The 69917-nt window shown below is 37.1% G+C and overlaps 8 protein-coding genes and 1 long non-coding RNA gene across 11 annotated transcripts in view; 2 read left to right on the plus strand and 7 right to left on the minus strand.

The window, feature by feature from the left end:
- LOC133873812 (tRNA (cytidine(32)/guanosine(34)-2'-O)-methyltransferase) overlaps positions 1-8596 on the minus strand; it is a 16670-nt gene extending 8074 nt beyond the window's left edge. Inside the window, exons 1-5 of one of the 2 annotated variants that reach the window (XM_062311583.1) lie at positions 8282-8596; positions 7735-7794; positions 7564-7657; positions 6327-6376; positions 5747-5796 (exon numbers count right to left, since the gene is read on the minus strand). In XM_062311583.1, coding sequence (XP_062167567.1) covers positions 5747-5796; positions 6327-6376; positions 7564-7657; positions 7735-7761 — 221 coding nt within the window. In that variant the 5' untranslated portion in view covers positions 7762-7794; positions 8282-8596. Of the gene's footprint in view, positions 1-5746; positions 5797-6326; positions 6377-7563; positions 7658-7734; positions 7812-8281 lie in introns of both variants that reach the window. The other variant, XM_062311582.1, reaches the window with a different exon arrangement.
- Positions 8597-11621: 3025 nt separating this feature from the next.
- On the plus strand, positions 11622-16400 carry LOC133874161 (26S proteasome non-ATPase regulatory subunit 7 homolog A-like). The gene is made up of 10 exons (XM_062312009.1): positions 11622-11921; positions 14108-14200; positions 14302-14383; positions 14654-14750; positions 14935-15010; positions 15150-15208; positions 15356-15478; positions 15684-15741; positions 15851-15936; positions 16031-16400. The coding sequence occupies exons 1-10, from the start codon at positions 11735-11737 to the stop codon at positions 16100-16102; spliced, it is 933 nt and encodes a 310-aa protein (XP_062167993.1). The 5' UTR covers positions 11622-11734; the 3' UTR covers positions 16103-16400.
- A 706-nt stretch (positions 16401-17106) lies between these two features.
- On the minus strand, positions 17107-27276 carry LOC133874255 (protein NRT1/ PTR FAMILY 5.5-like). Its single transcript, XM_062312132.1, has 3 exons — positions 27042-27276; positions 26244-26812; positions 17107-18095 (listed from the first exon to the last, which is right to left on the minus strand). Exons 1-3 carry the CDS (start codon positions 27219-27221, stop codon positions 17681-17683), a joined length of 1164 nt encoding a protein of 387 aa, XP_062168116.1. The 5' UTR covers positions 27222-27276; the 3' UTR covers positions 17107-17680.
- Positions 27277-31575: 4299 nt separating this feature from the next.
- LOC133872251 (protein NRT1/ PTR FAMILY 5.5-like) lies at positions 31576-36177 on the minus strand. Its single transcript, XM_062309720.1, has 4 exons — positions 35996-36177; positions 35636-35850; positions 34986-35512; positions 31576-32542 (listed from the first exon to the last, which is right to left on the minus strand). Exons 1-4 carry the CDS (start codon positions 36018-36020, stop codon positions 31699-31701), a joined length of 1611 nt encoding a protein of 536 aa, XP_062165704.1. The 5' UTR covers positions 36021-36177; the 3' UTR covers positions 31576-31698.
- Positions 36178-36716: 539 nt separating this feature from the next.
- LOC133872192 (protein NRT1/ PTR FAMILY 5.5-like) lies at positions 36717-39838 on the minus strand. 2 transcript variants are annotated; one of them, XM_062309635.1, is made up of 5 exons: positions 39572-39838; positions 39332-39378; positions 38973-39187; positions 37966-38510; positions 36717-37733 (listed from the first exon to the last, which is right to left on the minus strand). In XM_062309635.1, exons 2-5 carry the CDS (start codon positions 39354-39356, stop codon positions 36818-36820), a joined length of 1701 nt encoding a protein of 566 aa, XP_062165619.1. In that variant the 5' UTR covers positions 39357-39378; positions 39572-39838; the 3' UTR covers positions 36717-36817. The 2 variants fall into 2 exon arrangements, with proteins under 2 accessions (XP_062165619.1, XP_062165620.1); XM_062309636.1 differs by lacking the exons at positions 38973-39187; positions 39332-39378; positions 39572-39838 and adding an exon at positions 38732-38953.
- Positions 39839-40690: 852 nt separating this feature from the next.
- LOC133874311 (protein NRT1/ PTR FAMILY 5.5-like) lies at positions 40691-43327 on the minus strand. The gene is made up of 3 exons (XM_062312206.1): positions 42753-43327; positions 42133-42671; positions 40691-41802 (listed from the first exon to the last, which is right to left on the minus strand). Exons 1-3 carry the CDS (start codon positions 43080-43082, stop codon positions 40893-40895), a joined length of 1779 nt encoding a protein of 592 aa, XP_062168190.1. The 5' UTR covers positions 43083-43327; the 3' UTR covers positions 40691-40892.
- Positions 43328-46350: 3023 nt separating this feature from the next.
- LOC133873392 (uncharacterized) lies at positions 46351-46920 on the plus strand. Its single transcript, XM_062311104.1, has one exon. It carries the CDS (start codon positions 46351-46353, stop codon positions 46918-46920), a length of 570 nt encoding a protein of 189 aa, XP_062167088.1.
- A 19251-nt stretch (positions 46921-66171) lies between these two features.
- Positions 66172-66660, minus strand: LOC133874072 (uncharacterized). Its single transcript, XR_009901196.1, has 2 exons — positions 66575-66660; positions 66172-66467 (listed from the first exon to the last, which is right to left on the minus strand). It is a non-coding gene; the product is annotated as an uncharacterized LOC133874072 (long non-coding RNA).
- A 2975-nt stretch (positions 66661-69635) lies between these two features.
- The window catches only part of LOC133874073 (uncharacterized), an 897-nt gene continuing 615 nt past the window's right edge, over positions 69636-69917 (minus strand). Inside the window, exon 3 of the mRNA XM_062311906.1 lies at positions 69636-69914. Coding sequence (XP_062167890.1) covers positions 69642-69914 — 273 coding nt within the window. The 3' untranslated portion in view covers positions 69636-69641. The remainder of the gene's footprint in view (positions 69915-69917) is intronic.

Below are 69917 nucleotides of genomic sequence, written 5' to 3' on the forward strand. Positions count from 1 at the left end.
ACCGTTGACAAATTTTAGACTCTGTGCTTATTGCAAATGAATGTGTGGATAGTCATATTCGATCGGGGGAACCTAGACTCCTGTGTAAGCTAGATTTGGAGAAGGCTTATGATCATGTGGATTGGGATTTCTTGCTATATTTGCTTCAAAGATGTGGTTTGGGGGAAAAATGGAGGGATTGGATTCGTATAAACCTTTACTAGACAAAAAGAAAAAAAGAAAAAAAGAAAAAAGAAAAGAAGAAGCCCTTGAATGGTCAGTTAAATATTGAAAATGCCCATAAATAGTCAAGATCACTTTGCTTTAACTTTTCATGGAAAATTCGTGAACACTTGGAATACAGACAAAGATCCTTTTCATCCAATAGTTCTTTTGATCCTTTGATTGTTCCGAAAAATCCCACATACCTTTCACCTACAATGGCCAAAACAAAGTAAAAAAAAAAGAAAAAAAAAGAAAAAAAAAAAGAGAGAAAATGGAATCAGAGAGACCCCATCACACCACTAGCACCAGCAGCAGCAGCACCAGGGAGCTCTTCGTTTGTTTGATCTTGTGCCTCTCCTCTTCCTCCATATCCATCCTCAGCCCAGGCCGCACCATAAGTGGAGCTTTAGGTTGTTCTTGATGTCCAACACTTCTCTCATGCTTATTTGCCTCAAAACAATTAATAAGTTATGGCTACCAGATCGCTCCTTCAGATGTCAATTGTCGTTGCATGCTCTTCTAGGCTTGTTCCACATAAACAGAATCCTTCTATTATTGTTGGTGATGGTCCTCAGTTTCTCCCCTTTAATCCCATGGGCCATGTCATGGTAGTGTTTAAGGATACAAGCCTACCCGAACAGTCCTCATCCACATCGGCCGCCACTACAACATACAAACCCCACACTACAGCCTCAATCACTCTCGGAGACAGCAGATAAACCCTAGAGCCATCAGCCGTGATTCAAGGAAGGCCTCCTAAACTAGACAACAGAATATCCTAACCATAACAGACCTACAACGGCTAGCATACCTCCAGATCCTCTCTCTAATTCTATTTCTCTCAATACACACCAAATGGCTATATTACCTTAGGACAGGATACTACTTACCATACTTAAACTATGTAATTATAGAATAGAACCTTTGTAATTATAGAATGCCATACATGGCACCCTGTAATGATTCTTAATATACTGTATCTACCAAGACCTAGAAATTGAGTGCTGAAGGCTTTTACCCTAATACTCTTTAAGTTTACATGGTATCAGAGCCTACCAACAGCTAACGCTCATCCATGGCCGCTGTCAATTCTGACGCTTCTGAACTCATGCCCAATGTCACACAACTTGGAAGCATCAAATTGGAGGGACCTAACTATCTCGGATGGGTTGCTCAATTTCAACCCATCTTGTGTGGTTATGAACTCCCAGGCTTACTAGATGGCTCAGACCCATGTCCCCCAAAACTCATCACCTGTACAGTTTAAAAACATCACGGCTAGCTTGGAGCAACTTGGCAACACGTTTCGCCGCACAATCCAAATCCAGTCCCATCTCAAGTGTCAGTTACAAAGCTTGCAGCAAGGGAATAAAACCTACACCGAATATCTCAATCAAGCCAAATCTTGGGCTGATGAGCTCTCGGCCGTAGGCAAACCGGTTGACGATGATGACCCCATCTCACTTGTTATTAATGGGATCAACCCTACCTATAACTCCTTTGTTACTGCCTTTACCTTGCGAGATCGTGAAACCACCTTTCATGACTTCCAATCCGAATTACTTAGCCACGAAATTCTTCTCCAAAACCAACAGCAAGCCCTCAATCCTGAAGTTGATTCCTTTGCCCTTCATGCCCACCAATCCCGACCACCTCACAGTCCCACAGCCTTCAGAAATAGCCCTAACACCTTCCGTAAACCCATATTTGTACCACAACTCCCTGGCCAATTTCGTCACCCATCTCCCGACAACTCATACCATACCTTTTCCTTCTCCCCTAGAAATCCTCCCCCATCCCAATCCCATGATTCCTCTGCCAACCACAACCCCTCCAGTGCTGCCCTTGTCAGATTTGTGGTAAAAGCAGTCATCGTGCCCTAGATTGCTATCATCGCATAGACTACGCCTACCAAGGTCGACACCTGCCCATGCAACTTGCTGCCATGACTGCTCAGACTAATGAAGAGTTTGCAAATCACAACTGGCTTGCTGATTCTGGTGCAAATACACATGTTGTCACACCCGACTCTTCTCTCCTCACCAATCCTCAGCCCTTCGATGGTTCCGACACTGTTGGCGTCGGAAATGGTGTAGGTTTGCATATTAAACAAACTGGTTCTTCTCTTGTTCACTCTTCTACTACTCCATCATCTAATTTTCTTCTCTCACATATTCTTCATTGCCCCTCTGCTTCCGCCAATCTACTTTCTATTAATAAATTTTGTAAAGATAATAAATGTTGGTTTGCTCTAACTGATGTTGATTTCACTGTAAAGGACAACTTGACAAGGATGGTGCTACTCTACTGCCCTAGTGAAAATGGGTTGTACCCTATTAGATTACATCCCAAGTCTCTGAATAAAAGTAGAGGGTTCACCGCTTTTCTTGGTGTTAAAACTACTGACATGGTTTGGCATCAACGACTCGGCCACCCTTCTATCTCTTTTATCCAGTATTTACTTCGTCATCAGCATCTCCCTCTTCTCGGTTCTATCAATCAGTCCAATGTGTGAGTCCTGTCAACTTGGCAAGTCCAAGCAACTACCATTTTTAGAGTCTAATAGGAGTTCATCGAGTCCTTTAGAAATAATACACTCAGATATCTGGACCTCTCCGGATGGTATGAGTTGTGGGGAGATGGGTGACGAAATTGGCCAGGAAGTCGTGGTACAAATCTGGGTTTACGGAAGGTGTTAGGGCTGTTTCTGAAGGTTGTGGGACTGTGAGGTGGTCAGGATCGGTGGACATGAAGGGCAAAAGAACCTGCTTCAGGATTGAGGGCTTGCTGTTGGTTTTGGAGAAGAATTTTGTGGCCAAGTAATTCGGATTGGAAGTCATGAAAGGTGGTTTCACGATCTCGCAAGGTAAAGGCAGTAACAAAGGAGTTATAGGTAGGATTGATTCCATTAATAACAAGTGAGATGAGGTCATCATCTTCAACCGATTTGCCTACGGCCGAGAGCTCATCAGCCCAAGATTTGGCTTGATTGAGATATTCAGTACAGGTTTTATTCCCTTGCTGCAAGCTTTGTAACTGACGCTTGAGATGGGAAATTCTGGATTTGGATTGTGCAGCAAAACGTGTTGCCAAGTTGCTCCAAGATAGCCGTGATGTTTTTAAACCGTACATCGAGGGCACCAAGGAAGGAGCAAGGGAGCAGATAATGAGATTCAGCAATTGCTTATCTCTGCCCAGCCATAAAACATAGGCTAGATTTGGAACTTGAGCATCACTAGCTGCATTGGCGATGAGTTTTGGGGGACATGGGTCCGAGCCATCTAGTAAGCCTTGGAGTTCATAACCACACAAGATGGGCTGAAATTGAGCAACCCATCAGAGATAGTTAGGTCCCTCTAGGGCTGGCAAAACAGGTACCCGACACAACCCGTTAAGACCCGCAACCCGTTTAAGCTAGACTCAAACACGACCCGTTTATGTTAACGGATCGGAGCTCCAGACGCGACACGAACACGACAATTTCACGGGTCACCCGACACGACCCATGAAACCCGTTTAGCATAATGGGTCGTATCGGGTCAACACGACACGACCTGTTTGACCCGTTTAGCTTAAAAGTGTTTTTTTTAAAAAAAATTAAATTTTTTTAGACAATTAACATATTAATTGTGGACTCTTATTATCCCTGACTCAGTCAAAGAAATTCCATGGAAGAAAGCAGAGAAAATACTGATGGAGCGGTTACTTTTCCTGGGATAGAAGGCATTAAAGTGGACTCTTATTATTCTATTTGTTTTTAGCTCCTTATCGAATGTCATATTTTCCATCTCAAGAAACCAAGAACTGATGATTCCGCTTGGTCTCTTTGTTGGCTGCTTGATGACTAATTTCTTGAAAGAGGTATCACGGGAACTGTTTCGCAACTCAGAGGTATATTTTTCTATGCATTCTTCCTGTTTGTTTTCAATCTCTTTATCTGTATATAATCTTGAGTTAATTTCTTCTTTTTTTATTTTATTTTTATTTTATATACATTTTATCTTCATGTATATGCAACATTGATTTCTGCAACAGGAGAAAGGTTTGAACTGGCAATTTATGGGCATCGGTTGCTTCTTAGTTCTTATTAAGAAATCAAAATGCTATAAAAATGGAAATCAATGCGGAGCTGAAGAAGAAGAAGAGAAGGGCGGCGGCGGCGAGGAGTTGATTCAGCTGAAGGAAAAACCAAAAAAGAAAAGTTAGGGTTTTGAACTTTTGTAAAATTTGTGTTGTGTTTAACTTTTCGGCTAAAACAAAAGGTCATAAAAATAAAAAATAAAAAAAGAAGAAAAAGAGAGAGTTAATCGTGTCTGGCGGATCACCCACGGGTGACCCGCCACCTGACCTGCTAGACTGAGTTAAACGGGTTATAAACGGGTCAACCCGACCCGTTTAAGGTAGACCCAAACCCGCTAATTTTGTGTCGTCTTCGTGTCGGGTCGTATCAAAATTGCCAGCCCTAGGTCCCTCCAATTTGATGCTTCCAAGTTGTGTGACATTGGGCATGAGTTCAGAAGCGGCAGAATTGACGGCAGCCATGGATGAGCGTTAGCTATTGGTAGGCTCTCATACTATGATAAAGTCCATACCCTAATACTCTTTAAGTTTACAGGTAGAACCATATGATGTAGTTACTTGGAGTGGCCCTGGTAAGGGCCTTAGTCTTGGTTAAAAATGATGTAGTACTTGGAGAAGGAAAGACATGGAGCTAGAAAAAGACAATGTTGGCATGGAGTATGATGCAAAGGGTGGCAGTGGCATGGCAGAAGGGAGTAGGAAGCAGAATGCCATCAACAACAAGGGCTGTTACTACCTTAACGGATGACTACTACCCGATTCTAATATCTCCATCTCTTGTCTTGCTCGACCTCGTATCATTTGGCCTATTAATTTCAACCCTCACGATTTTCCATCAACCTGTAAATGCTGTAAGTAGTTCTTAGTTCTTTCATCCATCAATTTGGTAGCTGTCTAAGTAGCTGTAATTTTTTTTTTTCCCTTTTTTGGTTTGGTATGCTGTAAGTAGTTCTTTCATCCATCAATGTGATTGCTGTCTAAGTAGGAGTAATTTTTTATTTTTTCCTTTTTTTGGTTTGGTGACATTCCTTTAAAGGTGGTGGAGATTGGAGGAGATGGGGTGGGGGACTTGTTAGTGTTAGGGGCAATTTTGTCACTTCATATGACAACACGCACGTGTAGCGCATGTGACACATTTTTTCCATTGAAATTTATGCTTGATTTGAATGGAGGAGACACATTGAAATTGAAACTTCAAAATAAGGGGTCAATTTGTAGCGATTTAAAAGTTTGAAGGGAAGATTGAGAACGGGGTGATAATTTGAGGAAGGGGCACAAAGTCTAATTTACCCATTACTAATTATCAAGCAGCTACAATACCCAATCTAAGAAGAATTTAAACCTTAGATTTCATTGTAAATTTAAAAATAGTAATTTGATAAAAGAGCTTATAGCAAACTTGGGAAAATTAGAACAAGCACAAATTTTTCAAGGAAAGCTTGATATAAGCAAGGTAACCTACCTTGAATCTGGTGAAAGCTTCAATGGCAGATACAATTTACGACTCAAAACCTACACATAAGAACTATGTATCAAAAACCACTCAAGATGCTTTGCATATTGATATCCCAAATAGATTGTTCACTGGTAAATCTAGAGTATGGAAGCCTCCTGTGAGCATTGGTGATCAATCATCATATATCCTGCCTCCAGCACTAAAGCATGCAGGAAACATGTTCAACATGTCCAAAACTGTGGTGTAAAATATCATTTGTAAGTAGAAGAATTATGTACGGTCATCTCAAATATTTATACTGAACTCTGAATTCCTCAACACTTGGACTACAATTTACAGCAGCGTGATCTAAAGATAAGATGCTAAGAAAAACTTGATAAGATAAATTTGACTCTTTCTGTGATAGTTAATGGGAATGCCAAATTTACAGCATCTGAAACAGTAACATTTTCCACAAAGCTTGTGACAAGCTCACTTGAGGCAACAAACAAATACCAGAAGGAGAATAATGAATTCATATGTATAAGATACACTTTCACAAAATAGTTCAAAAGGCAGGTAAGATAATCATTCCAGTAACAAATACCTGGCTCCAGCTACCAGGGGCAGCACATAAATCCACTACACGCTTCACTCCTGTAAATCAATTGTAATTAAGCAGCTGAAGGTTAGATATTTAAATAAATCCATAAATACAAAATCTATTCAACCAATTTTTTTGAAAAAAAAATCACCAACTTCACTTTATTTCTAGAAACAGAGCACAGATATTTCTTTGATGGTATGTAACGACCTAAAGAAAGCACTAGTCATATCTGCACTATCACTTCAAAATAACTATTGAATTTGGAGCTTCCCTATAATAACTTATGAAGCTCAATCTCGCCTAGTAAAGAATCAATATGAGAATTAACACCCATAAATGTTTTTATAAATCACACTCTATATGGGCTACTCATCTTCCCAATGTGGGACCGGAGTGCATGTCAAAGCCACGTCAGGACGTCCTCCTTTAAATCCCTAACTTCTTCGTCAAAGCCATGTCATGTAGTACTCCAATACCACATAATGTTACAAGGTTGCTTTGATACCATTTGTAACAACCAAGAGAAAGCGCCAAACATATTTGAGCTATCACTCCAAAATGACTAATCAATTTAGACCCTTCCTAGAATCACTTATAAGCCTAGTCTCACCTAATAAGGAACCCATTTGAGACTTAGCACCAATGAGTCTTTATAAACTACCTACTCTATGTGGGCTACTCATCTTACAAATGTGAGACTGGGTGTTACATGGTAGGTTAACCGAAGAGAGTTACACCATTTGGTCTATAATTTTAATTTTCAGTTTTAGAATGTAGAAAATCCTTCTTCTCTTGTTAGATATAATAAAAAATGAATTAATGATATCAAACAGATAATAATGTCTGCAATCATAAAAGATGCCTGAAGATGACAAGCCCTATTACCAAAATATTTTTATTGGCATCCTCATTTGTTATTGAGTTTCAAAGAAAGGATCATCAATCCCTAAAAGATCTATATCTTCAGTGCAATAGGACAAACTAGACAAATTAGTGCAATATAGTTCATTTAATCACTTCCATCTGTCTTCTATTAATCAATCAAATGAAAAGAATTTTGTTTCACCTTTCACTTTGAACTCTATACTTCCTGTATACTTAGGGGCGCCTCAATATTAATGATATGTGTTGATTACTTATCAAAAAAACTTCGAGCTCCATTTTAACCTGATTTTTCCTCATAGAGATGCTGAAACATTTCAACTTTAGAGAGAGAGAGCATCCCATATTAACATACCTTCAAATATATTGAATTCCTCATCTATTTGAAGGAGCTTGAAGGCACTTCGAGCACGCCAACCTTCTTCTTTTGCTTTTCTGTAGTATATATCCTGCAAATCAATCAACTTGTAACTGAAAGCTGGAAAAGAAATGTAGAACAAAAATTCTGACAAAATAGGTCACCTACCCTCTTATCCCTCGAAGCTTTGCCCATGTTGTAAACACCTGGTACTTCTGTAGGCAGTAACTTGAAAAACAAAGCTCCTGCTACCAGGGTTAGTTCCAAAATGAGAACAGGATTAATGCACGTATGGTTTGTGATTTATCTCTTCCTTTCTAAATTTTTTAGTTTCCAGAATCCAAGAGCAGCTCAAAGTTTGAAAACAATGCCATACAGAAATATTTATCAAAGAAGTTTAAGAGCAAGGATCTGACCATCAAAATGCATCCAAAAAAAGAACAGGACAACCATAATACACATACTACGTTCAGGTTCGATTTGATAAAAAAAAAAACCATCTCTAAAACGAATTCTGCATTCTGCTAGTTTCTTAGTGTACAAAGCAAGAAATACATCAATAGCTTTTAAAGAATTCAATTCTCAATCAAATATTCTTCAAAAACATCGTGCACATATTCAAAATCTAAATTGGTATAGTGCGGTGAGCCATCGTTATTTTTGGGGGTGTTTTTTTCTGTACAGTGCAGTGAGCTATCGCTCTTGAGTGGTTTACCTGTGCAGAGTTTGTGAGAAAGCTGGGTTTTTACTCTCCCCGGTGCGTGGGTGTTTGTGTTGTATCGCTGTCACGTTGGCGAGGGTGCTCCTCAGTGGTCTTGTGCCATCGCACGAGGCTGACGGTGGACCCGAGCTGTTTTACGAGTGCTGAGCGGTGGATTGCGCGGTGCTGCAACGTCGGAGACTTAGTGCCGCTGTGCTGAGTGCGGGGATGGCAGTCGGTGGTGCGCTGACGGCGTTATCTCCGGTAGTGGCGAAGGTTGGAAGCGGCGGTGTGCGACCGTGGGAGGCAGACGTGCGTGTGGAGGCTGCGAAAGTGGTTGACTGAGCTGTGCGATTGTGTTTAATGTTTATTCTTGATGAAGGGTGCTGTTTGGTTGCCACTTAGTGGGAATTTCTATTCTAGTACATGAATAGGATTATTCCATCACAGGTATTGCCTTATTCTGATTTTGGTATTAGAACTATAGCCGTTTGGCTGCATGTTTAAGAGAGCACTTGTTCCAATTTATTGTATTCTTGGAAAAGCCTATCATGTAAGGGCAAAAAAAAAAATTGGTATGCCCTTCACACGTTGTCGTAGGAGAGAGTTTGGTATTAACGACTTAATTCAATACGCAATGGCTTCTAGTAGCAACATTCTACTATATGAAACTTCTTTGAATTGAGAATTGTTCTAAAAATTATTGAACAAATGAGAAAACTATTGTAAAATTATGTTGAAGGAAGTATTGAACGAGCCATGAACTGTCGAGGAGTGAACTCTAGGTTCAATAAAAATCGAGAGTCACCAGAAGTTCAATCACGAAGGGAGAAAGACTCTATAGGTCAAACAAAAATAAAGAGTTCCTAGATGTTCGATTGCTAAGGGAGCAAGAGTATGGAGCTTCAAGCATGAAATCGGAGTTTCCACGTTGGGATGATGGAGATCCCTTTGGATGGGTCTCCAAAGCGGAATGATTCTTCATATATCGCCACACACTTGATGATTTAAAAGTAAAGATAGCATCAATTAGTTTGGAAGGGAATGTCATTCAGTGGTTCGATTGGTTGATAGCATGTCGTGGAAAGCTAACTTGGGATGAAGTTGTGGAGAGACTTCTTTGATAACTAGAAAGACTAATGACTTGTTTACCCCTAACACATAAGACTAATTTTCATTTTTTCAAGAACTTGCTCCCAATATTTTATTATTCCAACATTTTCAATGTCCAAAGATTTTTTATTTTTCCCAATATTACTTCACATTTTTTGCTCTCAATATTCTTTGTCTCAACCCTTCATTGTATATCTAAAGTAGGGAAAATTTATCCGGGAGAAAAATGAGGCCAAAAAGATTTTAGTCATGTGATATACATTAGTTGATAGTGTTTTGAATAAGAGGAGCTTCACTCCTTCGCTTTTTTGGTGCCTCTTGGCCGATGAAGCTAACTATGTGCTGAGGGAGATCCATAAAAGATGTGTAATTTTAGATATCATATTCACGTCCATCTTATGTCCCTCTACAAATGATGTAACCTTTAAAATCATCATTTGATTTATGATAGATCACTATTGAATTTTGATCAAACGGTAATTTTAAAGCCTCATAATTTTTGAAGGAATACAAAAAGAAACATGCGTATAACGTCTATAATTACTTATGAAAGAGTGCATAAATCACCTGGGAGTAGTGGAGCATTGGCCCAGGGCTACAAGACCCTTTTAGCGGGATACTTCTGGCCAACAACGTCGAAAGATGCATAGGATCTAGTTAATAAATTTAACTAGAGCCAGAGGGTCTCAAACATCCCAAAATGTCCTCTCGGGAAGATGTGATGCAAGTAGACTTGGCAATTTGGGTTCACGGGTTGGGTTCGTGTCAACCCGGCTGACCCGACTACACAATCGGGTCCAACACGAACCCGACTCGATTATTAATTGGGTTGAATCATTAAACCCGAACACGACCCGGGTAACCTGTTGTGAAGAAGAAGAAGGAAGAATCCAAAGAACTGAAGAAGGCAAGAAGCTTCGTCCGAAATCCAAATCATTCGAAGAAGAACAAGGATTGTCTTCGACTCTTCATCTGAAGAAGACGAGCGTGAAGCCCATCGCATCCAAGCCATGACTATTAACTGGTGAACTGAAGCCAACCAGATAATCGTGAAGGAGGCGTGAAGTGAAAGTATGATTCATTGATTTATATGAAGACAATGAAGCATGTGAAGGTCGATTCGTTGAAGACTTGAAGGAGGTGTGAAACTGTGAAAGAAGGACTGAACTGAAGGAGAGGACTCAAGAGGTGTGAAAAGAAAAGTGATGTGGCTAGGGTTTGTTACTTTGTTCTCTTTTTAAAAATAAAAATAAAAATAAATGGGTTATAATTGTGTTAGCGGGTTGACCCGCCAGACACGATTATAACCGTGTCATAATGGGGTTGACCCGATTATGACTCGAACCTGATTACCTTAAACCCAAATCCTGTATTTCATGTCGTGTTCATACTGGGTTCATATAAGAGCGGTTGACGATGCTGCATTGTCAAATATTGAATTGATGACTTTAAAATATTTTGACAAGGGAATCAACGCAAGAATAACAAGAATCGGCATAATTAGATGTATCTGTGGCAATATCGTGCAGTATAACGTTTGCTATGAGTATTAGAGTCGCACACAAGCCTCAATCCAAAAAGCTTGCTGAACTTTTTTTTTTTTTTTTTTTTTTCGCTTAAAAATCCGTTGTTTTCCATTTGAATCAGCGTTTTTAGATTTTTTTTTTTTTTGTCATTTTATGAAATATTTATTTTTATCATTTTGAAAGTGTTTTAAGTACAAAAATTTCTCCAGATTTTGTCAGAATTCCTAGTTCAATCAGTAGACTGATCTTCTATAATAATAATAATAATAATAATTTTTTTTGGAAAAAATTTTGTTTTCTTAAGCTATTTAAGCCCAACTTGCTTTAGTTATTTAAGCCTAGTACTTCGAATTTTGAGTAAACTTTAATATTTTATAGAGATTGTTCTATGTTTACTTGGGTGATTAGGGTTTTTTCACTCTTCCTAAATTACTAGTAAATAAATAAAAATAAAATGATTTGCCATCCACAAAAACTGCCCGTGTCATTCTCACCTCTGTTACTCTGTATGTGTGTTATTTTTTTAAAAATTTTATTTTGTTCTGTTCAAAAAAAAAAAAAAAAAAAAATATTTTGTTTAACTTTATTTATTTATTTTTTCTGAGAAAAAAAAAAAAAGTTCGAAAACACGCAAACCGGTTTTAGAATAGAGAAACCAAGGTCTTGCCAGCGTGGCAGTAAAACTCGTGCTACTAAGAGCCGGAGATCTTCTTTTTCTGTTGGGTCTTTACTCTTTCTACAAGCAACTCAAAGGACAGAGCAAAAGTAGCGAAGACGGAGATAAAAGGACCAGGAAAATATCACCCAAGGGCTCGTCGAGATATCGCCGATGGACGTGATCAAGTCCCAGCAAGTATCATCTAAGCCCATCGAGAAGGTCATCGTTCACCCACTGGTTCTGCTCAGCATCGTCGACAACTACAACCGAGTCGCCAGGGACACGCGCAAGCGAGTTGTCGGAGTCTTGCTCGGTAGCTCCTTCAGAGGCACCGTCGACGTCACCAACAGCTATGCAGGTCCGATATTTCAATTTTCCCGTCGATTTTCTTAGTTTTGTTTAGATCTAAAGGAAATTATGGATATTAACGCTTTGGAATTTCATGGATTATCTTAATTGTTTAACCTAAGTTAGGGTTAGGGTTGTGAATGCTCTGTATAATTGTTGTTACGCAATGAGAATTATGCGTTAGTGTTGGATGTTAGCACCGATGCTGTTAGTTTTTGGGCTTATTTTATAATAGCTGAAACTTTGAGTTTTGCCTTTAGATGCTTTGTCAGTTGTAGTTACTATTATTGTTTTCTCCGCCTAAATTTTACATGATTTGGGAATTTTTATTGGTAGGGTTTGTACTCAATTAATAGATGAATCTCAGGTTTTGCAATGCGAAGTTTGATTTTAAGATTATCGAAAGTGTAGCTATTGTTTGAGGGCTTACGTTTGCAATCATAAGGTCTAGCACATGGTGCCTTCAGTTTAGGCAATAGAGTTAATGCTATTCAAAGTAATCAGAAGTTGAGTTACTTATCACAAAAAGTAATCAGAAGTGAGTTATCTCGAACCACAGCAATTTTGTTAAAAATGAAAGATTGCTTCCACTTCAAATGACAAATTTTTGGGTTGCGATAATTTAGGGGGCAAAGTCATAGAACTTGTGGAAATTCCATGAAGGTAAAATGGTTGGTTAGGATTAGATTATATGTGTGGCCTCAAGTTGATGACTGGCTGTTCTTTATGCATTGTGATATTGATGTCGAGTGTGGTGTTTGGAGCAAGTTTAGTAGTTAGGCTGTAATCGTTTTGGTGGTTGATATAAAATTCACTCATTCATCCAAAAAAACAAAAAAGAAATTGTAGTTTTATTTATTTATTTATTTTATTAGTAATAAATTGGTCTTATTTAAAGCGTAAGGCGCCCCTAAGTACACCGAAAGTATACAAGAGAAAGCACCTAACTAGAAAGCGAAAAAGAAAAAACCCAAAAAAAAGAAAGAAACTCAAGAAACCCTCAAAACCAAAAGCCCTCAAACCCGAACCCTCAAGAAGCACACCCTACTAGAGGACGCGTTTGTATCACCAAATTCAAAATCTCCCTCCAAAGAAAGTCCTCTTCAAAGGCATCCATAATCGCCAAGGACGAATCCTCGTTCACCCTGGAATCATCACCCTTTTCAACAAAAGGAGTGGCTGGAGTTGATGAAGACACAATCATCTCTAAAAGCGAGGTATGAGTAGTTGAAGCTTTCCTAGCCGAACTCGGGTTAAGAAGCCCCCGTCGAAGGAAGCCCTTCATCGAAGAAGAAGGCTTAACGAAACCCTTCTTGGAAATTGACCCCCCTGCAGGGTTCAAATCTGGAAGCACTGCCGCTGCTTCCTTGGCTGAAAAAAGCTTGACTTTTCCTTGGGGCTGATACCGGAGCTCAACAGACCCAACGCCATTGCTAACTGGTCCCGGAGATGGCCCCTCTGACCTGAGGGAACCTCCAGAGACGCTGAAGACAGCATCCCCTTTGCCGTAGCAGAGAACCCATCAGCAGCAATCAAAGGATCAGGAGAGGAAGTCGGCAAGGGAGGAAAGACAAACCTTGGAGCAGCAGAATCACTCCTACTGGCGAAAGCAGACCTCACCTGAGAAGACCCACTCTGCCGACAGACCCAGAACCACCCTAGAAACAGCCGCCGAAGTCATCTCCAGCCGAAGAGAAACCGTCGGACACTTCGCTGAGACGAGACCCGCGTCAGGGTCTGAACCCGGACCCTTAAACTTAGAGACTTCCAATGTCTCTTTGAAACTGAGTTTAGGCATGAACCGGCCCAAACAAAACCCTTTAACCTTATGGCCCAGACTGAACCCACCAAACCGACCCAACAACTTCCCCACAACCCAGTCCACAACTAAGTTGAACCTGGCGAATATCTTCCTCCACGAATGCAAATTCAAACTCGAGGAATAAAGTGGTGTAGATATTCAAAAGACGGCAATGTCAAGATATGTTAGATTTGCCTTTATATTTTATTGAAAGAAGACCCTGGAACTTCTTTCTTCCTTAATGTTTTCAGCATTAGAATCCCCGTCGTTTATATTGATTGGGCAATTTTATAAGGCTGTAGGCTTTCTAAAATTTGTATTTCAATTCAACAACATGATTCATAGTATGATGAGAGTTCTGTTGGTAATACTAAGTAGTAATCTTGTTATTTCAGTGCCCTTTGAAGAAGACGACAAGGATCCAAGCATATGGTTTCTTGACCACAACTATCATGAATCGATGTTTTCAATGTTCAAGAGAATCAATGGTATTCTTGTTTCAATTTAAGAGTGAATATGATGTCAGTTTAAAAGTTTTTATGGGGAATTCTAATTTTTCTCTATATGTCAATTTCTAATCATGTTTCAGCTAAGGAGCACGTGGTCGGTTGGTATAGTACAGGACCAAAGTTACGCGAGAATGATCTAGAGGTTCACAGATTATTCCACAAGTGAGATCATGTACCTTAATTTTAGGGAGAAAAGGGTTTTACAGTTGGATGTTTATGTAACTTTATCATGCCCTCGTTTTTTTGGGTGCCTGATGTTCAAATCTTATTGTTTTAACTAATCTAGTTTTGATGGAATCCTATATAACACTAGCTTGAGGCTTTCAATTAGATTAATGTATGAATATATTCCTTCGGTGGTTTTGCAACATATTCTGTCTTTGTTTTTCATTTGAAGTCTATTTTTGTGATCAATTTCTTTGTGTGTTGTAGCTATGTCCCAAATCCTGTCTTGGTCATTATTGATGTCCAGCCTAAAGAGATGGGGATACCCACTAAGGCTTACTATGATGTTGAAGAAGTGAAGGAGGTAAGAAAAATATCATATTTTCTTATTTAATATCTTTATATAGAGATTGGATATGGTTAACTGTTGAGAATAGTTCCTATGATTTTAGAAGAGACCAATGGAAGTCAGTCAGTTACTGTTTTTCCCGTAAGCAGTCTCCATTTGTCGTCCTTGATGTTAATTTAATGCTTGATTATGTTTACAGAATGCTACACAAAAAAGCCAGAAGGTTTTCGTTCACGTGCCTTCAGAAATTGCTGCTCACGAGGTTGAGGAAATTGGTATGCCATGACATGAAAATTACATTTTCCTTTCATAAATTTTCACCATTTAGAAATCTGAAAGAAGATGCAAATCGACATTATCTTGAATTTATTTAATCTCCATTACCAATTACATTCTCATGTAATTCGTCAACAGGAGTGGAGCACTTGCTAAGGGACGTGAAGGATACAACCATCAGTACACTTGCAACTGAGGTTTTATGTTCCTACAAGCATTTTCTTATATTTATTTGCTAAATCGATCTCTTCAATAAATTTCACAATTAAGCTTTTTGATTATGTATGTTTATCTCTGAGCAAAAAAGATTTTCAAGTAATAGAGTTGCTTTTTGTTTTGTTCAGGTTGCTGGAAAACTTACTGCTTTAAATGGTTTGGATGCACGGTTACGAGAGATACGTGGGTACCTTGATCTTGTTATTGATGGGAAGGTTCCATTAAATCATGAGATACTTTATCATTTACAGGTATAGTTTTTGTTACCTTTTCATACATTTTTAACATTACCATTTTCACTATTTTTTTTTTTTTTTTGTTATTTACCTACATTCTTTGACATTTCAATATGAAAATAATGGCATAATCATACCTCTCCAATCTGATCTGTGCTCCTGATCCTTTTACTTCTTCGTTTACCCATGTCACATGTTTCCTCATATTTTAAAATTTCAGGATGTGTTCAACCTGCTTCCAAATCTCAACGTGGCCGAGTTAATCAAGGCATTTGCTGGTAATACAATCCATAAATTATGAACATTATATTTTCCTTTTAATTTAAGTGGGCAGACGGTAATCTGTTTGTATTTTGAGAATTTTTATCTTATTCTTCCCTTGTGCAGTAAAAACAAATGATATGATGTTGGTTATATATCTTTCCTCTCTCATCCGAAGTGTCATTGCGCTCCACAACTTGATCAATAACAAGGTGACATGCCCCCTCCTGACTGAGATAATACTGCTAATTAATTGGGCTGATGTATGTAGATTGTTTTTAATTTGCAATTTTTGGTTCTCTCCAGATGTTAAATAAAGAACACGAGAAAGCTGAGGATGCAAAACCGGCACCAGTCCCACCTGTCAGTGGAAGCTGATTTTATTTATTTGTTTCTTTCAGCCTTTAAAGAGCTCCATCTTTAAGGGTGGGTGGTGCGAACAAATGAGTGGAGCCTTTACAGAGCTCCAGCCATTTCAATGTAGACTTTTAAAGCATTTTTTTTCCGAGTGTGCCCTAAGTTAGAAAGTTTCCCATTGGCCAACCTCACTTAGCAATGGCTATGTATGATATCCAGGTTATTTTTATTACATTCTTTAGAGCATCTCCCACCAGATTGTGTAAAACCCTGGATTCTCTAAATTTAGTTAATATGAGCCAAAATTCTTCTCCAATAACTTCTTATCTAAAACCAATATTTTTCCTACAGTGGTTGCCTACTCTTGTTTTGTTTTTTTAACGGTTTCCTCTCATCTCTTTCTGCTGCTCCTGTCTCTCTCATCTTCTTTCTTAGACACTGCACTCCCTTCCCGCTTTGCACTTGCAAATTCGAATGTTTGGTTGCCGAGAAAGTTGGCAGTGGACGAGATTGATTTTGGGTTTGGTTTTCTGTATGAGATTGGGTGTGAGAGCTCTGATCATGAGGATGCCGAGCAATTGCCCGAGGAGTTTCTTAAGGAAAATGACATCCTCTATTTCCATTCAGAGAAATCCAAACTCGACATTTTTTGCTCGATCGAGAAGCTGCCGTAGTAAGTGATTGTTCAAGAAATTGGTTGGCATTTTGTGGGCATTTGTTTGGAGATGCTCTGTAGAAGAGAGGTGGGGAATTCTTGGAATGAATCAGGTTCTCCATAACATTTGCTTCATCACGTGGGGTTTATTTCACCATATTTGTTGCAACCAGCCAAGTTGAGCTGGATTTGGTGTATGGGCTGATAGTGAGCTTGCAGAAATAAAATAACAACAAAAATAAAGCAAGAGTACTCCATGGTCTTCAGTTATAAAATTGTTGGAAATAAAATAATATTTAAAGAAAATAGAGAACGTGTTGAGAAAGTAAAGTAGCTAAACTTTTTGAACAGCTAAAATGAATAAGCATGCTGAGATGCTCTTAGAAACATTTTCAACTACTACATGTTTTATTGATTGATATGAACCACATTGATAGACATATAATGTCGAAGCTTGGATCGACTATATCCGTTCTTTTTTATTTGGTTAAGGACAGCAGGGAAATAATCGCCTGACCTCGACTCGGTTTTGATCGACGCTATCCAGTGATTCCGGTGGATAGTCTTGATAGGGGTACCAAATTGCCACCAAGATGTACAAGACAAGATTTAGGGAACTGAATACTGTGAGTGTCCAATAGTAGTTATCCAAATGACTTTTATTCAGTGTGTCTTGAAACCAATTTGGTTTGACCTTACCCACGACATAAACTGAAAGGACACTACCCACAGTCCCTGCTCCAAAAGCAACCCAGGCAAAAGTTTGCATTAAGGGCCTCATTGAGGCAGGAACTTCAGCGGTGAAGAAATCATAAATGCTTATACCATTGATTCCATCAAGGGCACCAAGAAGGAGAAACTGTGGAAGAAGCCAGAACATGCTCATTGGGATTTGCTCATCAGGTTTGTCAAGTAACCCATGCCTTTTGATCACGCCTAGCCTCCTAGTCTCCACTTTTGCAGCCACGACACAACATCCCACAGAAAATAGCATTGCTATTATCATTCCAATGGGGGCTGCATATTTTCTTGATCTCTTTTTTTTTTTTCAATTTGCCAGCCACTATGCCATAGAGTGCGGCCAACGCTGATTTTGCAATGTTGTAGAAGATTGGTAGTATTGGAAGAGGGACCTTCCATTTTCCAACCTTGCGATTCATATGGTTTGCTTGCTCTAAAAAATAAGTCTCTCCTATTGAACTCACGACCCCACACATAGTGAAGGTCATCCACATTGGTATCATGCGTATAAAGATTTTTGTTTCCTCTACTTCTGTCACCCTGCAAAGCTTCCATCTATTTTCTTCTTGTTGCTCTACGCTTTGGGTTGGGACTATAATGGCAGCCTTGTCAAGGCACCTGCATTTAAAAACGATGAATTTTGCAAGTCATGATAACTTACATGTTGAGTTTATGCCTGTGATTGTAAAAACGTTTGAGTGAAAACATATTATAAGTGTGAGCAGGGACGGAACCAGGAATTCTATCAAAGTATAAAGACAATAACTTTGTAACTTAGAATCTTGCAGTACTACTGAAGCTAATTCTCTTCTTATGCTCCGTTTGTTTCGGCGTAAAATGATTTTTGGAAAATGATTTTGGTATTTTTTGGTGTTTGGTTGGGGCAAAAATAACAGTCAACGAAAATCATTTTCGGTTTGACCGTAAAAGTTTCTTTAATTTTTGGAAAAAGATTTACGATTTTTAAAACAGTAAATCGTTTTCCGAAATTAAGCTCTTCATCTTTACACGCATGTTTGATATCCGATCGTTAAAATTTAGCAATTGTCGGTCATCGAGATCCAGTCGGCGCCGGAGTCCGACAACATCCAGTTGCCGGAAACCTGCCGGTGCCGGAATCAGGCGGCCGGAATTCTGCCGGTATCGGAATCCGGCATCGGCAGACCAAATTCCGGCCGGGATATCGCCGGATTCCGGCCAAGCCGGTCGGATCTGGACGGATCCGGCCATTGATCCGGCTGGATTCGGAAGATTCTGGCCTGAATCCGGCCATTTTGGCCGGATCCGGTCAAACTTTCTCGCCGGAATCCGGCAACGGCGACCGGATGTTGCCGGATTCCGGCGACAATTACCAAACTCTTATTTTTGCATTTCGTAATTTTTTCGTGCGAACCAAACACCGAAAAATATTTTTTAGAAAATCATTTTTTCTGAAAATGATTTCGTCGAAATCATTTTACATCGAAACAAACGGAGCATTAGTGAATTATTTTTTTCTCCGTTTTTTTGGTGTTTCTCGGTTCTTTGAATTTTCTTTTCTCATTTTTTTTTGTTATTATAGTTATTAAATAACAATTAGATATATTGTAGTATGCACTCAATTAACTTAAGACCCTGTTTAATTTTTTTGGTTTATCCTAAGTTCTTTTATTTTGGTTGTTTTGGTGCCTTAACTTAGTTGTGTAATATATATTATATTTATGTAGTATATATTATTCCTTTTTGGTTGTGGCCTTTATATCACATTTACGGTGTCTATTATGTTTATTATTTTAATAATAAACATATACGGTATTAATTAATTTAGATTACCGTAAATATAGAATCGGTATTATGGTTAATTCTATTTATTTAGATTACCGTAAATATGGAATCGGTTAATTGATTTTAAAATCAATTAACGATATTGTTTCCTTGATGGAAGGAAACAAATACGGTGTTTACCATTTTGAGGGTCCCTAACCTAGCCTATAAATAGAGTGCCTGTGTACACCATCAGTACAGCCATCAAGCAATAGGCATAGGTTAGAAGATCCCTCAAATAATCTTTTTCGTATTCTTCAGATGGATCGTGGAAAAGCTTGAGCAAATATGGCTAGAAGTAAGCCTGAATCCTGTTTATTCGTTTTCCGCTGCGCATGTTAGATTAAATAATATGTTGATTATTTCTAACATGTGGTATCAGAGCCAGCCTTTGTGCTATTTTGCTTAGCGTATAATTTTACTATGCGTTATCAATATTGAATCAAGTAATTTTTTTTTTTTTTTATTGGTTATCAATATTGAATCAAGTATATTCTATTTGGTATTGTTCACTTCTGTTGTCAATATTGTTTGAGCAATATTTCGTCTTTTGTGACATGATAGAAACGCATTAGCGATTATTTTGTGAATATTTGTTGTTCACGTACTGTTTGTGAAAACCCATAAATTTGATATAACTATTTTTTGTTTTATCACTATTCTGTGTATTGTGATATACTGCCTAATTTTGAGTTGTTGTAATCTTGATATGGGTATTTTCATAAAGGGGTGGCGGCTAGGGTTCCATTTTTAGGGTTTTCAACCCATCTGGAACATTACGGGTCGGGTTGGTTGGTGACTGGGTAGGGTTTCGACCCATTAAAGTTTTTGGGTTTGATATATTTTCGGGTAGGGTTTTTTAAAACCCATGCAGTTTTGGGCCATTTAAGTGGGCTGACCTAGTTTGGGCCAGCACTATACATAGACCCAGAGGCCTGACCCGATTAAGTGGGTTGACCTAATTGCCAAATACAGTAGCCCATTTGGAGTCTTGTGACCCAAAAGCCCAACCCAATATAGTAGCCCAATACAGATACCCAACCCAAATTAAGTGGGTTAACCCAATTGGGTCAGCCCAATACAGCAACCCTTTTCAGTAATCCATCAAATTCTTTTTAAAAGGGGAATTTAGGCCTTATGGTGTTTAGAACCTGGGTTCACCAGGTGTAAAGAGCCTTGGCCACTTACTAAACCATTAGGCCATGTGTTTTATTATGTCCTCATATTAAAGTTTTATTCCCTTTATTATTTACAGTATTGTGTATTAAAATTATTGTTTATTTAATACATGAATTGAGGAATATATATTTTAAATTTATATTGTTTAAATATAAATTGTTTGATGCCTAGACCTAAGAATAATTAACAATACCATATATACTGGTGTGTTTACAGTAATATCTAAGAATGCAATGTCGGGGAAAGTTCTGGCAAGGAAAGTCTTGGGATTTAAGTGTGTCCGGTGTGACCCCCCTCACTTTCCTGGGAGCTCATCTGCTTGCACCTTGGAAAATGCTGTTTACCCCATTTAAGTATTGGTTTGTTATATTCCTAAGGCCATTAAGGGGGCATCTATAAAGTTGTTAGATGTTAATGAAGTAGCAATTATCATGATAATTTTGGGAGAGCCACAGCATCCCAATTTTGAATGACAATTGCATCAAGATTACACACACGTAATTATCATAATAATTATGGGAGAGCCAAAGCATCCCATTTTTGTATGATAATTACATCAGGATCACACGCATGAACCTCATAAAGATTTATTAGATGTTCATGAATTACAGCGTGATTATTATGATTTTGGGAGAGCCAAAGCATCCTAATTTTGTAATAATTGCATAAGGATCGTACACATGAACTTCATATAGAAAAATTAACATCGTATTGTAATTAACTCATAAATTTAATTACCTATCCCCAAAGGGAAGTTTTTATTTTTATGACTTAATTAGAATGAGATAACAAATTTAGTATTAAAAGTAAAATTTCTTTCGGTTGCCCAAAGGTACGAAGAATTTTATTTATTAATATTTAAATTTATTAGTCTTATCAATAAAGAGTAAATTTCATGCGTGATGCAACCTTTGCCCAAAGGTAGGTTGAAATTTACTATTTAAATTGGCATTGACTAATTTAAAATAAAGTTACTTCATAGCATTAAAGTATTTATTTTAATTTTGGGTTATTGCAGCTATTCCTGTTACTCTACCTTTTGGTGGTTTTATATTCCAATACATTATGATAATATTTTTCTGACTGGAAAAATGATTGATATGCTTTTTCATTTGGGGTGTTAAAAATTTTGGTACTCCGTGTGGACAAACCACCTACTCCCGCGGAATTAAGTACGCCACGTTAGATTATTAAGCATGAACGGTGGGAGTGATTTAATCACTTAAGTTAGATGTTCATGAAATCTCATGTCACTAAAGTCATCAGGGATTTATTCCTGAATGTTTTAGAGCCAAAGTTTTATAAAGGTTGTTTATGAACATTTAGTAAGTTCAAACAAAACTTGGCCAGCACCCTAATAGAAAAAGCTTTAAAGACAAACCTTTTACAGTTTCTGAAGTGTTTATAATCCCATTATGGGAATGAAGGATATTATAGATTAGCTTAAGTCCCTAAAGATTGAGATTTTTGAGTCATTGTTGGTCTATTTCAATTTTTTGAATTCTCTCTTCTAAGTGTAGAATTTTATCTTGTAACACACGTAAGGATAAATGGTTAGTAAATAAACTTCTAACCATGTGTATTCAAGGATATGAGAGAATTTATAAAGTGTTCACATGATTATTCATGTCAAAGGAAGGACCAATAAATGCAATCATGTCCAACACTTAAAGCATGAGAATAAGGTGCCAATAAAGTATTATGGCAATCAAGATACATATTTCTCATGAAATAAGGAAAATTAAGGGCATATAAAGAAAGATTGCATGAAGTATAAGAAATGACTTAAAATAAAGATAATCTCCATATCTAGTATGTCGTGAATCTCTTTTAGTGACTCAATCAAATATATTGTGGATTGATTATGGTTTAACAATCCACATTGTCAACACAAATGCAGAGTCCTTTTTAAAATGGATAACACGTGTTTATAATTTGAGCTTGTTGGGATCTATAGGTTAATTTTAAAATTCAGTTATAATTTTGACCTCAAAAAATGATTTATATTCCATAATCTTTTTGAAATCTATTTTCTAGTTTGGCTTATTAAAAATTTCAATTTTATTTTAAACTTGAAATTTTTCTTATTTTTTTTTTGGTGGAATATTGGTTGGGGTTTATTTAAAGTCTATTTAAAATTGACCTACGTCCCAATTTTTGAAACAAAATTATTTGTTTATTTCTGCATAGTGATGTTGACGTAAAGTAGAGTCTTTAAGAATTTAAAAATGCTCTTGTTATGGCTTTGGAGATTGAAATATATCTCCATACAGAAAATAAAAGTCGGTGATTTACTGACTTTGGTACTTGTGTGGATTGCATAAGGGAAAGCATACCAACAAGACCATTAGAGGTGCCAAAGAGAGCCTTTTAAAATTTTTGAGATCATGTACATTGAAATATGTTAACCTTTCCATACTCATTGCCTAAATGGTCAGAGATATTTTTATCTCTTTCAGTGATGACCATATAAAGTTTATGTATGTCTATCTTCTAAATATTAAAGCTGGGGTATTGAATGCTTTCAATATCTATAAGGAAGAAGAAGAGAAACAATATGAAGATCATAAGATCTAATATAGGCATAGAGTATTAAGGTAGGTACACACAAAGGGAAATGATTAGTAATACTAATCTGCTATTAACCTTATAGAGTAAAGCTTTGAAGACCATTGTGTATATGTTAAACAGTATTCCATCTAAGGTTGTCCATAAGACACCTTTTAAAGTATGAAATAGATGGAAGCTTAGTTTAAATTATTTACACATATGGGGTTGCCTTGCTAAAGAGAGGATTTATAATCCTCGCCTAAGGAAATTAGATTCAAGGACAATCAGCGGATCTTTTATAAGCTATCTAGTAAACTTTAAAGGGTTTTAATGTTTTATTATCCTTCATATAAGCCTAGAGTTGTTGATTGTAAAATTTCTAGAGGATACGGAACCTAGTGGGAGTGCTCATTCACATAAATTGGAATTTGAGGAAGCACTAGAGTTGGCCAAATCTCCTCCTCATAGAGGATGATTGATTGTATTCAGGAAAATCAGATTGATTATCCTGAGCCACAATCACTTCTAGAACAACCAACTCATACAGAACAGGTTCAAAATCTATTCTCCCATTGCAAAATGCAGAGGAAGTAGAATTAAGAAAATCCTATAGAATAAGTAGATTAACAATTCTTAGTGATTATGTTGTATATCTCCCAGAGTCTGATGTTGACGTTGGACATAAAGATGATCCAAATTTGTTTTCACATGCTATGAATGGAGAAAACTCCTCATTGAGATTCAGTGCCATGAAGTGAGAGTTAAGTCCATGGCTGAAGGGTCGAGCTAGACTCGTAGCCAATGGTTTTACTTATAAGGAAGGCATTGATTATCGTGAAACATTCTCTCCAGTGTCTAAGGATGGTTCATCAAGATGATCATAGCATTAGTAGCTTATTTTTGATCCAGAGCTACATCAAGTGGATGCGAAAACAACTTTTCTGAATAGGGATCTTAAGGACGAGGTTTACATGAAACAATCAAAAAGTTTTATAAATAACAGTCAGAAAGCTTGCAAATTAAAGAATTCTATTTATGGGCTGTGATAGATCTCTCAATGGTAAGATACTTTTTACAAGGTTATTGTTTATAGAAAACCTTGTTGATTAGTATATATACCTTAAGGTCAGTGGGAGTACAGTAATCTTTCTAGTCCTATATTTGCAAGTGGTGATTTAGGTTTGCTATATAAAGTTCACAAAACTTTGAAATGAAGGATTTGGGTGAAACCTCTTATGTCTTTTGACATAGAGATTCACAGAGACATAAAGAATATTAACATTGTCTCGGAATGCCTACATTGAAAAAGTTTTGAAAAAAAAAAAAAAAAAATTTAGAATGAAGGATTTGCACCTTCAGTAGCAATTAAGAGGGACTAATTAAATACAGATTAATGTCCCAAAAGGTATTGGAATAAGGGCAGATGAAAAGTTTTAAGCGTCTGCATTATACATAACCATATGACTGACAATAAGTATATTGAGTCAATAAAGTGCTGCAAATAAAGCCCTGCGGTATATGCAAGGAACCAAGAAGAACAACTTAACCTAAGGATACACTTTCCATTTGAAGGTGGTTAGTTGTTTAGATTTGAGTTTGCTGATTGTGTAGATAGTAGAAAGTCTACTCTAAGGTATATATCTTTTTATTGAATGATAGATCCTAGAGATGCAGTTTGCAGACTATAGTTGCTACGTCTACCAAGAAAGCTAAAAGTCTAGCGTGCTATGAATTTGGTACACATGCATTGTGGTTAAGAAACTTCATTGGTGGACTAAAGGTTGTCGATTCAATAGCAAGACCCATTAAGATCTTTTGCGATAATTCTGCTGCAGTTTTCTTCTCTAAGAATAACAAAAGTGGAAGCAGAAGTAAGCACATCGACATCAAGTATCTTAGTGTTAGGGATAACATTAAGAGACGTGAAGTTTCTATTGAGCATATTAGTACAGAATCAATGGTTGCGGACCCCATGACAAAAGGTTTACCGGTAAAACAGTTTAAAGGTCATGTGGACCATATGGGACTTGTTGATTCACTTTGTACTCTTTTTTGATCTATAGACATAAAGTTAATGAAATAAAGTTTATTGTGCACATTTGTTATTTTTTATCCATGAGGATAAATAAAGTTGGACCCGAATGACTTATAGGAAGTTTATTCATAAAGCTTGATTATCCATAAGGTACTCATGTAAGGAGTGGTTTACATTGTGATACATGGAAGGGACGACCTACTTTTATAATGGTTTTACCGCCATGATTCGTGTGAAACACTTCTTAACTGAGTTGGAGGATTCCATAAAAGATTGGCCAAAACTAAAGAACCTAATACCATATGGTCATGTGTTATAAAGTCCAAGTGGGAGAATGTAATATATATTATATTTATGTAGTATATATTATTCCTTTTTGGTTGTGGCCTTTATATCACATTTACGGTGTCTATTATGTTTATTATTTTAATAATAAACATATACGGTATTAATTAATTTAGATTACCGTAAATATAGAATCGGTATTATGGTTAATTCTATTTATTTAGATTACCGTAAATATGGAATCGGTTAATTGATTTTAAAATCAATTAACGATATTGTTTCCTTGATGGAAGGAAACAAATACGGTGTTTACCATTTTGAGGGTCCCTAACCTAGCCTATAAATAGAGTGCCTGTGTACACCATCAGTACAGCCATCAAGCAATAGGCATAGGTTAGAAGATCCCTCAAATAATCTTTTTCGTATTCTTCAGATGGATCGTGGAAAAGCTTGAGCAAATATGGCTAGAGGTAAGCCTGAATCCTGTTTATTCGTTTTCCGCTGCGCATGTTAGATTAAATAATATGTTAATTATTTCTAACAAGTTGATGCTCATATAATAATGTATATATTTCACATTGTAGAATATCATCAACTAACTTAAGATCTCATTTGATTTCCGTAGAAAACTTATTTAAATTGAAAAAAATCTTTGGGTGTAAAATGTAAAAGCTTATGCTTTTCCGGAACTACCTCAATATGATATGCTTATTGGAGATTCTAAAATTTAGCCAAAAAAAAAAAAAAAGAATCATGCAACTATCCTACCTCAATAGGCACATAACAACGTATGGAATTTTCATATTTTGATGCGTTGCTAAAAGGGCTAAGATTGGGTCTTTTTATGAGTTTTTAAATGAAATTTGGGTATTTATAATAGGTCATAAAAGGGTTTGAGTCCACAAGGGCCAAACCTGAGGCTCTGGGTGTGAGGCAGAGGCACCAAGTGAAGAGCTTGATCACTTGGTGGATGTTTTTCATAAAGCTGATTTGCATCCCGTGGGAGACTACAAAAGATCTTGGAAGCAGAGGCTACAAAGACTCTTGAAACAGTTGTGAGAGGACTCCCCTGCGGCGGATCATGTGCGTATGACGATGAGCCACTGATGAACACAAGTACTGCTGCTACCGTACATATTGCTGATATTCCAAATCGCACAGACCATGGTTTTATATATAGAAGTGCAATGCCTCCAAAAATTGAGATAAAAAGCAAAGCCAACCAGCCGAACAATTTCCACATCATTTTGGAAATATCTTCATAGCTAGCATCTGGAACTAGTGGTTCGATTTCCTTTAGTTGTCTCTCCGTGAAAGACTTTGCAGATGCCAGATTGCCTGATCTCCCAACAGCTATGAGAGCTAACGCTGTGTAGAACAGAGCCTTTTGGGTATCACCAATGCAATCTGGCTTGTATGCTCTGCAGGTGCCTGTATATCTAGAAAGGACTGGTGGCGTCGACATTGCCAATAAGCTCAACCCCTGCAAATTAAACATGTATGGCCGGCGCAAAGATGAATTGGGTAACATTTTCAAACCAATAACATTGTCACAGAAGCATCAAAATTTGATTAGCATGAACAAAAATAAATGAAAAAAGAAAAAAAGCATTACTACTTACTGCATTTGAAGCACTAATGATAACCAAAACCATTTAAACAAATGATTTAGCAGAAATAAGTCAAAAATGAAGAAAGTTTTGAAAACTGACAATGCTGTAAGCAAAATTGGCGAGCAAGATGATGCAATAGTGACCAAGGAAAGTATCTGCAAGGACGGACATGGCTATAGGCAATATGTTGGCTGCACCCGAAGACACATTTACAATTGCAGCAGCATGGGTAAGGTCAAGCTTCCAGACATTTGTCAAGTATGTCATCATCACGCTCATGGCGTACCATGCTAGTGAGTCAGCCCATGACAACACTGCAATGGAAGAGGAAGAAACTGCCTTAATTAACCACATACCAATAAAGAAAAAAGCCAAAACTTGAGGAATTTGTAAGCAGCATTGAAAGCAGAAATGACAAATTGATTTTTGTGGAATCCTACAAATTAATTTCCGAAGGCATATATCCTTGACATCAAGGTTGAAGTCATTATCTAGCTATCTGTCGAAATCTGCCAGATTTTGCAGATATGGTCCAAATTACTGGTACAATATGATTAAGGATCATAAGGAATGAAATGCAAGTGACTCCCTCAAAGACCTAAATAATTCGACAAAGACTATAAAATCTAGTTCAAATACGTACCTATTATTCTGGTAATGGATACCATGTTCACCACTAACTTCGGCTTTCCGTAGAACAAAGACTATAAAATTAATTAGTTGCATGCAATAGTTATATTAAAATACTACGTGAAACTTCACTTACACCCTTTTAATTATAAGTGATTTTGCAATCATAACCTCCAAGTTTAAATATTATTTTTCAATGTATTTTTTGTTCTAAAAATTGAGGGAGAGGGAGAGAGAATGGAGACAAAGGGGGGAAAGAGGGAAGAGATCGAAAATAATAATAAAAAAGTATGTGTTACACTATAGCAAAATGGATAAAGATGTTCTATTTTGAAGCATTTGCTAGAAAAATAAAGTGGCCCATAATAATTATATTTATCTATTACGTATCATACGAAGGTATGGAGATGCTCTGAGACCCTAGAGTTTAAGAATATGCTTTCCTTCAAGAAATGGTTAACTTTAGAATCTCTTAAAAAATGATGATAAGCTTCCAAAAAAAAAAATATATATATATATATATATATATATATATATATATATATATATATATATATATATATATATATATATTTTTTTTTCCTTTCCTAAGCAAAAAAGGAGTGGGAACCGGGAATCAAAACACTGATAAGTATATTTGAAATCAAAGTTATACCCTGATATGCAAAAGGCAAGGAAGTCATAAATGTCATCCCCAAACTATGATTTAATTGTTAACATTTCTTTCAAATTATCAATTATGTTAATGTCTCTCTTCAAACTATTAAAAAATGTCAATATTCTCCTGAGACTAATAAAAAAACAAAAATGACCATAAATTTTTTTGAATAAGACAAAAATATCTTTATAAATTCTAAAACAAAATTAAAAAAAACCAGTTTTTTATTTTTTTAGTTTGAGGGGAGGGAACATTTTTTTTTTTTTTTTTTAGAAGAAAGTTACACATTCCACTAATCAAATTGGAGTACAACCAACGGAAGATTACCTAAGTTACCACAAAACTAGTGTACAACCAAACTGAGTTAATTAAAATGGACTTAGACTGGCCATGACAAACAGTTGCTACAAATAAACTTAGTTAACAGAAAGGTGCCTTTGCGTTGACATAAACCTTTGCTTGAACAAGGAAACGGTCACAAACATTCTAGACTAAGAGCAATGACCAGGTTAATCTCTCCACAAAGCAAACTGTCAAAAACAGGAAAAAAAAAAAACCCAAACAAAGCTGTCGTCGGAAAAAGCCGCCCCTGGAGACGGCGCGTGTAACACACGTACCATCCCCGGAAGACACCCAACAACAATCATTCACCACAGGCCCCCGAGCGCTACCAGACACGACAAAGAAGACGGAGCGTGGCCATCACGCGCGTCCCAGAGTGACAAACATCTTGGTGCGTAATGACCACGTGCCGATCACAGAAGGGTAATACGACCGTATTAAGTGTCGGCTCGACCAAAGAACTGCGGCGAACAAGGCCGAGGGGCACGTGTCTAGCAAAAGATGATGGAAATGCACAAATCTTGTCCTCAAGAATGGTGAGTACTGAAGCTTGACCAAAATATACCATAGGTTACACGAGCAGAGCGGCTGCTCCCCCTTTGGTACCTCTAGAGAGTGCCTTCCTGCCAGAAACCAAAGAAATTAAAAAACAACATCCTCCATAGTCCAAGAGGACTAGGAGAGACTTAATCACCATCAGATCTAAATTGGAGGGGCAAAAACTTCACAGCCTTAATGGCTAGGAGACTTTAGCCTTCACTAGAAAAACCTAGGGAGGAGCAAAAAAATCACCTTAACCCAAAAGGTTAAGGGGGAGACAACAGAGTCAGGAGGAGGGAGGCTTGAGGCCCCCCCTCTCCTGGCAACAAAAGAACAAATGGTTTTGAACTTTTGGGTTTAGAGAGAGAAGCTCTGGTTTTCAAGAGATAAGATATTAATTTGTGAGAGAAATGAGGGGAGGAAACATTGACAATGAGATATAGTAGTTTGAAAGGCAAAGAAGCCGTAAAATATTTCACCTTTAAAAACAAATTAGCTTATAATTCTGGGGATGTGCTGATTTTTTTTTTTTCATTATAATTTAATTTAAAAATAATTTTCGAAAAAACGTACAAATGGGAAAAGCGAATCATGCATAGACTCGGGAAGATTTCATTCAAATAGGAAAGACAAATACAGATACCAGTTCTTCCTAGATTGTATTTGATGAGTTTGATTAATTCGGTTATTAATTGTACGTTTAATAATATATAGGAAGCTAGTATTGGAATTTGTTCATGCTATACTGGTTGCACCCTTAAGGTTTGTTTGGATGTGCGATTTTTTTGTATTGTATTCTTTTATATTTTATTATATTTAAAATTATAAATACCGAGAAAAATTATTTTTTAAAATTATGTTTGTATGATTTTTAGAGAATTTGAGACAAAATTAAAAAAAAAAAATGGATAAATTTTTAGTAGAATTTAGATTTCAAAAATCAACCTAAACATGCTTTCCGCCACATTAACTATCCTCACTGCCATTGCTACTGGTATTTTGTTTCTGTTTTGTTATTTGCTTGTTTTCCCATTGTTGTTTTGGTTTGTGAGTTTTAGTCTCGTTGTCCCTTTGTTTTTTGTCTGGTTTGTGGACGGTATTTTGACCGGAGGTTCATACCTCCTCTTCGACGGATCTAGACCATTAATGTCTGTGCCTCTCCCTCGACAACTTCTTTCCAGTGGTTGTTGCAGCTTTCAAGTGGGTCAAATTTTTGGCTTGCTTTATATACTAATTTATGCGGACCATTTCTTAGCTTTTTGCCTAAGAAGCAGAGGACCGAGTCATGTATGGCCCATTAATTGGGAGTCATTTATGGACCCATTTTTTACTTATTATTCTTATTTCGTTTGGGTTTGTTATTGGAGAGCCCACCCTATCCGTGTTTGATTCCTCCTATGCAATCCTTTTTACTGTGTTGAATAGGAAAACCACCAATAAGCATACTTGAAATCAAAGTTATACCCCACATAGGGAAAGATACAGAAATCGTAAAATTGTGTAATAATATATAGGAAGTATTGGAATTTGTTCATGCTATGGTGGCTGAATATCTCATCCTTCACCTGGTTAGAATATATGAAAAATATATATTTTCATATTTGGTTGACATTGAATTATTTTTTATTTAAGGCTGATTGTAATAAAATAATTTGATTATCATGCTTGTATTCACTCATCTACCTTATAAATAAAGACATTTATATTGTAAATAATGAATTTAATGAGAGTATAATGTAGCACTAGCCGTAATTCTTTGTCCATCTTTTCTCTCTCTTGCTTCTGCTATAGAGCCTCTTCAGAGTTCCGCTATGGTATATATCAAAGCTTCTTTCCCATACATGGACTTCAATGTTTTCATTCGATTTTTCTGGTAACTCCTCCGGAGTTCCTAGCTACCAACCCATTCATTTGCTACGCTCTTCGAATCTCAGCCTTTTCGTTCAGCATGTACATGAATCTCAAGCTTGGAAGTCGATCTACACAAAGCTGTCAGAAATAGCCAAAATCAACTTGTCACGTGCTCTCACATGCCACTCATTGTTCCTGTCCGTCATTCCACACATTACACGCGCCGACAGAAGTCCCTCACGCGCCTCCTACAATTCCTTGCCGTCAGTCCACGTGTGTCACACTCCCGCACGCGCCTCTATCGTTGCTTAAGCGCTTTCACACGCCTTTCCCGATCTACACCCTTAAATCGAACCTATGTTTCCGGATCCGATAATCGATCCAAGTGGATTAATTAGCCACGCCGTCACGCTTCAATTTGGCCCAATTGGGCCCATGCAGTTCAACTCATAACCAACCCAAGTGGGTCAGCATACGCGCGGCTCGAAGTGAGACTTGATCAATAACAAGAGGTGACATGCCCCCTCGTGACTGAAATAATACTACTAATTAATTGGGTTGATGTTATGTAGACAGTTTTTCAATTTTCAAATTTTTTTTTTTTTTTTTTTTTTTTTTTTTTTTTTTTTTTTCCCAGAGGTTAAATAAAGAACACGAGAAATTAAAGGAACTAGCTTTTTTGTTTTTGGCATTTTTTTTTTTGTTTTTTTTTTGAAATTTGGTTAAAGGAACTAGCTAGACTTGGTTTGGATCGACTGTATCTTGTGGCGAGTCTTGATAGGGGTACCAAATTGCCACCAAGATGTGCAAGACAAGATTTACGGAACTCGATACTGTGAGTGTCCAATAGTAGTTATCCAAATGACTTTTATTCAGTGTGTCTTGAAACCAACTTGGTTTCCCTCCCAGTTCACTGACCTTACCCACAACATGAACTGAAAGGACACTACCCACAGTTCCTGCTCCAAATGCAACCCAGGTGAAAATTTCCAGTAAGGGCCTCATGGAGGCAGGAACTTGACCGGTGAAGAAACCAGGGATGCTTTTACCAGAGATTCCATTAAGGGCACCAAGAAGGAGAAACTGTGGAAGAAGCCAGAACATGCTCATTGGGATTTTCTCATCAGGTTTGTCAAGTATCCCATGGCTTTTGATCACGTCTAGCCTCATGGTCTCCACTTTTGCAGCCGTAATACAACATAGTATAGAAAATAGCATTGCAGCTATGTTTCCAGTCGGGGCTGCATATTTTTCTGATCCCTTTTCAGTGAATTTCTCAGCCACTTTCATGTAGAGTTTGGCCAACGTTGATTTTGCAATTTTGTAGAAGATTGGTAGCATTGTAAGAGGGACCTTCAATTTTCCAACCTTGCGATTCATATTGTTTGCTTGCTCTAAAAAATAAGTCTCTCCTATTGAACTCACGACCCCACACATAGTGAAGGTCATCCACATTGGTATCATGCGTATAAAGATTTTTGTTTCCTCTACTTCTGTTACCCTGCAAAGCTTCCATCTCTTTTGTTCTTGATGCTCTACGGTTTGGGTTGGGACTATAATGGCAGCCTTGTCAAGGTACCTGCATTTACAAATCATTTTAGAGAATACGTTTACAGCTTGACGATAAATTTTGCAAGTCATAACTAACATGCATGTTGGGCATACTCATGCGAGTGTAAAAAATTAAAATCACACTTTGAAAATATGCCACAAGTGTGAGTGATTAATATAGTACTGTAGTTAGGCCCAACCAAACTCATATGCATAGACTTGAGCATTTAGATTGAGTGACGCTCCAACATGAGATATTATGGTTTTATTGAAAGACTTCACAAGGTGTCAATCTCCCCCACAATTGGTATCAAATTTAGGTTTGTTATTCATATTAACAAATATGACAAGTACAAGTATGAAGTGGAGGAATTAAATTTAATGGCAAGAAAAACTTCTTTCTTTGTTAGAGAAGGATGGAAGATATTTTGATTTAACAAGGAGTCTACATGGTGTTATTGAGAAAGCCTAAGAAATCCCAGAAAATGAATGATAATGAATGGGAAAAGATGGATGCCAAGATTGTCAGTGCAATCCTTCTAAATTTGTCTGATAAGTTTATTCATAATGTGATTAATGGAGAAAGAATTGAGACAATTTGGCATAAATTAGAGTTTGTACATGGCAAGAAATTTGACGAATAAGTTGTTTGTGAAGTAGCAGTTTTATGGTTTACAAATGAATGAAAATGCATATTTGTTTGAGCATCTCAACAAGCTTAACATGTTGGATACATAGTTGTTGAATTTTAGAGTGGAAATTGAAGAAGAAGTTGAAGTCATACTTCTGTTAGCGTCGGTTTCCCTGTATGATCATCTATTCATCTAGTTATGCCGTTATTATATGAAAAAAGAAATTATAGAATTTGAAGAGGTGACTGGCATTCTCTTATCACATGAAACAAGAAGAAAATCTGTCAATGATCAAGCTAATGAGGATCGATGAAGAATTTCGGCCAGACACAAAATATGTAGAGTGCTATTATTGCAATAAGAAATATTGACACTACAAAAGATTTTGCCGAGTATTGAAACAAGATTTAGAAGATAAAAAAAGAATATAAAAAACTCGACAAATTCAGTTAGTGTTGCCAATGACAAGCCCGATGATAGTAAGATTAATGCATCTTTCAGTTTCTTGAAGTACAACTTCTCTTATAAAAACTTGGCTTTTGGATCCCACTTGCCTATATCATATGTGTTTGAATAAGTAATGATTTGAGATATTTAAATCCTATAATGTTACTTTTCAGGTGGGTGTGTAAAGTTATTGGAATATGTACCATAAAAGTCAAGATGTTTAATGGGGTTGTGAAAACAATCACTAATGTTAGATATATTTAAGAACTTAAGAAAAATTTGATATCTTTAGGCACATTTGATTCTTTGAGATATAATTATGGGAAAAATATAAAAAAACCAACTGAATTAATAGCCGATTTTAGAACAGCCTTTTGAATTTTCAAGTGTATTAATGTGATCCATCAAACTACCAAAGTGTGCCAAAAAGACCACTTTTGTCAAAATATTCATATAATACCCCTAGTCTCTTAAAATCTAAAAATTAAAAAAGTTAAAAAAAAAACTATATCTTTTTTCTAAAAAAAAGAAAAAAATGATAAATGTAAAATCAATCAATGTGGTTGGCCTAAATTACAAATCTCTTATTGCGGTATAAAAAATAATTCAAAGGTCTACATGGTAGACAAAAAATAACAATTTAGTTATTGTAGCCAAATTCCGTCAAAATACTTGACGGATTATGTTATTGTCAAAGTTAATACCAATAAAATGATGGCATGTGTCAATGTTACTAAAAAATTTTAATTTTAATTTTAATTTTTTTTAAAGTTAATTATTTTTTTTATAATTTTTGTAAGTTTATAATTTCTTTAATTTTTTTAGTCTTATATTAATAGTTTTTTTTTTTTTTTAAAAGTTTTTTTAGTTTTTAAGAAAATAAGGGTATTATAGGAATATTTTGACAAAAGTGGCATTTTTGGCACACTTTGGTAGTTTGATGGATCATATTAGTGCACTAAAAAATTCAGGAGACTATTCTAAAATCGGCTGTTAGTTCAAGGGGTATTTTAATATTTTTTTCCCTATACTTATTCATCCAGAGATGGAGTTATCAAAATTACTAAAGTTGCTTTGGTGGTAATATAAGGTGCGAAAATTGATAATTTGTATAAGTTACTTGGGAACACATTCGTTACAAGTGGAAAGCTCTCCAAGATGTCAATCTCCCTAACATACCAGTTGAGTACACTTGACCGGCCTCCGAAGTATTGCATGGAAGTTGGTAAATTGTAGAATAAGTCGTACAAAAATCTAAAATTAGTTTCTAATTAACGAATATCATGAACATTGGTGAGGTCATTCTACATTCTAATGACTCTAGATGCAAATATATGGGCACTTGGATTTTTAAATAAATGATTTAAAATCATGAAGTTCATGAGAAAGAACCTGAGGCTCCGGGTGTGAGGCACAGAGTGAAGACCTTCACTTGGTTGATGTTTTTCATAAAGCTGCTTTGCATCCGGTGGGAGACGACAAAAGATCTTGGAAGCAGAGGCTACAAAGACTCTTGAAACAGTTGTGAGAGGACTCCCCTGCGGCGGATGATGTATGTATGAAGATGAGCCACTCATGAACACAAGAGTTGCCACTACAGTACATATTGCTGGTATTCCAAATCGCACGGACCATGGCTTTATAAATGGAAGTGCAATGCCTCCAAAAATTGACAGAAGAATCAAAGCCAACATGGCTGCCAATTTCCATGGCAGTTTCCTTTCTACCTCTTCATCACCCAGTGTTTTGATATCCTTTTGTTGTTGGTCCAGGAAAGACTTTACAGATGTCAGATTACCTGATTTCCCAACAGATATGAGGGCTAATGCTGTGTAGAACAGAGCCTTTTGGGTATCACCAATGCAATCTGCATCATTCGAAAGGGCTGGTAGTGTTGACATTGCCAAGAAGCTCAACCCCTGCAGTGACACCACGTAGTTAGTACATCTTCTGGTAGACGAAAAAAATTGAAGAAATTTAGCAGTACTGGTATTTCAGTAGAAATACGTCAAAAATGAAGAAATCAAGTTTTGAAAACTGACAAAGCTGTAAGCAAGACTGGCGAGCAAGACCATGCGATAGTGACCCAGGAAAGCATCTGCGAGGACGGACATGGCTATAGGCATTATGTTGACTGAACCAGTAAACACATTTACAATTGCAGCAGCTTGGGTGAGGTCAAGCTTCCAGACATTTGTCAAGTATGTCATCATCACGCACATGGCGTACCACGCAAGTAAGTCAGCCCATAACAGAACTGCAATGGAAGAGGCAGCAGAAGAAAGCTAGTGCCTTAATTAAGCATATATATACCAGTACAGAAAAAACCAAAACTTGAGGTGGCTTAAGCATTGAAAGCAGTAATCACAAAGTGTATAAAATCATCATGTTCAAATACATACCTGATATTTTGGAAGTGGGTAACATGTTCAAAGTTGCAAGAAGAGCGTATGTGGAGAAAACATGCTCTAATTAATGCATGCAAGAAACCATAAAGTTTACAAGTATGCTTACCTCCAAGAAATGGTTACCTTTAGAATCTCTTAAAAAATGATGATCATAAGCCTCCAAGAAATAGTTAGCTTTAGAATCTCTTAAAAAATGACGATAAGCATACTTGAAATCAAAGTTATACCCGGCCCCCACCTGCGGAAAGGTAAGGAAAAAGTAGTAGTAGAATATTTCGCCTTTAAATACAATTTGGCTTAGAATTCGCGCTATGTGTTTGATTTTTTTTTTTTTAATTTCATTATAATTTAAATTTTTTTTTTGAAGAAACGTTTTGGCAAAGAATAGTAAAAAGTAGGAATAATAAAATAATGAAGAAAAAAAAATGTTATTGTGTAATAATAATAGCCCGTAATCTAAGTCCAAACAACTCAACCATGACCCGCTTAGGCCTAAGCCTAATCCATTTTAGCCACCGTGCCGCTTCTCACAATTTTAACACCACTAAAATCTTTCTTACCAGTTGAGTGAATAATATGTGATAGAAAATGAAATAGCGGTGAGGTCTACATCCATTTTTCGAGCTGAAAATGTATTAGATTTCCCATATCAAACCACATGCAAGCTTGATTGAGGTTATTGATCATTGTGATATATATGTAAAGTACAAAGGAGTTGGAAGGCGCTAGAGGGGTCAGCTTGGTACTAGAGAAACTCCAATTAACAAAGAGTTTTGAGTCTTGTGTAGTTTCACTTTGTTTGTCTAGTTGGAAACATTAACAACAAAGGGAGAAGTTAAAAGAACAACAGTGTTCATCTTCATTATAAGGTGTGACAGATTCTTGATACCCTGGAGTTCTAATCTCATCAATTGATGAGTGTTGATAGCTGTACCAAATTGCCACCCAGATGCTGAGGAAAAGATTTATGGAACTCAACACTGCCAGTGTCCAATAGTAGTTATCCAAGCGACTTTTATGCAGTGTGTCCTGAAACCAACTTGGTTTGACCTTACCCACCACATAAACCGAAAGCACACTACCCACAAATCCTGCTCCAAATACACCTCGGGTGAAAAATAGCAAGCAGGGGCTCATAGAGGCAGGAATTTGACCGATGAAGAAACAAGCAATGCCGAAACCAGAGATTTCATCACGGTCACCAAGAAGGTAACCGGCGAATCCATCAAGGGCACCAAGAAGGAGATACTGTGGAAGAAGCCAGAACATGGTCATTGGGATTTCCTTATCAGGGTTGTCAAGTAGCTCATGCCTTTTGATCACACCTAACCTCCTTGTCTCCACTATTGCAGCCGTGATACAACATAGTATAGAAAATAACATTGCTACTATCATTCCAATCGGGGCTGCATATTTTCCTGTAAACTTTTTAGCTACTTTGACATAGAATTTAGCAGACAATGATTTGGCAATGTCGTAGAAGATTAGTAGAATAGTAAGAGGGACCTTCAATCTTCCAACCTTGGGATTCATTTTGTTTGCTTGTTCTTGAAAATAAGTGGCTCCTATGGAACTCACGACCCCACACATAATGAAAGTCATCCACATAGGTATCATGCGTATAAAAATTTTTGTTTCCTCTACTTCTGTCACCCTGCAAAGTTTCCATCTATTTTGTTCTTGTTGCTCTGGAGTTTGGGTTGGGATTATAATGGCAGCCTTGTCAAGGCACCTGCATAAAAAAATTATGTTTAAGAAAACATTTTAGGCTATTTGTGTACAGCTTGATAATAAATTTTGTAAGTTAAAACCAACAGCCGAGTACATTTTGTCCTGCAAAGTACTAGAGATTAGTAAATTGCAAAACAGTTATTCATAAAAGAAATTGTTAAAATAGTTAACAATTTGAATCATCCAGTTTCAAGGTTGAGAGAGAGAGAGAGAGAGAGAGAGAGAAAGAGAACCTGAGGCTTGGGGTTTGAGGCACAGAGTCGAGACTACCTTGATGATTTTCATAGAACTGATTAGCGTGTAGGGGGCGCTGATGGAACATCTTGGAAGCAGAGGCTACAAAAACTCTAAAAACAGTTGTGAGAGGACTCCCTTGTGGTTCAGCATGTCTGTATGAAAGTGAACCACTTATAAACAGAAAAGTTGCAACTACTGTGCATATTGCTGGTATTCCAAATCGGACAGACCACGGGTTTATATATGGAAGCGCAATTCCTCCAACAATTGGGAGGAGAAGAACAACAATGTTAGCAAAGAGGTCTAGCAGTCTCCTCCTTAGATCAACTTGACCATTTGATGTTTGGTCTAGCTCTTCTTGTTGCTTCTTGAAAGACTCTAAGGATGTCGTATGACCAGATATCCCAACAGCTATGAGGGCTAATGCTGTATAGAACAGAGCCTTTTGGGTATCACCAATGCAATCTGACTTGTATTTATCACAGTTGCCTGCATATCTAGAAAGGACTGGTGGTGTCGACATTGCCAATAAGCTCATCCCCTGTTGTCACACCAAATTATTAGTACATATTCTGGTGGAAAGTCCTATGAATCTGTCAAAACCAGTATGATCGATGCAAACGAATGAATTGGGTAACATTTTCAGACTAATTACACTGTCATAGGAGGATCAAACACTGATAAACATACGAGACTTGTTTGACACCAGTAACTTTATTGCAGTGGACAAAAAATTAAACAAAGCGAAAAGAAAAGCCTTACCCTTCATGCAGCATAACATTCCTCGCTCAAAATGATTAACACATGTAACTATGATCATGGAGTGATATTATTTAGATGATGTTTCTCATTGATTATCCATTCTTCCTTGCTGGGCCTATATTACTATGGCATATGAAGCGAGAATATAACTAAAGCAATTTAAGCAAAAGTGTGGCACTATTACTGTAGGTAGTTTAGTAGATCAAATAAGTATAAAACGAGGGAAATTCTAGAAACTTACAAAGCAGTAAGCAAGACTGGAGAGCAAGAGCATGCAATAGTGGCCTAGGAAAGCATCTACAAGGAAGGCCATGCCTATAGGCATTATGAATGCTACGCCCGTAAACACATTTACAATTGCAGCAGCATGTATGACGTTAAGTTTCCATACATTTGTTAAGTATGTCGTCATCACCCAAATGGCGTACCCCACTAGTATGTCAGCCCATACCAGAACTGCAATCGAAGAGCAAGAAGGTGCCTTAAGCATATAACCAGTAAAAAAAAAACAAAAACAATCAAATAATTCTACAGTCAAAATGAGATCTCAAGCATGCGATTTCTCTGGAACCCATTAATGAGATGTGCTCATTCAAATACCTGTTACTCTGAAATTCGATGCCATGTTCACCAGTAACCTCGGCTTTCTGTAGTACAAAGACAGAAGAATTGGTCGGAACAAGAACATTAAAGTACAAAATTCTAAGATAGAAGGACCCAATTAAGTAACTTGCAAACGAGAAATCAAATTTGCAAGAACAGAGTTAGGACTACAAAAACAGAAGGTCAAAAGCACATGAGTGGAGAAGAGAAACCATGGAGTGTACAAACGATGCTTACCTCCAAATGGTTAGCTTTTAGGATCTCCTAAAAGAGTATGATGAGTGAAGTTGAGATCAAAATTATACCCAAATAAGGAATGGTATGAATCATTGCACAAAAATGAGAGGTTAATTTCTTGGAGAGAGCTAGAGAAAAATGAAATAAAAGAAGCCATAGAAGATGTTGCCTGGAAAGACAAGTGCAGGCGTAGGTACATCGTGTTAGCAGTAAAAGAGCGCAATTTCTGGGAGAGAGATAGTGAGAGTTGACCCTTGGTTGACTTAAAGCTCGTTACCCTGTGGAACTGGAGTGTAGGCGATGATTCGCCGTTTATAAACGGCTTTGGGGCGAGCCCAAGAATAACTCAACCAAAGCCCATCAGTCCTAAGCATTGGGCTCAAGCTTCGCAGTTTATACACGTCTCCAGCTTTTGACTCCCTTAAAATGATTTCCAAAAGGGCCAACAATGAAGTATACAAACCCAAAAAACAATTACATTACAAAATAAACTGAGAATACAGAGAGTATCTTTGAGAATTGAGACCCAAATTCTCCTGTACCTAGAGTGCCAAAAAACCGCCTATCACCTGCCGGCCGAGTGCCGACGGACATCGCCTAACACAACCTAACTAACGGCAGGTAGGTGGTAGAACCCTTTTTTTTTTAAAAAAAAAAAATTCTGATGAAGTTGGTTGGGTAGGCTGAAATAACTTTTGAAAAGTCGATATTTCGACTGACACTGACTTGATATTACCGTATATTGAAATGACGTTGTTTTGAATTATTATTTATTTATCATCTAAAATGGCGTTGTTTTGAGATGATTATAAGCATTCTACCGAAATTACTGGCTGCCACCTTCACAGACATGTCGATGACGAAAATAAAAATTGATGGAAAAAGTCGGTGAAATTTCCAAGTTTATCAACTGTGACAGTGCAAAATGAGAAAATATCTATTTCGTAACCGAGTTCTCTGACTCTATCCCTACCTGTACCCACAAAATTGAAACAGCACAAAAAGAATTAAAACTTTCCCACATCTCAATAGAAACCCTCATCTAATATATATAATATGTAATTGCAAGAATTAAGAGATAGAATTGTAAATTTAGGGTCACTACAATAGAAAGTCATATATTAAATGATGAGGGCCTAATAATTCTAAATGTGTACAATAATATATTCTCCACCAAAAACCTAACATTAAACCAAATGCACCATGCTACAGGTTCTACAAGTTCCAAGCATAATCAAAGACCATATATGTCTTTCTTCAAAAAAAAAAAAAGGACCATATATATCTTATAAAATTATGATTCACAGACGCATAACTTTCCCTATACCACAACAACAGCAACATTGCATTGCATATCATCATTTTCAGTCTGGGCAGATAATTGAGACTCTTCAATTGCCTCGTGTCGATAGCAGTACCAAAATGCCACCAGGGTGGAGAAGACAAGATTTATGTAACTGAGAATTGTCAGTGTCCAATAGTACTTATCCAAACGACTATCGTTCAGTGTCTGCCCAAACCAACTTGGTTCGACCATACCCACTATATAAATTGAAAGGGCACCACCCAAAATTCCAATTCCGAATACACTATCGCTGAAAATTCGCAAGTAGGAGCTAATGGAGTCAGGAACTTCTCCGTTGGAGAAACAAGCAATGCTGAAATCACTAAGAAGGTTATGAGAGATTCCATCAAGGGCACCAAGAAGAAAAAACTGTGGAAGAAGCCAGAACATGCTCATTGGGATTTGCTCATCAGGTTTGTGAATTAACCCATTCCTTTTGAAAAACTCCAGCCTCTCCTCCAGCCTCTTGATCTCCTCCAGCCTCTTGATCTCCACTACAGCAGCCGTGATACAACAAAGTATAGAAATTATCGTTGCTGCTATGTTTCCAATTGCGGCTGCATATTTTCTTGATCCCTTTTTAATTAACTTCTGAGTGACTATTTCGAACATGTATTCTGCAATTTTCTGGAAGATTAGTAGCAAAAAAGAAAGGTCATATTTTTTATACAATTTGGATGCTTCCAAATTGTATGCTTGCTCAATAAAAAAAGTGTCTCCAACCGATGACACGAGCCCATACATGATAAACGTAATCCACAAAGGTATCATGCGTATAAAGATTTTTACTTCCTCTACTTCTGTTACACTGCAAAGTCCCCATCTATTTTGTTCTTGTTGCTTTACGGGTTGGGTTGTGACTACAATGGCAGCCTTGTCAAGGAACCTGCATTACAAAGTTGGGAAAATCATTGTATGCAATATGCGTACAGCTAGCGCTATATATATATATATATATATATATATATTATCTCAAAGTCATACTTCACTACATTTACTTCTTTCTTATCTCACTAAATTTACTTACTTTTTTTTTTTTTTTTCCTTCGAGTAATCCAAATCTAGATTATTCTATGAAACAATAACTTTTCATGATTGACAATCATGAATTGTGTAATAAGTAAAATATTAATTTATTTAAGTATTGCTAAAAGTTACATTCGCATTTTCCCTAATTCAACGATCAAGTTTCTAGCTAGGTTGAGAGAGATCGAACCTGAGGCCCTTGGTGTGAGGCAAATAGTGAGAACTACGTGGATTTTCATGGAGTTGATCATCCGGTGGGAGGGTAATAAACATCTTGGAAATAGAGGCTACAAAGACTCTAGAAAGAGTGGTGAGAGGACTCCCCTGTGGTTTATCATATTTGTATAAGCGTGAGAAGCTCATGAACAGACCACTTGCTACTACCATCCCTGTTGCTGCTATCCCAAATTGGGAAGGCAATGGCCATCGCCATGGCATAAATGTAAGCACAAAGACGAGAAGAATCGGAGCGAAGAAGCGTGTAGATCTCCTAAAGAAGCGTCTAAATTTTCCTGCCTTTTTCCTTTCTATATCGTCTTGTTCAGTACTCTCTGTTTGGATCGACTTTTCTTGCTCTTGGACAGAACTCGAGGATACCTTATGACCAGATAGCCCATTGGCTATGAGGAGTGATGATATGCAGAACACAACGATTGAGATGCAACGTGGCCGGCTGCCTTCATGAATTGGTTCAGAATATCGTGCTAACAAAAACAAGAACACCATCCCCTATAGTGAAATCAAATAATTAGTAAATCTTCTGATTTTTCACCCCCGTACGAAAGCATGAGGGAAGATTTGAAAACTTACAAAGCTATACATAATGCTGGAGATCTTGAGCATGCCATGGTGACCCAAGAAAACATCTACGAGGAACGCCATGCCTATAGGCATTATGGTCTCTACACCCGTAGACACATTTACAAATTTAGCAGCCCGCTTAGTGGAAAATTTCCAGACATCTGTTAAGTATGTCACTCTCAACCACAAGACGACGTACTCTGCTACTTTCCCAGCAAATTCTAGAGTTACAACGGGCCAGGAAGACAGTGGCTTCAGGATAATAAGGAAAGAATATCTTAGGCGGAGTAATAAATGGCCAAGAGGCAACTGTGATGTAAACTGTGGTTGGGAAGACATATCCCAAAGCCAATAGTGTAGACCTCGCTGTTGTTGGTAACCAAAACACCCCCAAAGTAAAATTTCTTGGTTCTGCTAGTGCCTGAAGTACAGCTAGAACTAGTAGAGTATTCAGAAATGTATAGGAATCTAGCAATTGGACACCACGCCGGCAAATAATAGTTTTAGTATCTCTTAAAATGCTATGATAACTATGGAACTTAAGATCGAAATTACATCCACAAAGGAAAGGTGCATGTGAAGCATCGTATATATAGACGGACAGGTTTCATGGAGAGAAAACTATGGGGAGAGTGAAAGGATCGAAGAATGATAGAAAATGGTTCCTGCCATCCTGGAAAGAGTGAAGAAACACCCCTTACCGCGTGTGCAATTTTTTTTTTTCTTTACCATATATCAGAAGGTCGGCCTTTCTGGTTTCGGCGAAGGAGGGAAGAGGGCGCAGGGCGGTTTTGAATAGGTCAAGATAAGGGTCTGGGGCGGCCCAGGAAGCTGTTTTGTGGGAGAGATTGTGAAAGCGAGGCCATTGGCGCCTGCCCCACGCTCGATGACTACAGCAAAAGCGAACGCGGTGGGGAAGGATACGACAATTGAGTAATGATTCAATGCCATCTAAATATATACAACTTTTCACCACATTGCCTATGTGGTAAGGTGGTCCCCACTACTTTTTGAGTTTTTTAATTTTTTAAAAATAAATTAAGGTGAGGGCCACCTTACCACATAGACAATGTGGTGAAAAGTTGTATATTTAGGTGGTAGTGAATCATTACTCTATGACAATTTGCCAGTCGCTTGAGTACTTGAATTGGATTGGATTTGAATAAAACGTGTGGCTGACTATTGAGACTATTAATGCTACTGCATTAAATGGAGCCATTGTTGTTACTGTACTAAAAGAGAAGTTATGCAGCAATAGAGCTACTGCATCAAATGAGAAGTTACGCAGCAATCGACAGCAACGCTTTTTTGTCTTCAATCAGGGGCCGACCCACATGCATGCTAGGGGCGAATGTTGTCCCAAAAATTTTAAAATTCTCTTTAAAATTTGTAAATTTATAAATTTGTCCTTCCATTTTTTTTTTTAATGTTTTGACCCCTCTCTTATTTTGAAAAGCCAAAAATATCCCTGATTTTGTACCGTTAGCTTCTAACCAAATATCCAAACTTTTTTTATTTTTATTTTTATTTTAATGTTTTGACCCCTCTCTTATTTTGAAAAGCCAAAAATATCCCTGATTTTGTACCGTTAGCTTCTAACCAAATATCCAAACTTAGTTTCCTTTTTTTTTTTTTTTTTGGTCTAAGCTCACAAGTCATAAATCACAAGCCTGTGAAGCCTACATGTCTGCAATTAAGGACAACCCCCTACACGACTGCACACCCCCCTACCTATCTGCTGTCTGCACCAAGACTCCAAGATTGAGAGTTCTAAGAGTGACATTCCAGAGAGAAATCAAGAAAACTAGAAGAACAAATCGCCACGAGGCCCACGAGTCACGACGCCATCGCTGGGTGCCTGGGCTCTCCTTCCTCAATACTTGGTAGTCAGTTCCTCTCCGCCGCCCTCCGGCTCTCACAAGTTTTTATTCTATCCTCCCCTATTGGGCCTTTTTGCCTTTTCCTCTTGTTCTTGTGGTTAACAAGTTATCAAATATCAACCATGCCCACTTTAAGGTTATGTGTGTGTGTGTTTTTTTATTTTTTATTTTTTTTTATTTTTTATTGATGGAAACCAAACTCAGTGAAGGAGAACAGTGAGTCTGTGAGCGTATATCACTTCATGTTGATGAGTTGATCTCTTGAGTCTTGAGGCTTGAGGACTCCTAGTCTCCCGCTGTGATTCTCTACAACTACAAGAGATTTGGATCCCAATTTCCAAGTCGATAACCTGAGTCCTGATAGAAGGTTAGTAAATAGTAGGTTACTATAATACTAATCCTTTGATGAGTCTGATTGAAATGTCTATAGGCTATAAAATGTTCCTGGATTTTGATGCTGAATCCTGATTAGTGGAATAGAGGTCAAAATTGATCAAAAGTTTTGCGGAATTTAATCTAATGGAAAGATTTTGTTGCTGTGTAGGTGTAGGCTGTGTAGCCTATGTTGAGATTGCTGAACATTCAGATTTTAGAGGTATGCCCAATTTGTCCTTTGATTACCTGATCATTAAACAACTCAACTCAACTTATTTAACCCATAGTCTTTTTTCTCGTGTGTATTTATAGTGGTTTGCAAAACTACTTGAACAAGCTAGGCTTTCATATTGTTGGTTATGGCTGCACAACATGTATTGGCAATTCTAGGGAACTTGATGAATCAGTCGCGACAAACAAGATGATCCAATGAATCTGTTGTGATATTGAATATTGTTATAGTCTTACTAACTCTTATAGACATAGTGTTATACGATGAGGTCCATGAGACCATGACTCCATGAGGAGAATATAATCAATGATGTAAGGAAATATGTTATTTTTTGTAACTCTTTTATTTAGTTCTCATTGTCTTTGACTTTAAGAGATTAATGGATTTGTAAGATAATCTTGCCCATTAAAATACATTCATGTTGCAAGACACTCTTGGTAATTCTCTTTTATATATTTGATCAAATATGTTCTGACTTTTAAATGGGTTTATTATTTAGGCTTTGGACGTTGCAACATTGTTATGACTTGACTTTCATCATTGTTGTTGTTGCGTGTTTTGGGGGATCTTGTTAAGAGAATGAGTCTACGCTCAAAGGTACTCTTTTTCTTTGACCCTATAAATTGTGCTTAGTTTATTTTACTAGTAGTTTATATTATTGTGTGTTTGTGATATCGTGAAAATTTGAAATTATAATTTCGAATCGAATTGGTACTTTGATGTAAAAAAATTATACAATCTTTTTTATTGTTGGTGGCAGTAAAAACTATAATAAATATCACTTGTTAGTAGTAATAAAAATTATAATGAAATTCTAACAAAAATCTTATACGTCTAGAAATTTTTCAGGTTAATTCTTGATCCATAAATTTTTCTTAAAGTTAAGAAAAACATAGGCAAGTTAAAAACATTTGATTCATTCTTTAAAAAAGAAGATGAGAGTCACTCAAAAGTCAATACTGATACACCTCTAGCAACAGAAATTGAAGCTTTAGTGACCGATAAGCGTCCCTCCAAATGTCCAAAAATTCAACCTAAAGAAATGGATGCTACTACTTTTCAACGTGATCCAGGATTATGTCCGCAAATATGAGAATTTCCTATAAACTTATAAGATGAAATGCAATGTAATATGTTGTGTCAAATTTTGCAACAAAAATCTATAGACATTTTAAATGCTGTGAGTCAAGTTTCAACTACACAATTACTTATTCAACAGAGGAGAGAAGATGGGTGGGAGCCTTTGCTTGCTACTATTAAATCATTTTGTGAAGAAAATGATATTGATATTCCTGATATAAATGCTCATTACAATAGTGCTCGAGGTCGATCTTGTCGTCAAGATGAAGGGTCTTTGACAATAGTTGAGCATCATTTTAGAGTTGATATATTTACTGCTGCAATAAACTTTCATTTACAAGAATTGAAAAATAGATTTGGTGAGCATGCTGTAGAACTCCTCACTTTTAGCGTTGCTTTAAGCCTGAAAGATGCATACAAATCATTTAAGATTGATGATATATGCAAATTAGCTGAGAAGTTTTATCCTAAAGATTTCAACAAGCAAGAAAGATTTTGTTTGAAATTTCAATTGGAGCATTATAAGCTTGATGTGCCAAAGCATTCAGATTTTCCAAATATGTCTACATTGTCTGAGTTATGTAGAGGATTGGCAGATTCGGGAAAGTAAATAATCTATCATTTGATTGACAGGTTGATTCGGCTAGTGTTGGCTCTCATTGTTTCTACTACAACTACAGAATGAGCTTTTTTTGCCATGAAACTTATAAAAATTAGATTGCGTAGTAGAATGGAAGATGAGTTTCTTGTAGACCATATGGTAGTTTATATTGAGAAAGAAATTGCTAAGAATTTCACTTTAAAGATGATAATGGATGAATTTTATTTCATCAGCAATCGAAGTTATGTTTTTTGAGATCTTTGTTTTTAGTATATGTCTATAGAAAAATAGGAAACTTGTGTATTTCAAAGGAAAGTTCTCTTTTCTATGACATGTAACTTTTGTATACAACAATGACTTACAATTTAATATATAATTAAATTTAAGGCTTTTGTATTTTTTATTTTATATAAACACATGCAAACACACACATAGATAAAAACTACATGTATTTATGTACGTATGTAGTTATGTATTTATATAAATTCATCCGGTCGTCCCCCTTACTAAAAATCCTGGTTCCGCCCATGACTCTTCAATATTCAATTTCCTTTTCAGTTACATACACGTCATTATTGTTTTAAATGAGACATTTTCATTTCTTACACATGTACGTTTCTTGTTCTTTGTTACCTACCATAGATGTATACAAGTATATATACAAAGCCTGCCTAGCGTCTTCTCTTGGGCTGTTTTCACTACAATTTATTTGTCATTATATGGTATCAGAGCCTACACAACTCACGAATTAATATTTTTTCAATGACTTCCTCCACTCAATCTGAGTCTTCATCCTCCACTGTCACCTCCAATTCTAGTCCCATACTATTAGCCAATCTCCATCACCATATCAGCCTAAAATTAACCTGAGACAATTACATGCTTTGGCGTTTTCTAATGACTTCTTATCTTAAAGCACATGAGCTGTTTGGATATGTGGATGGCTTTATTATTTGTCCACCTCAACTTGTACCTAGCCCCACTTCCTCCACTACTTTGGTCCCCAATCCTGAATACCAATTTTGGGTTCAACAATATAAACTCATATTGAGTGCTATTATCTCCACTCTGTCTGAAATTGTTTTTACCCATGTTGTTGGGTTACAAAAATTGCTTGATGTTTGGACTACCTTGGAGAAGATGTTTGCTTCCCAGTCCAAAGCTCGTATCATGCAGATTCGGCTTCAACTTGCTACCCTCAAGAAGGGTGACTCCTCTATTGCTGACTACTTTCAAAAAGCCCAGACTTTGGCTCATACGCTAGCTGCCATAGATGAGCCTCTTAAAGAGTCTGAAGTTATCACCTACATTCTGGCTGGGTTAAGCACTAACTATGACTCATTGGTCACTTCAATAAGCACTCGTGTTGATCCTATTTCTCTAGAGGATCGCTATGGGCATCTCTTGACCCATGAACAACGAATTGAGCTCCATAACACTGCTCTAGACATCTCTTTCTCAAGCGTGAATGTGTCCCAACGTCACTCCTCAATAATCACGCTTCACGTGGCTCCCATAATTCACGTGGTTATTCTTATGCTAGACGAGGAAAAGGACGTGGGAGAGGACGTGGTTGATGTGCAAATTTTAATACTCGCAAGCGCACGAATCGTTTGCAATATAGTGTGTGTGCAAGTTCGAGGTCGAATCCACAGGGAATTGCGTTGCAATAATTAATCTCTATTTAAACTAATTTTATTTTATCCTAGTGCCGAGTTTTTTGGATTTTTTTATAAAGCAAAATAACAAATTAAATTAAAAAATTGAATAAGAACAATTAAAAAAATACTAAGGTTTTAGAATCCACCTCGCCATCTCAAACAACACATTCTTGTATTTTATTCAAACACCCGATAAACAATTATGCCTTATTGATTGTTCAAAGTCCCAAAGAAAATGCATATTAAATCATTCAATAAATCCAACCATTAAATAAATCACAACGAATACTCAATTGAAATTAAATCATCCAATGTATCCATTTTGACAAACAAATCACAATGGATATCCTCTTTCAATCAAATCATTCGATGTATCCATCGGCTAAAACACAATGAATATCCAATTTTAATAAATGAACATTCAATCAAAAGACATAAATCAAATGATTGAATTGGGACTTGAACAATTTCGTGGTAAAAACATTTGAGCTTATAATAAAATAACAAGAACGTAAATGTAATCAATGGCAAGGTTTCATCTTCAACCTTAGTTGAAGAATTAACCTCTCATAACTAAAAACAAAATGCTAAATTTTATTACAAAAATAATAATAAAAACTTACAAAGAATAGAAGCCAAAGAACCCAGCTGCTGCCATGTACAATGTTGGGATGTGTCTTAAGTGGTGCCTAGCAGGGGGTATTTATAGCAGAAGATTAGGTTAAACCCAACTTTTACAAAATGACACCTCTACCCCTCTAAACCCTAATAGGAGAAAAGAATGCTACGGTTTAGGGCCATATTTTCAAAATGGTACCTCTAACCCTTAAAAACCCTAATAAGAGAAAAGAATGCTAGGGTTTGGAGTGTCTGCAGCCGCCAGGAACAAGGAAATTTGCGCTCTTATATTTTGTGGCATTTATGACGTAGCAAAATTTCGAATCAGGAAAATTATATTTCACAATGATTTGTAGCATTTTGAATAAGCTTTCCAATGCCACTGATTTCACTTTAATCCGATGTTTGAGCTGAAAGTTATGATCAAAATACTATAACTTGTGCAGAACTTGAAATTTGATCCAATCCGATTTTGACTTCCAAACTTTGCATTTTTTCACTTAAAAATTACTGTTTTCTCTCCATGATCTATAAAATACCAAAATACAAAAACTAACAACAAACATTAGAAAATAACAAAGCTAAAGGTCCAACTAATGCAAATTAAGGGGTCTAAATATACAATATTTGGCACTCATCAAATACCCCCAAACTTACATGTTGCTAGTCCCTTAGCAAAACAAAATGAAAAATAAAATCAAAGCAAGAAACATAAATCCGCTTTCGTGGGAGAGACGATTGCATTTTGCATATGCAACAAGCCTTTTAAACCCCTACGACTCCCTAGAGGACGAGTGAAGTCTCGTGAGGATTTGCCAAAAATGATACCCACAAACATTAAAACACTATGTTGTCAACAAGAAAGAATTTTCACACAAACCATGGTTCATATGTCATTAGCATGCTTAAAAAGACAAACACCATCATCAACATCAATAGGAAATCCAACATCGAATCACTCATAAATGGACAATTAAGACATCACCTGTTCTCAAAAGTGTAGAGTGAAATTAACATACAATCATGGGGTTTCATTTTAATCTCAAGATAAGTACCTCAAAAATCACGAGAATCCCTATCAAATGAAATAAAGAAAGCAAGATATTATTTATTTATTTTATTTATAGGATTTTTTTTTTTTTTTTTTTTTTTTTTTTTTTTTTTTTTTGTGTAGGCTGTGCAATGCTCGACTCCCTTAAGCTTTCTAATTGACCCATATAACAAGTGTTAGGCCAATGACTCCCAAACCAGATGATCTTAGGGCACTAGATGTAAAAACATCCCTAAAGGCTTAATTACTCAAGTCAAAAAGGCTACGAAGCCAAACTAGCCATACAATCAACCAAATTGAAATTCTCACCTTTTGACGCGAACACTCACTGCTTAATGAGGCAAGAGGCCCGGTTACTCAGTGAAAAACTCAAAGTGATCTTTTTTTTTTTTTTTTTTTTTTTAATAAATGTAAATATATCTTGCAGGCTATGGTTATTTATCAATAGTTCATCAAACAATTCTCAAAATACACAATGATTAAGCACAAATTCATACCCCACAAATTGCATGCTAGAGTGCTCGTGATAATTCAACTCAAACAAGTGAAGTCTTACCAACCCAAAAATAAGTCAAAAGACTCGGATTCCTAATGACATGATGAAATGTTCAACACTTTAAGCAAGCCAATGAAATGCAAACCACAGCTATGGTTTAACTCAAACTTGACAACCACAATTTTTTTTTTTTCAAAATTTTAAGAACAAAAAGACAACTAAAAATAATCAAACAAACATAAAAAATAAACAAACAAACAATTAGATTTTAATTTTTTTTTTTTGTAAAATTTTAAGAACAAAAAGATAGTTATAAATAATAATAAAAAAAAACAAACAGACAGACAGAGTGTTTTTTCCATACCCCCAAACTTGAATTACACATTGTCCTCAATGTGTGGTATAGAAATACGTTACCAAAAAGGAATGAAAAACCGAGATGTGAAAAAGGCCAGGGAGTCCCCCAAACTTAAACACCAAACACCTGTCAACAAAACTAACAGCAACATTTTGTCATAGAAACAAACATCAAAAAGTTAATTGCTGTTAGAAACAAAAATAAAATAACAAGAAATCAACTAAAAAAAAATGAAAGAAATCAAATGTACAGAAAATAAAAGGGAAAAGAAAATTTACGCCTTCCCCGATCACGCGGATGTCCAACCAATCCTTTCCACCCTTTCTTCTTTAGAATTTGATACTCCTCTGAAAAAATGTGTTGCCTTCTTAGGTGGCCAACTTGCTTGCTTTGAAGGATCTTCGTAGGACGATGATTCCTAGATTTTTGTTCTTGTGTGCATCGATCCTTGAGGCTTTCAGGAGAAGATGGCATTTGGAGACATTGAAGAATTGAAACTCGGGGCTCATGAAATGTCTCAAGAGGAATTGTGATGAAGGAATGAGCTTCAGTACTCATTTCCTTGTCAGTGGACATATTTGGATCTGGCAGTGGCGTTGTGTGCTCAAGGTGCTCAATATATTCCAAGTGCTCTCCTTTCTCTTCCTTCTCAGCCACTGATGAAGATGTGTTGGGGAATGATATCTCAGTGGTTTCCCCATTCTCAGGCCGTATCTCGAGAGTGGAATCCAATAAAGCCTCATCTTGCTTAGGTATAAAGTCAAGGTCAAATTCGAATTGAGCAAAACTCTCTTCAAAAGGATCTTCCAAACTTGGCTCATTAACAATCTTTTCAAAAACTACCTCACTACCAAATGTGGTGGTGGCTTGGACATGCTCATAATGAAGATAGTTAGAATTATCCTCATCAATCATGTAGTGCCCTTCAGCCATCAGCTGACTCTGAAACTCTTCTTCCTCCAGTCTATTAAACTCAGCAACCAGATGATTAAGTTGTCCTTCCAACCTTTGAATTGCTGAAGTATTGGCCATAGTGGCATCTTCGATCTCTCGAATGGCTGAGCTATCAACCATGGTGACATTCTTAAGCTCTTACATGGTTTGGCTAGTGTTTTCCATAAACTCCTTCAGCGTATCCTCCAATGACGACTCTGGTTGTAAAACTTGAATGGTGGATTGACCAGTTATCTCCATAAATTCCTTCAGTGTATCTTCTAATTATTTTTTAGGAAGGGGATCATATGATGAATGATTGAGGACTTGGTTTCCAAACTGCAGATATTCAAGATGATGTAGTTCCTGAAATTGGGGAGCATAATTTCCCATGGCTTGAGCTTGCCATGAGAAATTAGAATGGTTGCTCCAGTTTGGGTTGTAAAAATTGGAATTTGAATTGAACCCCGGGCTGGAGAAATTTCTGTTCATTTGCTCATACGAAAAATTATAGAATTGTCCCCAAGAGGGACAATTATTGGCACAATGATGAGGATCAGAGCAACGTGAACATGGTCCACATGGGTGATAATTCATGTTTTACAATCACTTCCTACCAAAAATATGAACCTTTTTTTTTTAAAAAAAAAAAATGCAAGTAAGGTAGACAGAATTCTCCAAGAGCCCAGGTTCGTTCCCAGGAAAGTGAGGGGGGTCACACTGGACACACTTAAATCCCAAGACTTTCCTAGCCTGAACTTGCCTCAACACTTAGATAGCGCCATAAGACCACACTAGCAAATTTTTTTATTTTTTTATTTTTTTAAAAAGAAAATGTAAGTGGGGTAGACAGAATTCTCCAAGAGCCCAAGTTCATTCCCAGGAAAGTGAGGGGGGTCACACCGGGCACACTTAAATCCCAAGACTTTCCTTGCCAGAACTTGCCTAGACACTTAGATAGCGCCGTAAAACCATACTAGCAATTTTTTTTTTTTTTTTTTTTTTAAGATTAAAAGAAAAATAGCACAAACAAAATAAATTCAAAAAAAAAATGAAGACTAACACAAATGCATACAACAAACAAAGACACCAGAAAGGTAAGAATTAAAACTTATAAGTTTGGACAAAAAATAATTTTTTTGGCAAAAAATTTATGCTACTGAACTTTTCCAGGTAACACCTCCAGTGTTGGTTCAATCGATCAACTTCGCAAAATTCCGCACAACTTGAAATAATAATATAACAGAAACCCTTGCTTTTTTTTTTTGTTAGACAATAAAGCAAAAATTAAAAGAAACAAAAATTACAAGAAGAAAAATAGAACAAAAATCTACGTAAACTAGTAGAAAAATAAAATCAATTCAAAGAAAAATCAATTTTTACAAACTAAACAATTCCCCGGCAACGGCGCCAAAAACTTGATGTGCAAATTTTAATATTCGCAAGCACACGAATCGTTTGCAATATAGTGTGTGTGCAAATGCGAGGTCGAATCCACAGGGAATTGCGTTGCAATAATTAATCTCTATTTAAACTAATTCTATTTTAACCTAGTGCCGAGTTTTTTGGATTTTTTTATAAAGCAAAATAACAAATTAAATTAAAAATTGAATAAGAACAATTAAAAAAATACTAAGGTTTTAGAATCCACCTCGCCATATCAAACAACACATTCTTGTATTTTATTGAAACACCCGATAAACAATTATGCCTTATTGATTGTTCAAAGTCCCAATGAAAATGCATATTAAATCATTCAATGAATCCAACCATTAAATAAATCACAACGAATACCCAATTGAAATTAAATAATCTAATGTATCCGTTTTGACAAACAAATCACAATGGATATCCTCTTTCAATCAAATCATTCGATGTATCCATCGGCTGAAACACAATGAATATCCAATTTTAATAAATGAACATTCAATCAAAAGACATAAATCAAATGATTGAATTTGGACTTGAACAATTTCGTGGTAAAAATATTTGGGCTTATAATAAAATAACAAGAATGTAAATGTAATCAATGGCGAGGTTTCATCTTCAACCTTAGTTGAAGAATTAACCTCTCATAACTAAAAACAAAATGCTAAATTTTATTACAAAAATAAAAATAAAAACTAACAAAGAATAGAAGCCAAAGAACCCAGCTGCTGCTATGTACAATGTTGGGATGTGTCTTAAGTGGTGCCTAGCATGGGGTATTTATAGCAGAAGATTAGGTTAAACCCAACTTTTACAAAATGACACCTCTACCCCTCTAAACCCTAATAGGAGGAAAGAACACTAGAGTTTAGGGCCATATTTTCAAAATGGTACCTCTACCCCTCAAAAACCCTAATAAGAGAAAAGAATGCTAGGGTTTGGAGTGTCTGCAGCCGCCAGGAACAAGGAAATTCGCGCTTTTATATTTTGGGGCATTTATGATGTAGCAAACTTTCGAATTAGGAAAATTATATTTCACAATGATTTGTAGCATTTTGAATAAGCTTTCCAATGCCGCTGATTTCACTTTAATCCGATGTTTGAGCTGAAAGTTATGATCAAAATACTATAAATTGTACAGAACTTAAAATTTGATCCAATCCGATTTTGACTTCCAAACTTTGCATTTTTTCACTTAAAAATTACTGTTTTCTCTCCATGATCTATAAAATACCAAAATACAAATACTAACAAAAAACATTAGAAAATAACAAAGCTAAAGGTCCAACTAATGCAAATTAAGGGGTCCAAATATACAATATTTGGCACTCATCAAATACCCTCAAACTTACATTTTGCTAGTCCCTTAGCAAAACAAAATGAAAAATAAAATCAAAGCGAGAAACATAAATCCGCTTTCGTGGGAGAGACGATTGCATTTTGCATATGCAACAAGCCTTTTAAACCCCTAGGACTCCCTAGAGGACGAGTGTAATCTCATGAGGATTTGCCAGAAATGATACCCACAAACATTAAAACACTATGTTGTCAACAAGAAAGAATTTTCACACAAACCATGGTTCATATGTCATTAGCATGCTTAAAAAGACAAACACCATCATCAACATCAATAGGAAATCCAACATCGAATCACTCATAAATGGACAATTAAGACATCACCTGTTCTCAAAAGTGTAGAGTGAAATTAACATACAATCATGGGGTTTCATTTTAATCTCAAGATAAGTACCTCAAAAATCACGAGAATCCCTATCAAATGAAATAACGAAAGCAAGATATTATTTATTTATTTTATTTATAGGATTTTTTTTTTTTTTTTTTTTTTTTTTTTTTTTTTTTTGTGTAGGCTGTGCAATGCTCGACTCCCTTAAGCTTTCTAATTGACCCATATAACGAGTGTTAGGCCAATGACTCTCAAACCAGATGATCTTAGGGCACTAGATGTAAAAACATCCCTAAAGGCTTAATTACTCAAGTCAAAAAGGCTACGAAGCCAAACTAGCCATACAATCAACCAAATTGAAATTCTCACCTTTTGACGCGAACACTCACTGCTTAATGAGGCAAGAGGTCCGATTACTCAGTGAAAAACTCAAAGTGATCTTTTTTTTTTTTTTTTTTTTTAATTAATGTAAATATATCTTGCAGGCTATGGTTATTTATCAATAGTTCATCAAACAATTCTCAAAATACACAATGATTAAGCACAAATTCATACCCCACAAATTGCATGCTAGAGTGCTCGTGATAATTCAACTCAAACAAGTGAAGTCTTACCAACCCAAAAATAAGTCAAAAGACTAGGATTCCTAATGACATGATGAAATGTTCAACACTTTAAGCAAGCCAATGAAATGCAAACCAAAGCTATGGTTTAACTCAAACTTGACAACCACAATTTTTTTTTTTTTTTTTTATTTTTCTTTCAAAATTTTAAGAACAAAAAGACAACTAAAAATAATTAAACAAACATAAAAAATAAACAAACAAACAATTAGATTTTTTTTTTTTTTTTTGTAAAATTTTAAGAACAAAAAGACAGTTATAAATAAAAAAAAAAAAAAAAAAAAAACAAACAGACAGACAAAGTGTTTTTTCCATACTCCCAAACTTGAATTACACATTGTCCTCAATGTGTGGTATAGAAATACGTTACCAAAAAGGAATGAAAAACCGAGATGTGAAAAAGGCCAGGGAGTCCCCCAAACTTAAACACCAAACACCTATCAACAAAACTAACAGCAACATTTTGTCATAGAAACAAACATCAAAAAGTTAATTGCTGTTAGAAACAAAAATAAAATAACAAGAAATCAACTAAAAAAAAATGAAAGAAATCAAATGTACAGAAAATAAAATGGAAAAGAAAATTTACGCCTTCCCCGATCACGCAGATGTCCAACCAATCCCTTCCACCCTTTCTTCTTTAGAATTTGATACCCCTCTGAAAAAATGTGTTGCCTTCTTAGGTGGCCAACTTGCTTGCTTTGAAGGATCTTCGTAAGACGATGATTCCTAGATTTTTGTTCTTGTGTACATCGATCCTTGAGGCTTTTAGGAGAAGATGGCATTTGGAGACATTGAAGAACTGAAACTCGGGGCTCATGAATTGTCTCAAGAGGAATTGTGATGAAGGAATGAGCTTCAGTACTCATTTCCTTGTCAGTGGACATATTTGGATCTGGCAGTGGCGTTGTGTGCTCAAGGTGCTCAATATATTCCAAGTGTTCTCCTTTCTCTTCCTTCTCAGCCACTGATGAAGATGTGTTGGAGAATGATATCTCAGTGGTTTCCCCATTCTCAGGCCGTATCTCGGGAGTGGAACCCAATAAAGCCTCATCTTGCTTAGGTATAAAGTCAAGGTCAAATTCGAATTGAGCAGAACTCTCTTCAAAAGGATCTTCCAAACTTGGCTCATTAACAATCTTTTCAAAAACTACCTCACTCCCAAATGTGGTGGTGGCTTGGACATGCTCATAATGAAGATAGTTAGAATCATCCTCATCAATCATGTAGTGCCCTTCAGCCATCAGCTGACTCTGAAACTCTTCTTCTTCCAGTCTATTAAACTCAGCAACCAGATGATTAAGTTGTCCTTCCAACCTTTGAATTGCTGAAGTATTGGCCATAGTGGCATCTTCGATCTCTCGAATGGCTGAGCTATCAACCATGGTGACATTCTTAAGCTCTTGCATGGTTTTGCTAGTGTTTTCCATAAACTCCTTCAGCGTATCCTCCAATGACGACTCTGGTTGTAAAACTTGAATGGTGGATTGACCAGTTATCTCTATAAATTCCTTCAATGTATCTTCTAATGATTTTTTAGGAAGGGGATCATATGATGAATGATTGAGGACTTGGTTTCCAAACTGCAGATATTCAGGATGATGTAGTTCCTGAAATTGGGGAGCATAATTTCCCATGGCTTGAGCTTGCCATGAGAAATTAGAATGGTTGCTCCAGTCAATTCTAGAATTGTCCCCAAGAGGGACAATTATTGGCACAATGATGAGGATCAGAGCAACGTGAACATGGTCCATATGGGTGATAATTCATGTTTTACAATTACTTCCTACCAAAAATATGAACCTTTTTTTTTAAAAAAAAAAAAAAAAAAAAAAAGCAAGTAAGGTAGACAGAATTCTCCAAGAGCCCAGGTTCGTTCTCAGGAAAGTGAGGGGGGTCACACTGGATACACTTAAATCCCAAGACTTTCCTAGCCAGAACTTGCCTCAACACTTAGATAGCGCCATAAGACCACACTAGCAAATTTTTTTTTTTTTTTTTAAAAGATGAAAATGCAAGTGGGGTAGACAGAATTCTCCAAGAGCCCAGGTTCGTTCCCAGGAAAGTGAGGGGGGGTCACACCGGGCACACTTAAATTTCAAGACTTTCCTTACCAGAACTTGCCTAGACACTTAGATAGCGCCGTAAAACCTTACTAACAATTTTTTTTTTTTTTTTTTTTGAAGATTAAAAGAAAAATAGCACAAACAAAATAAATTCAAAAAAAAAAAAAAATGAAGACTAACACAAATGCATACAACAAACAAAGACACCAGAAAGGTAAGAATTAAAACTTACAAGTTTGGACCAAAAATAATTTTTTTGGCAAAAAATTTCTGCTACTGAACTTTTCCAGGTAACACCTCCAGTGTTGGTTCGATCGATCGACTTCGCAAAATTCCGCACAACCTGAAATAACAATATAACAGAAACCCTTGCTTTTTTTTTTTTTTTTGGTTAGACAGTAAAGCAAAAATTAAAAGAAACAAAAATTACAAGAAGAAAAATAGAACAAAAATCTACCTAAACTAGTAGAAAAATAAAATCAATTCAAAGAAAAATCAATTTTTACAAACTAAACAATAATTCCCCGGCAACGGCGCCAAAAACTGGATGCGCAAATTTTAATACTCGCAAGCGCACGAATCGTTTGCAATATAGTGTGTGTGCAAGTGCGAGGTCGAATCCACAGGGAATTGCGTTGCAATAATTAATCTCTATTTAAACTAATTCTATTTTAACCTAGTGCCGAGTTTTTTGGATTTTTTTATAAAGCAAAATAACAAATTAAATTAAAAATTGAATAAAAACAATTAAAAAAATACTAAGGTTTTAGAATCCACCTCGCCATATCAAACAACACATTCTTGTATTTTATTCAAACACCCGATAAATAATTATGCCTTATTGATTGTTCAAAGTCCCAAAGAAAATGCATATTAAATCATTCAATGAATCCAACCACTACATAAATCACAACGAATACCCAATTGAAATTAAATCATCTAATGTATCCGTTTTGACAAACAAATCACAATGGATATCCTCTTTCAATCAAATCATTCGATGTATCCATCGGCTGAAACACAATGAATATCCAATTTTAATAAATGAACATTCAATCAAAAGACATAAATCAAATGATTGAATTTGGACTTGAACAATTTCGTGGTAAAAATATTTGGGCTTATAATAAAATAACAAGAACGTAAATGTAATCAATGGCGAGGTTTCATCTTCAACCTTAGTTGAAGAATTAACCTCTCATAACTAAAAACAAAATGCTAAATTTTATTACAAAAATAAAAATAAAAACTTACAAAGAATAGAAGCGAAAGAACCCAGCTGCTGCTATGTACAATGTTGGGATGTGTCTTAAGTGGTGCCTAGCAGGGGGTATTTATAGCAGAAGATTAGGTTAAACCCAACTTTTACAAAATGACACCTCTACTCCTCTAAACCCTAATAGGAGGAAAGAACGCTAGAGTTTAGGGCCATATTTTCAAAATGGTACCTCTACCCCTCAAAAACCCTAATAAGAGAAAAGAATGTTAGGGTTTGGAGTGTCTGCAGCCGCCAGGAACAAGGAAATTCGTGCTCTTATATTTCGGGGCATTTATGACGTAGCAAACTTTTGAATTAGGAAAATTATATTTCATAATGATTTGTAGCATTCTGAATAAGCTTTCCAATGCCGCTGATTTCACTTTAATCCGATGTTTGAGCTGAAAGTTATGATCAAAATACTATAACTTGTGCAGAACTTTAAATTTGATCCAATCCGATTTTGACTTCCAAACTTTGCATTTTTTAACTTAAAAATTACTATTTCTCTCCATGATCTATAAAATACCAAAATACAAAAACTAACAAAAAACATTAGAAAATAACAAAGCTAAAGGTCCAACTAATGCAAATTAAGGGGTCCAAATATACAATATTTGGCACTCATCAGTGGTCCTTCTTCACATGGACCCTTCTCAGCTTCTAATTCCAACAATCAGCCCACGTGCCAAATATGTGGTAAGCTTGGTCATTCTGCTGCTAAGTGCTACAATCGTTTTGATCATTCCTTTCAAAGTGACTCGCAAGGTCCATTTGCATATTTTACTGCCCCACATGTGGCGCCTGATCCCTCATGGTATCATGATATAGGCTCTACCCATCACTTGACGAATGACCTTTCCAAACTTAACATTCGTGCGAATGAGTATACGGGCACTGATCAAATTCGAGTTGGCAATGGGCAAGGTTTGCAAATCTCACACACTAGTCTTGGTTCTCTTCCATCTCATAGTAACAATTTCTCATTACAGTTTGTACTTCGTGTTCCACAAATTCAGAAAAATTTGATTTCAGTTAATAAATTTTGTAACGGCTCACCTCAAATGACACAATATTGTCCGCTTTTGGCTCCCCCAAACTAGAGTTCCCAAGAGGTCATCCATCCTGGTACTATTCTCGCAGAAGCAAGCTTAACTGCAGAGTTCTGATTGGTTCATCGCCATCATGACTTTAAAACGCGTTGTGTCAAGAATGATGCATTTATACATATAAGCACATTCCCATTCTTAGGCGATGTGCGATATCACAATCACCCCCTCTTAGGACCCAGCATCCCCGCTGGCAACCCTCATGGGATCACCCCATTCTTGGCATTTCATCAAGTGCCCGCTGGCAACTCTCATGGGCTTGTGCACGTTCCCACCATCTCAGGCTAGACAAAAACTCTGATACCATTTAGATCTTTGTCTGGTTGTTATTGTTTTTTTTTTTTAAAGAGTAATACTATTTAGTAATCTGTTATACGACTATCATAATTAATCATTAAATCAACACTTAACGAGGGTTGATATTCACTGTCACGTCGTACCACTTGTATGATAGTCATATAACAGTCTACTTAATAACATTATTTCAAACCATCATCAAACAAGTAAAAAGAAAAAAAGCCCAATTTTTTTTTTTTATTCATAATATTGGGGCATCAATTGCCAAGTCCTACTTTCATACTCAGAAACTGTAAAGTCCGAGAGGGGCCGAGGGCACTGAGTATAGGGATACCAACGTGGGAGAAAAAGAAATTTTGAAAAGTTTCCTTAAAAAATAGAAACTTTTTCTTGTTTTGTCATCATATGCTTGCTGCGTTGAAGACCAAAGACGAGTTTGGAGTTGCTGTGCGGAGGATCAAAACAAAACAAGAAGAAGAAATGCAAGCTACACCAAAAAGATCAGAGCTGGACGGTGACTTGAGCTGAAGTACTGCATGAGGCCCACGAAATGGAACGTCTCCAACAAAAAGTAGCTGCTTACAAAAAAAAAAAAAAATTTAAAGAAATTAAAGAAGAAAGACTAGCAGAAAAAGAAAAAAAAGACAAAAAGGCGACAAAAGATGTAGGGCTAATTTGGTAAGTTAGTCTCACTATTTTTTATTGCCTTTTTTCTTGTCATAAATGGTGACTATAGACAGGACACCTACTGAATCTGTTGAAAATTTTCTCTCTCTGACTCGCTGTTGTGTTTCAAGTCTTCAACTTCACTTTTTGTTTTTTTTTTTTTATTTTTTTTATTTTTTCTTCTTCCGCTTTTCCAGTCAACGTCTTCCCCCACCCCTCCCCTCATTTTTTTCCGTGTATGTCCGTACGAAAACTGTGTCAGTCAGAAAATAATTCAATATTTTATTTTATTTTTTCTTCTTCCGTTCTTGGTCGCAACGCAAGAGCTGCTTCACACTTTTTTTCTCACTTTTTTGTCGCAATACAAGAGCCACGCCTTCACAGTTCACGCGCTTCACCATGGTCCATCAACCGTCCTTCACCATCAACAGTCTAGAGTTACTGTTCATGACATTAGTGGTAGCCAGCGGTGGAATGCTCTTTGGTTATAGGTGATTTTTTTATTTTTTAGATTTTAATTTATAACACAATAAAAAAAATATATATATATATTTCAACGTGACGGTCAAAAAATGCTAATGTGTTGCTAACCGTCCACTGAAATTTGGACATAAAACTCATAGATGGACTTTTTTAGAATTAATTTGCGAACACTCATGCATTAAAAATAGGTTAATATTTAAAATTAAATTACTAAAAAAATTTAAGATATTAAATAAGTTAATATTCATATACAATCACTACAAAAAATACACAATTAGACGCGTGTCTACAGTACCAATTACTGTAAACACGCATTCAATTTGACACGTGTCTCATAAAACACGTGTCTAATTGTACCATCTTCACAATTAAGTATAACTTTCCCTATACCACAACAACAGCAACATCGCATTGCATATCATCATTTTCAGTGCGGGCAGATAATTGAGACTCTAGCGTTCCAATCTCTTCAATTATCGACATATCATCATTTTCAGTGCGGGCAGATAATTGAGACTCTGGCGTTCCAATCTCTTCAATTATCGACGTATCATTATTTTCAGTGCGGACAGATAATTGAGACCCTGGCGTTCCAATCTCTTCAATTATCGACATATCATCATTTTCAGTGCGGGCAGATAATTGAGACCCTGGCGTTCCAATCTCTTCAATTGCCGAGTGTCGATAGCGGTACCAAAATGCCACCAAGATGGAGTAGACAAGATTTATGCAACTGAAAATTGTCAGTGTCCAATAGTAGTTATCCAAACGACTTCCGTTCGGTGTGTTCCGAAACCAACTTGGTTTGACCTTACCCACTATGTAAACTGAAAGGACCCCACCCCAAATTCCAATTCCAAATACGCTATTGCTGAAAATTCGCAAGTAGGAGCTTATGGAGTCAGGAACTTCACCGTTGAAGAAACAAGCAATATAATGCTGAAATCACTAAGAAGGTTATGAGAGATTCCATCAAGGGCACCAAGAAGGAAAAACTGTGGAAGAAGCCAGAACATGCTCATTAGGATTTCCGGATCAGGTTCGTCAAATAACCCCTGGCTTTTGATCACGTTCAGCCTCCTGGTCTCCACTTTAGCAGCCGTGATACAACAAAGTATAGAAATTATCGTTGCTGCTATGTTTCCAATTGCGGCTGCATATTTTCTTGATCCCTTTTTAATTAACTTCTTAGTGACTGTTGCGAACATGGATTCTGCAATTTTCTGGAAGATTAGTAGCAAAAAAGAAAGGCGATTATGATCCAAATTGGATGCTTGATCTATAAAAAAAGTGTCTCCTACAGATGACACGAGCCCACACATGATAAACGTAATCCACAAAGGTATCATGCGTACAAAGATTTTTGCTTCCTCTACTTCTGTTACACTGCAAAGTTTCCATCTATTTTGTTCTTGTTGCTCTACGGGTTGGGTTGGGACTACAATGGCAGCCTTGTCAAGGAACCTGCATTACAAAGTTAGGAAAATCATTGTATGCAATATGCGTACAGCTAGCGCGCTTGATAATAAATGTTGGCCTAAATTATTGCTGAATTAATTCTTGGGTTTGGATTTGCATCAAAATTGATATGTGTTAAAGGTTATATTTTTTAGTAAAAGAGACGGGACCACGCCAAGCCAAAAGGCAGGCCCTAACTCAAAGTAAAGCCACGATCTTATATATATATATATATATATAATATAATATAAAATTAATTAAATTTACTAAAATAACGTCTATTTGGATTCGGTAAGTTTATGATCTTTAGTTTATGCAAAGTTCTTTTCACTATCATCTCAAAGGTATACCTCACTATATTTACTTCTTTCTTACCTCACTACATTTACTTTTTTTTTTTTTTTTTTTTTTTTTTTTTTTTTTTTTTTTTTTTTTTTTTTTCATTCTTTAAGTAATTCAAATCTAAATTACTCTATGAAACAATAACCTTTCATGATTGACAATAATGAATTGTGTAATAAATGAAATATTAATTTATTTAAGCTTGTATATAGTAATAACCACGTAATTTAAGCATATATATAGATTTGAACAGTAATCCAAAATGGCAATTACCGCATATGCGGATAGTGAATAATAACTACATTTAATAATCACAACAACCGTGCGGATGCGGATAATTAAAATTGATAAACGCATTTTATAGATGCAAATATTACTAAAAGTCGCATTCACATTTTCATCCCTAATTCGACGATCAAGTTTCTAGCTAGGTTGAGAGAGATCGAACCTGAGGCCCTTGGTGTGAGGCAAATAGTGAGAACTACGTGGATTTTCATGGAGTTGATCATCCGGTGGGAGGGTACTAAACATCTTGGAAATAGAGGCTACAAAGACTCTAGAAAGAGTGGTGAGAGGATTCTCCTGTGGTTTATCATATTTGTATAAGCGTGAGAACCTCATGAACAGACCACTTGCTACTACCATCCCTGTTGCTGCTATCCCAAATTGGGAACGCAATGGCCATGGCCATGGCAAAAATGAAAGCACAAAGACGAGAAGAGTCGGAGCGAAGAAGCGTGTAGATCTCCAAAAGAAGCGTCTAAATTTTCCTGGCTTTTTCCTTTCTATATTGTCTTGTTCAGTACTCTCTGTTTGGATCGACTTTTCTTGCTCTTGGACAGAACTCAAGGATAACTTATGACCAGATACCCCAATGGCTATGAAGAATGATGATACGCAGAACACAAGGATTGGGATATAACCAATATTGCAAACTAGCCAGCTGTGCATGTCTTCATCACACGATCGAGAAAATAGTGCTAACAAAAACAAGAACACCATCCCCTATAGTGAAATCAAATAATTAGTAAATCTTCTGATTTGTCACCCACGAAAGCATGAGGGAAGATTTGAAAACTTACAAAGCTATACATAATACTGGAGTACTCGAGCATGCCATGGTGACCCAAGAAAACATCTACGAGGAACGCCATGCCTATAGGCATTATGGTCTCTACACCCTTAGACACATTTACAATTGCAGCAGTAAGCGTAGTGGGAAGGCTCCAGACATCTGTTAAGTATGTCATTCTCGACCACAAGACGTACTCTGCTACTTTCCCAGCAAATTCTAGAGTTGCAACGGGCCAGGAAGAGAGTTGCTTCAGGATAATATGGAAAGAATATCTTAGGCGGAGTAATAAATGGCCAAGAGGCAACAGTGATGTAAACTGTGGTTGGGAAGACATATCCCAAAGCCAATAGTCTAGACCTCGCTGTTGTTGGTAACCAAAACACCACCAAAGTAAAATTTCTTGGTTCTGCTAGTGCCTGAAGTACTGCTAGAACTAGAAGAGTATTCAGAAATGTATAGGAATCTAGCAATTGGACACCACGCCGGCAAATAATAGTTTTAGTATCTCTTAAAATGCTATGATAACTATGGAACTTAAGATCGAAATTACATCCACAAAGGAAAGGTGTGAAGCATCGTATATATAGACGGACAGGTTTCATGGAGAGAAAACTATGGGGAGAGTGAAAGGATCGAAGAATGATAGAAAATGGTTCCTGCCATCCTGGAAAGAGTGAAGAAACACCCCTTACCGCGTGTGCAATTTTTTTTTTTCTTACCATATATCAGGTCAGCCTTTCTGGTTTCGGCGAAGGAGGGAAGAGGGCGCAGGGCGGTTTTGAATAGGCCAAGATAAGGGTCTGGAGCGGCCCAGGAAGCTGTTTTGTGGGAGAGATTGTGAAAGCGAGGCCATTGGCCCCTGCCCCACGCTCGATGATTACAGCAAAAGCGAACGCGGTGGGGAAGGATATGACAATTGAGTAATGATTCAATGCCATCTAAATATACAATTTTTCACCACATTGCCTATGTGGTCACTACAAAAATGGCATGAAATAGCCACGTGCAGTTTGACACGTGTACAGTGTCGTACACGTGTCAAACATTTAAACACGTGTACTTTGACACGCGTATTACGCGTGTCAAATGTGCATGTTACAAACTGCACATTTTGACACGTGTATCGGAATACACGTGTCAAATTTGACACGCGTATTCCAATACGCGTGTCAAAATGTTTTGACACGTGTATTGGAATACACGTGTCAAATTTGACACGCGTATTCCAATACGCGTGTCAAATTTGACACGCGTATTCCAATACGCGTGTCAAAATGTTTTGACACGTGTATTGGAATACGCGTGTCAAATTAGACACGCGTATTCCAATACGCGTGTCAAAATGTTTTGACACGTGTATCGGAATACGCGTGTCAAATTTGACACGTGTATTCCGATACACGTGTCAAAATGTTTTTAATTAAAAAAAAAACTAAATTCAGTTTTTTATTTAATTAAAATTTTTATTTAATTATTTAATTGTATTTTTAATTAAATTAAAAATACAATTAAAAAATTAAATAAAAATTTTAATTAAATAAAAAACTGAATTTAGTTTTTTTTTTAAAAAAAATAAATTTTTTATTGTTTTATAAAATTTATTTGGGTTAATTAAATTTTTTTTTGAATTTTTCAAATTTTGTAATTTTCGACCACAAATAACGCAGCATTTATTTTACCCAAAACCAACACGAAATCATACTACACAAACAAATAATTAATAACATATTCGTTAACAAGCAAATATTTACGAACAAAAAATAATTACACAAAATATCTACAAATCTGAAAGGCGTCTCTGCGAATCACGAGGTACCGTCCCAGGCGTGTTCTCGCCCACCGGCGATTGCTGCGCAATGAATGGTGTAGCGGGCGAAGGTGTAGCGACAGTGGAGTGCTGGCTCAGCTGTCGTCCAACAGGCGACAACGTACCAACCGTTGTCGAATTACCTGCAAATAATATAGACAATTAAAGTATATAATATTACTTGCAAAATTAAAGGGGTAATGAAAACAAATTGAAATTAATTTTGTCCTATACACAATATAAACCATACCTGCAGATGCACTACCAACGGACGACGTACTACCTACGTGTGCAGGAGAAGACTGATTACCAACACATGGTGCTGGTACTGCCATGTAGGACATGAAGACCTCCATCTCTTGCAAGCGCTGCTCTATGCCGTCGAACTGTTGCACGCGCTGCTCCAAACGGTCATTCCTCGCTCGCTCAGCATGTAGCTCCGCTTGCATCTCTTCCATCTTCCGAGACTGTTCGGCCCAATCCCGAGACGTCCCTTGAGATGGTCCCCCCTGTGACCGAGGCCTATATGAAAAACATGTCCCTCGAACAGGTGTGACGTTCGGGCCAACCTGCCGAACCCTCCCTGCATACTCAGGCCTCCCAATCGCCTGTTCGTAAGCGTCGTTCGGTGCCCAACGCACCGTGTCTGCGGAGACGCTTTGCGTGGCGGCTGGATCACTGGCTAAACTCTGCGTCATCCTCTCCTGTACGTCGTCAACATGAAAAAGTCATATATTGAATAATGACATATCACACATAATTTAAAAATATTAGTAAACTAAATCAGTAGCATACGCATAAGACCCGTGTACGGTCGTTCAGGAAAGTGCCGTCCTTCTTTGTGTGGGTCTTCACGAACGACGCGGCGCGAGTGGGGGGCGTGCCAGATGTACATGCCTGTCGTCATGCAGTTGACATATATAACAAACAGATAGCGATAAAAATAGTTTAAAGAAAAAGAAAAAGAAAAACAATTACCAACAAATATTAAAAACATAAACATATATATTTAATTACCTCCTCGTGATTAAATCTGGCATAACTTTTAGATCCCGCACAATGGGGTAGGTCATTCCGCTCCCGCAACCTCTTCATCCGTTCAGAGGTTGCCTACGCATTGAACATGAAAGTAAACATGTAACAATTGACACACTTAAATTAAAACTAAAATTAAATGAACTGTTATTAAAAAATAGTTGACAATTTTTTGGCCTACATACGATTTTATGCTCTCTGCACCAATCTCTCAGCAGGAATTCTACATCTTCTGCATCGTACTGCTCAAAAAATTTCTCCGGCATTCTCGCACGGATACTCTCGGGCGTGTCACCGTCTCCAATTCCTAGTTGGGTTTTGAACCTCGACTTCCACGAGCGGTGCTTACGTCCAATATCATTCCACGCCTCCTGTTGTGCCCTGCGCATGTCAACTGATACAGGTAGATAGAACTCCTCCTGCACATTTCAATCAAAGCATTATAGGTTTAAAAACTTCAACCTAAACATTAAGCTCAAGTTTAATTCAAATAAATAATTAAATTATATTCATAAACATACCATCAGTGCGTTCCACATTGCCTGCTTAATCTGCCTATTTACCCTCGCCCATTCGTCCCGCATGTGTATGTAGGACCCACTCCTGATCATCTTGCCCACTTCCCGCCGAAAACGATTGCAGGCTCGTCCTACAGGTTGTATAGCAGCATTGTACTGCAATACAACCTTCTTCCCCCTCGGGAGCACCCAGTTTCTCGCTGGGTCGTCAATCACCTCATAATAAATGGTCCCGTCTGGGTTGTACCCTAATGAAAAAATATATTCAACATTAATTTAATTGGTTAACACTAAATAACACACACACACATATATAAACAAAATGTAATCAAATAGTTATTTTTTTCCAAACCAAAAAAAATATTTTGGTAACATAATATGAGTTTTAAGGATGTCTACATATGTACTTACCCATCAACCGAATCTGCCCAGTCCCTATGTGCTGCGTCGCTGGGTCGCCTGCAACCTCCTCGCCAACCTCTCCGGCTGGTGGAGGATGCTGATCATCATCTGAATCCATACCCTGGGGGCTACCGGGGGCCAACTGATCGGTACCCAACATCGCAACGTCCTCCTCATGGGTAGTCTGGCTCCCCCCCACATCTGGCATCTGACTCTCACCGGAAAGCGGCATCTGACTCTCACCGGAAAGCGGCATCTGGTTCTCACCAGGTAACGGCATCTGCCTCTCTACATGCCCCGGGCCCTGACTCGCCCCCGATGCTGGCATCTGTCTCGGCCCCAAAATCTGGCCCTGCATCGCCGCCTGTGCCGGTATCTGTCCCAACCCCACAGCCGGCATCTGCATCTCCCCGGTCTGTGACAGTGGAAATCTACAATCCTGCGTCTCACTATCAGGGTTACACGTCATAGGTCGACTATACGTATACGGAAAGTACGGCGCATAACCCTGTGACCCCACCCCCTCTTGCACCCACCATCGATAGGCGTTACCCGGTTGGGTGAACCCTAACTGAGATAATGTCGGCGGCTCCGACAATGGAGAGCTGCCAACTCCAGCTGTGCTGGTCTGCCCGTGATCTGACGTGGGCACGGCCACCATACCCGGCAACAATGGTCTATAAGCCCCGTCTGGGTGGGGTGGCCACGCCGCAGTATATACTGGCGTCGAATCAGTGGGCGTGGTCATGGGGGGCACGGGTGGGCGAGGTGCCCGATATGCATAAGGATGGCGTCCCTGGTCCATCAATACCTGCGAATAAATGTAGACAAATTAATTAGAATATTTTTTGTAATATATTTTTAATGAATATGCAAATTATACAACGAAATTTATGCAAATAATAGAAACCCTTATTCAGTTCAAGCGAATTGTACAAACAATTTATATATCAGTCAAGTGTGTTGAGTTCAAGCTAATTATACTCACAAGAAATACATCAATCATTGTATCACGGGAGCTTCAATCGGATCAATGTCGGGCCTGTCGTACTCGAATTCATCATTCGTATCAGGTAGGTCATCAGTGGCTAGTACGAGCGGTACGCACTCATGGTAGGTTGTACCATCCTCATTACTCCCATCCCCCTGGCCAACGTCGTACACGTTGCGCGGTTTGGTCCTAACCGCACAAACCCAATTTGGGTTCCTTCCATCTTCGACGTAGAATACTTGATCCACCTGAGATGTAAGCACGTACGGCTCGTCCTGAATCAGTTCTCCCCTGTGGACGAGGTGATTGAAGTTGACAAACACTAGGCCATACTCGTCTATTGTGAATCCTCTTTCCATCGTGGGGTCTGCCTAATTGCACTTAAATAGGACGTACGTAGTCCTGTCATAGTACTCGACCTCAACTATATCGGTTAACTGCCCGTAGTACGTTTCGCCTTCAACGGTAGGAACACATACGCCGCTGTTCTGAGTCCTCCTTCCCACATCATGGGCAAGCGTGCGAAACAATTTCCCATTTACCACGTACCTGTTGTACTTGACCGCTGTCTCCTTCAGCCCTCTACAACGCATAACCAAGTTGTGGCCCAATTCCTCCCTACGTTGATCGTCAAGGCCATCGACCTA

This window comes from Alnus glutinosa, chromosome 7, assembly GCF_958979055.1.
Source record: "Alnus glutinosa chromosome 7, dhAlnGlut1.1, whole genome shotgun sequence".
NCBI lineage: Eukaryota > Viridiplantae > Streptophyta > Magnoliopsida > Fagales > Betulaceae > Alnus > Alnus glutinosa.

What these genes read in the sequence shown, in the direction of transcription:
- LOC133872251 (XM_062309720.1), bottom strand. Translation starts at nt 36,020, where the DNA reads ATGTTACCCACTTCCAAAATATCAG. An exon ending in CCAGTCTTGCTTACAGCTTT is followed by an intron (nt 35,513 to 35,635) that starts GTCAGTTTTCAA and finishes GTGTCACTGCAG; the next exon opens with GGGTTGAGCTTCTTGGCAAT. An exon ending in CCTCACACCCGGAGCCTCAG is followed by an intron (nt 32,543 to 34,985) that starts GTTCTTTCTCAT and finishes TTGTAAATGCAG; the next exon opens with GTACCTTGACAAGGCTGCCA.
- LOC133872192 (XM_062309635.1), bottom strand. Translation starts at nt 39,356, where the DNA reads ATGGCATCGAATTTCAGAGTAACAG. An exon ending in CCAGTCTTGCTTACTGCTTT is followed by an intron (nt 38,511 to 38,972) that starts GTAAGTTTCTAG and finishes GTGTGACAACAG; the next exon opens with GGGATGAGCTTATTGGCAAT. An exon ending in CCTCAAACCCCAAGCCTCAG is followed by an intron (nt 37,734 to 37,965) that starts GTTCTCTTTCTC and finishes TTTTTTATGCAG; the next exon opens with GTGCCTTGACAAGGCTGCCA.
- LOC133873392 (XM_062311104.1), top strand. Translation starts at nt 46,351, where the DNA reads ATGCAATGTAATATGTTGTGTCAAATTTTGCAACAAAAATCTATAGAC.
- LOC133874161 (XM_062312009.1), top strand. Translation starts at nt 11,735, where the DNA reads ATGGACGTGATCAAGTCCCAGCAAGTATCATCTAAGCCCATCGAGAAG. An exon ending in GTTCACAGATTATTCCACAA is followed by an intron (nt 14,384 to 14,653) that starts GTGAGATCATGT and finishes TGTGTGTTGTAG; the next exon opens with CTATGTCCCAAATCCTGTCT. An exon ending in ATGTTGAAGAAGTGAAGGAG is followed by an intron (nt 14,751 to 14,934) that starts GTAAGAAAAATA and finishes TTATGTTTACAG; the next exon opens with AATGCTACACAAAAAAGCCA.
- LOC133874311 (XM_062312206.1), bottom strand. Translation starts at nt 43,082, where the DNA reads ATGTCTTCCCAACCACAGTTTACATCACAGTTGCCTCTTGGCCATTTA. An exon ending in CCAGCATTATGTATAGCTTT is followed by an intron (nt 42,672 to 42,752) that starts GTAAGTTTTCAA and finishes ATTTCACTATAG; the next exon opens with GGGATGGTGTTCTTGTTTTT. An exon ending in CCTCACACCAAGGGCCTCAG is followed by an intron (nt 41,803 to 42,132) that starts GTTCGATCTCTC and finishes TTTGTAATGCAG; the next exon opens with GTTCCTTGACAAGGCTGCCA.
- LOC133874255 (XM_062312132.1), bottom strand. Translation starts at nt 27,221, where the DNA reads ATGAGCGTGATGATGACATACTTGACAAATGTCTGGAAGCTTGACCTT. An exon ending in CCAATTTTGCTTACAGCATT is followed by an intron (nt 26,813 to 27,041) that starts GTCAGTTTTCAA and finishes TTTAATTTGCAG; the next exon opens with GGGTTGAGCTTATTGGCAAT. An exon ending in CCTCACACCCAGAGCCTCAG is followed by an intron (nt 18,096 to 26,243) that starts GTTTGGCCCTTG and finishes TTTTAAATGCAG; the next exon opens with GTGCCTTGACAAGGCTGCCA.